Source organism: Eulemur rufifrons, chromosome 7 (assembly GCF_041146395.1).
Source record: "Eulemur rufifrons isolate Redbay chromosome 7, OSU_ERuf_1, whole genome shotgun sequence".
NCBI classification, from domain to species: domain Eukaryota; kingdom Metazoa; phylum Chordata; class Mammalia; order Primates; family Lemuridae; genus Eulemur; species Eulemur rufifrons.
The window spans coordinates 248,337,287-248,409,375 of NC_090989.1; positions in this window are offsets into that span (position 1 = coordinate 248,337,287).

A 72,089-nucleotide genomic window follows, 5' to 3' on the forward strand; every position below is an offset into this window, starting at 1 on the left:
GAGGGAGGCTTTATTTTTATGTGCCTTTGACTCTGAATTCTGAAATGCACCCTTTATATCATCTTTAACCATACTGTTTGCCTTATAATGTATAATTATAATGATTATAATATTGGAATATGTTACTCTTTCCATTTAAAATTTAGGAAATGTGGATTACGTCTTGCCAGTAATTTTCTGAGCATATCAATAAAATGCCCATTGACTTCCTGAATTCTGCTATGCCCTTCACAGGACGTAATTATAAAAAGGCTTTATTTCAGAACCTAATGAAGATTCAATGGTGATTCTTTACCAACAGTTTATGAAATCTAAATCTTGGAGTTGCAAAGATACAGTGTTTCCATAGAGTACTTTGTGCAAAACGGATTGGAATCTGTTATGGTCTTACATCTCCTTGACAGTCAATTTTGTGCCTTATTCGCAAACGTAGCACTGTGTGTGAAGCAGTTCCCCATCGATGTTACAAATCCTAATGAAGTGTTTTACCTCCTGCCAGATTTCAGTGGGGAAGGCTTTCAAATGCATTTCCATTTATACATGCCTGCTTTTCACCCTCACTGCACAATGAAATCCTCTGAATAATGTGCTTTATTTTCTATTTCCTTTCTCTGGGATGTACGCTGAAAGACAGAAAGTAGATTGGTGTTATAAATGCAAAGAGAGGAAAGCAATTAAGTCATAAAAAATTACATAGGCTTTGCCTAATGTAGATGTATCGCTATAAATAAGAGATGTGTAGACGTCTGTAGACTTTGGGAGTTTGTTCTCCATACCCCTGGTTTCAGTTTTCTATCAATGGTGATACCACAAGAATTCTATTTTCTTTCCTCCAAGCACCTACTAGACCTCAAAACCAATACATTCAATCTTGTAGCTTTGGTGTTTTAGAGATCTTGTTCTGCATTTTTCATCTTTCTGGCTCAGTGCCATCGAGAACAGCAAAAGTCAGTCATAAAGGGAAAATGTCAAACATGATAAAATAAATAAAGATAAATATATGTCAAATAAATCAAAAGAAGAAATTTCACAGAAAAAAAATTGAACAGAATAACTTATTTTGCTTTCAGAATACTCAGCATGGGTTAGTTTTAATAATTATAAATTTATGTCTGATCACCTTGGAAACTGAGCTTTGGTAAAGTGACAAGTCTCTCACAATTGTATATTTGGCTTTGACCTTTTGATATTTAAATTTAATTAATTCATTCATTAATTTTTCCTGGGCTCAAGTGATCCTCCTGTCTCAGCCTCCCAAGTAGCTGGGACTACAGGTGTGTGCCACCATGCCTAGCTAATTTTTTGTTTCTAGTTTTAGTTGCTCAGCTAATTTTTTTCTATTTTTAGTAGAGAAGGAGTCTTGCTCTTGCTCAGGCTGGTCTTGAAGTGAGTTCAAGTGATCCTCCTGCCTTGGCCTCCTAGAATGCTAGGATTATAGGCATGAGCCACCATGCCTGGCCATCCTTTAAATATTTTTAAACTAAAACATATGGTATCTTGATTGACCATGAACATAGTTTTGTCTTAAACAACAATATTAAGTCACTAGATTGAAAGTTGTTTTATCACCCAGTGATAAGAAAATTTAACACCATGCTATACTAATAAACTATGGTATTTATCACTTATCCATTTTTAGAATTATCAGTATCATTTGAAACTTTATTGAGAGGGGAATATACCTTTCATTTCTGTTGCCACAAGTATGTTCAACATGCAATTAAAAATGCTGAATGCAGGTTTCAAAGAATTAGTATGAGATTATACTCTTGGCCTCAAAGGCAATAATAGCCTTATACTGTTACTCTATGCCAGGTGCTTGTTCTAAATGCTTTCCCTATATTACTTTATTTCATACCCTCAATGATGTCATTTGACAGATGAAGAAACTAAGGTCCAGAGAATACAAGAAACATACCCAAGGTCCCCAGTGTTGAACATCTAGTAAAGAGCCAAGCTGGGATTTGAATCTAGATAGCTTGACTCCAGCATCAGGTTTTTAAGCTGTACAATCTACCACCTTTGTAACTCTCTCTAATCCATGCTTCAGGATCTGCAGCCAAGGTAAGAAAAAATTAAAAAGTTATAAGCTGGAACCATCATGCACTATTAGTTTGGTTTATTGGCCTTCTTTGTAGCAATGATAAATTAGTAAGCAAGAGGAATGCATTTTTAAGAAAGCATTTGGCCATCAACTCATTATAAGCTCCTGTCAAATTTCCATTAAAATGTTGACACAGGCACACAAAAAAGTGTGAAAACACACATTAAAGTTAAAAAATTTAGATATGTAGGCCATTTATTGTCATAAGCTGTAAGAAATTTTAACTGCTACAAAAAATGGAGCTGAACAGACATAAATTCTTATCACAGGATTTTTTTACTACAGGATTGCTGTAGTAAAAGATGGAAGGGGAGATGTTATATTCTCATGTACAAGGTGCTGTGGTGCTGTGGATTCTTAATCCTTTAGACAGGATCCTTTTTCTACTGGTCACTGTCAGAATAGTGTCTGGTCCTCTAAGATTTCAAAGGCATACAAACTAATTGAAAAATAAATGAAAAAATAAAAAGTATTAACTTCAAAATACAGAAGCAAAAAATAAAACTGCAAAATTCAAAAAATATATGATTAAAACATTCATAAAATATTACAAAACCTGAATTAATTAATTGTAACTTAACTGAACTCATATATATATATGTGTATGCACACAGACACACACACACACACACACATACAACAAATGCATGAGCTATATTTACATGTGTAGTAAGTAGAAAGAGTGCCATAGAGACCTATAAATTCCTGAAAACAGCCTTGCATTGAATGAGCCTCTGCCAGATTCATAGCTTCTGGCTATGCCGCCCTCAGATCTTCACACTCAATTCCACTGATCTCCTTTCTTGCAGGCTTAGTATCACTCCATTTCCCAGGCCAAAGAGGACTCACAAAAGCAGAAACAAAGGAGCTTCAGCCACTCCAAAAGCTGACAGCAATGTTAAATTATTCTTCTGTGGAATAGGACTGGCAGAGTGGAACAGGGTAGCTGCTCGTGCTTATGCTGTTCTCCAGACCTGAATTTCCTATTTTTATTCCTTACTCTAAGCCACATCTGTATGTCTAGTTCTCAGCATTGGATTTTAACTCTTTTTCCCAAACTAATTTCTCTTGTACTGACTAGACCTTACTAACACAGATTCTCTGAACAGCTCAAGGCCTAATGTCCTGTGAACTCCTGTGTTCCAGGTCCCTCAGTGTGTCCCTAAGCTAGGGACTAAGCTACTACTTGAGTGGCCTGTCTACCACCACAATCTGCTGCTTCTTACCTGAATCCCCTCTCATGCTCTGATTTCAGGACATTGTCCCTTAACCTCTGTTTATGTCTGGGCTAGAGCTGTCCATGGATTGCTTTAAGGCTCAGCTGTTATTTCCTGGATCTCTGGAGATATCCATGCATTTAACTCATCATGGGAGAGGACAGTCATCGCTGTCCAGCTGAACCTCTAGTCAGCCAGGCTGAATATATTTCTGGGATAATACCAGGTTCCAAGCTTTCCCTTTTGCCTGACATAATTTACCATAAATAAAATTATGCCCCACTGACACTTCCTAAAATGGGAGCTGAGCTCTATTCTCTATTTTGATACTTTGCTTCTGCCCATTCTTGTTTTCATTTTATTTTGGGAGCACATCAGGCATTCCATTTTGTAAAATGAGAGTCATATTTTTCTAATATTCCTATGGAAAGATAAGAATAAATTTGAAGCTCTCATATCTAAGGCTTTTTTTTCCTTTGGTAATAATATGGTAATGCATAAAGTAACTCTAAATCCATAAAAGTTTATCAGGCTTGGGACTCTAAGACTTCTTCATAGACCAATGACTAGTTACTTAAAAAAGTAAAATTTTGGCCTGGCGTGGTGGCTCACACCTGTAATCCTAGCACTTTGGGAGGCTGAGGCTGGAGGATCTCTTGAGGTCAGGAGTTTAAAAACAGCCCAAGCAAGAGCAAGACCCCATTTCTACAAAAATATAGAAAACTTAGCAGGGCGTGATAGCTAATGGTAGTCCCAGGTACTTGGGAGGCTGAGGCTGAAGGATCCCTTGTGCCTAGGAATTTGAGGTTTCAGTGAGCTATGAGGATGCTATTGCACTTTAGCCTTGGAGATTGAATTAGACTGTATCCCCCCCGCCAAAAAAGATAACATTTTGAAACCCTTAAAACTCTGAGTTACCACAATTGGAAAGGGCATAAGGAATATTGTGGTAAAATAATTTCCAGAAAAATATAACTTGTTAGCCCATTGACAGGGATGAAGTATGGGACTTGTATAGGGAAGGTATTTTATCTTGTCTCAACTAGACTCCTCTAACCCTTTCCATTTCTTACATGTGATTATCAGATAATTTACCCTTTTTAGTAGAGGCCATCCACAGTGATTGATAGGCAGAAAGTTGGTTAGAGTTTGAGGTTGTGGTTTTAGATAGCAAAAATTTGACTAGACTTATATGCACAGAAAAACTGGACACTTTATTATTCAGCTATTCATTTTGGCCCAGTGTATTGAACAAAATGGCCAGCTAATAAAATTGAATAGAATGCCGTGAACTAAATAATGTGGTTAGTTTAAGGTGCAGATGGAAACATGATTATAAGAATCCTGACTTGAAGTCCTGTTTTCTTCCTTCACTCTTGTGTCTTTTTTTTTTTTTTTTGTGGCTCTTTTAAATTGAAAAATACTTTTAAATATAAATCACTTCTTTAAGATGATCAACACCCTCCTATCAATCAATAGGTATCAATAAGAAGTATGCCAGCCTCTGATATTTTCTATCTTAGAGATGATACTGCTAAGACTTGCACAGTTGTAAAAACTATGTCCTACATAAACACATCCAGCCTGTCTTACATGTCTTTTTATGTTCCCGGGGCTGGATTGATCTTATGAGGTTTTTAATCTTGTGTGTGTATGTGTTATATAAATTCCAAGGCCATTTCAAAAACCTGTAAGCATACCTATATATTTTTTTCAAGGCAGAATTATTTTCAAAAGGGAAAAAATACTTTTTCCTATAAATAAGTTAATGGCAGAAATATTTCCTTTACACAAGTTCTGAGACCAAAAATTTCAGATAGATTCAGAAGAAATAAAAGAAGATGATGTTAGAAGGGAAATAAATAAACAAATAAAAAATATAACAACAATGGAATATTTTCTATGCAAACTTATTTGGCAATTTAAATATTACACACAAGGAAAGCAACATCTATTATTTGTGATTAACATTTATATTTCTTTCTTTTGGAGGTAATGTTTTTATATAAAGACTTTCATTATTAATAAAACAGAAAATAAATACCAGGGGTACAAAAACAAAGAAAAAGAAAAAGAGGCATTTCATGTGTATTACAAATTTAGGAGACACATTATCTTGAAGAGCATTGTTATCTTTAAGAAAACTTTTGTGAAAGCAGCTTTTGAAGCACATTTTCAAATGAGTAATTGTGCATCACTGTAAAGTTTTATTTGGCATACTTCTAAAACAGCTTTTAGATAGTTGGAGGTCTAGGAACAGCCTATAACAGTATCTACTATCAGTCACATTTTAGAAAAAAATTATGTGATTATATATTTATAGTGAGGAGAATTGTGAGCAACACAAACTATTCCAGCTTTCCTCATTTTAAAAATAATCAAATGTCACTGCGTCCTTCTGGTTTACCTTTCTGTTAGCCTATTTTCCATTTTTTTCTTTTTTACATAAGATGGGCATAAAATTCAGTGAAGGAAGAGATAAAGGACCACTTAGAAAAGAAATAATCAAGAACAACTATTAAAACAAAGAAGATATACTTTTTATAATTGACTAAAGTTGATAACGAGGCAAAAGCTCTCAAAAATTCAAGTGGAATTTTAAAGTCAAACATTCTGACAAGAGACAGATTTTATTATTTTGGAATTTGAAATACTTTAATAGGAAGCTTTTGTCTTTTTATTGCTTTTCTTTCTTTTTTGATCCTATTTTTTTCTTGTCCAATGTGGGACTTATTGAGACTTTTACTACCTATTATTTGGCAGAAGGACGGGTGCAGTGATCTCTAATGAATGAATAAATGAGTGATATTTTGGGCATTTAGCCTGCTAATTTAGAGAGAGATGGGAGATGAGAGAATGCTAATTAACTTACAGTGACTACTGGGAAAAAAGTTAGAGGATGTAGTGGTAGGGGAAAAAGAGAACAAAAATATGATGAGATACAGGATAAGCAATATTAAAGAATGGACCATGTCCAGGATAAAATGAAGCTAAAGATCCTGCTGTTTCTATTCAAAATCCCACAAGAAAAAGAAGATATTCTTAGTGTCCAGGTCTTCTATAAAATAGCCATTCCCATTTTGAGAAATATTATGCTATAATATAGTTATTGACCTATGCAAATTCTAGTAACATCCCCTGTGTGTGAGTGGGTACATGTATGAAATTAAAGTTTTTCTTTGCATTTTTAACCATAGAAAACAAACTTTATTATGTAGTATTTCAGAACTGTTATTCATTTTAGTTTGCATCACTGAAAAAGCAATGTTGACCACTTAAAGAAAACTTTAAAGGAGTAAAATGGTGTTTGAAAGCAAACGTGTTGGAAACCCAGCTATGTTGATGTATAAGTGTATATCAAATATTTTAAAGAAAATGTAGAAGATAGCAAGAAAAATTGCAAAAAATATATAGTACTGTATTACATGTTCAAAGCAGGCTGACCACTTTGTACATTTCTATGAAACTCCCTGTGGTTCTATCATTATTTCAAAGTAATTTTTTTTTAAAGAAAGCAAGCAGAGTAGATCCACATTTTCTTCATGCACAACCTACCCTGAAGGTGAGAGACCTTCTCACTGACATTATATGCCAAATTGACTCTGTGATAGATATTACACAAAAACAGTTCAAGCCATTGTGTCTATCATGTAGAAATAAGGCTCTAACTAGTGCAAAGAAATCATAGAAAAATTAGTTAGAAGAACTTCTGTTCATCTGCAGAGGAATAAAATTCAAAAAGAAAAGTTCCTATATTCTTGATCAGTTTTGGAAAAATTATTAAAGGTTTTAGATCAAGTTGAGGATATGAGCTTACATTGGGAATTTCTCCTTGCACACAACTAAGTAATGATATTATAATTACAATAATAGCATTCAAATAAATTATAAAGTTTGTAATTATATTATAAATAATATAAAGTAAAACAACACAACCCCAATCACAAACCTTTTTCATGGACTATAAATGCACAGAAGGAAGGTAGGTTGATGGAGTAGCAAGGCACTGGGGAGACAGATCCTTTCAGGGTAGCAAGGATCAAAAGAACTTCATGGGTGACAGAGGCCAACAGCAAGACTGCCTACTTCAACCAAGGAGGCTGAAAATAAGTTGGAAATGCTGCCTGTGGCTACAGATTATGTAAATCAGTGTGGTTGTGGCTGCAGGAGAAATTACAGGAGATGGAGCTTGGGTTGGTCACTCCTTGATTGAATAACTAGAGCTGGAATATCACTAAAATATTACTGAGACAGAAGCTTTTAGCCACTGACAGAATGCCTGAGTCTGGACAGGAGTCCATGAGGAGTGCACACAAGCCTCAAAAGAGGAAAGATAAGTGCAAAGATTGAGAAAATTTCACAAAAAAAATCTCTCCACAGAATTAGATCCTATCGACTAAATTTCCGAACCTCCTGAGGAACTAAAAAGGACACCAACAATTAACAGCAATTATGGTTCATTATACTTCTAGAACAATCTCAAAGTGACTTTAAAATAAATTATGTTCTGCAAATTGTAAAATGAAGGAATAATCCTGATAAAAAATCAAATATTAAAAATAGATATCTATCAATAAGAAATGTACAGGCTTCCATATACAATGCTGAGTCCAAAAAACAGAGACTATGTATTGCTTTAATGTAAATATAGGACATGCAAAACATTTGGAAATAGGCTAGCTCACACAGAATGTCTTTCTGATTACAAAGAGCAGTGTGAGATAAAGTTAAGACAAGAAAAGTGTGTTAAAATATTATTAAAAATCTTAATTTATGGATTAAAGAACCCCCCAAATTATAGAACATTTAAAACTGAATAAGCCCAGATAACAAAATATGTGCATTATAGCACAAGTAAACCATAGAAGGCATTTCAATCTAAAATTTATTTATTTTAAGAAGAACAAGGGGAAGGAAGAAGAGCAGGAAGAAGAGAAACAAGGAAAGGAAAATAAAAATGAGAAAATGTGCAACTGAGAATGAATCAGGCATAATGGGAAAACACAAAAATATAAAAGGATGAAATAATTTAGTACAAAAGAAACTGATAATCAAAAAACTCAAGAGATAAGATAGAAAAGATAAATTTCCAAAATGGTGAATAAAATGCACAAAACTCTGGGACTGATTAAGAAACAGAAAGAAACAAGGGAAAAATGCTAGAGTTTGCTGAACTGGCAGGAGCATGGATGGCACTGTAGCATATGATAGGAGAGACATTAAGAGACACGAAGAAAGGATGGGTGGTTAAACAGATTGTGTTAATACAACTCTCTTTTCTTACATACAGAGTGAAGAAACATAAACATATGTCCATGACAGTGCTTGGTGGGGTCTAGGGAACGATAAGAGTGCTAAATTCTCGCCTGTCATAAGAAATAAAAAGATTCTTAATTGAAATGACTAAGAGCAAAGAAATTTCTCAAAGAATGTTGTTAAAAATATTTGCCTTTGAGTGTAAAATTCAGGGATGGGAAGGAAAGAAGGTTGGGGCCTATAATTCATTATAATCTTATTTAGTTTTCCAAATAATATATGTGTTGAATATGGATATTAAATTAGGAATTGCCTTTTAAAAATTTAACTGACATCTCATTTTCTATAAAATTTAGAAAAAAATTAATATATATAGCAATAGTTTAAAACATTCATAGCACTGAGCACATGACATAAATCTCATGAAGCGTACCTGATGAATCTGAACTTCTGTCAGCACATTTAAAATCTAGTAAGTTCACCCAGAATTGTATATGTAAAATCAGAGACTAACAATCACTAAAACCTTTAAGCATAATGATTGCAGATTGGGTTTTATACATTAAGTCATAATCCTGTGTTACTATTATTAATTCAGAGACAATGGCAGGGGTTCGGAAACTATAGTCTGTGAGTAATATCTGTCCTCTTCTTGTTTTCATGTGGCTGAGAAGCTAAGAATGGCTTTCACATTTGTAGATGACTATATAGGCACCTTTTTAATAGCTCAATTTTGCCTCTTGGCCCCCAAGGCATAAAATATTTTCAGTCTGACCCTTTAGAGAAAAATTTTGCCAGCCTCTAGTCTATAAAGTAAAAAGGCATGTGTGAATTTGGTCAATTTAGAGAAAAAAACTCATCAAATCTCTTGTTTAGCTAAAGTTCCAACTGCCTCCAGTAGTACAATTAATTACAAATAATTGATACAGGTGTTCCAAGTAAGCACGATCTGTAATTTATCCCCGAATGCCAGAACTAAGGAACTCTGTTACTCAAAGTGTGTTTAAAAAATAAATTAGTTCCAACTTTGGTATGTACTAGCAAATTTATTTTAGGCAGAAACTATACAAATTCCTCCAGAAGCAAGATAAACATCTGTTCTTTCACTTGATTCAAACTCTATATCTTGGCAAGTTCAGACGATCAACTCAGCTAACACAGATGCCATAGATCTTGATGTCAGGGAGCTTATTGATTCTTTTTTGCTTGGCACACATCAATAGTCAGGATAATCATTTTAGACATTATACTTAGGTGGCTGTGTAATTGGTTAATGGTTACTACCCAAAGAATTACCAGTATAAAAGTTCTGGCTTGGAGAATGTAATACAGATTATTTCTAAAGGAAAAGGCTCGCTTCTATTGCAAAAATTTGTATCCATGTAATCTGTATAAAGTACAATTTTATACATCTGCATATTAAAGCAAACCAGGAATATAATATAAAATTGCATTGTTCAACGTGGCCACTACTAGCCACATGTAGCTATTTAAACTTAAATTTAAATTTAATAAAATTAAATAAAATCAAAAATTCTGTTCCTTAGTTGCAACAGCTACATTTAAAGTAGTCAATAGCCACAGATATTGAGTGGCTACCATTTTGTACAGCACAGAATTACAACATTTCCATCATTGCACAAATTTATATTGGATAGAGGAGATAGGGAAAATAAACTGAGATTCAAACTGAATTCGATCATGTCTAGAAGTGGTGAAAAAGAATGAATAGAACAAAAATTTGTTTGACTTGATGAATAAAATACATCTGAGTTCGAGTGTGAGTGAGGTAATGAGTAGAGTTTTAAATGTATTCTGTTTGAATACTTATGGTGTACATACCCATATGAAGATGTCCAACAAAAAAGTAGAAATATAATCTGAAACTCAAATGTCTTTTTCAAATACAGAAATAAATATTTGGTGGTTATTAATTTCTAGGTTTTAGCTGATGCTGTGAAAAAGGTTATAGATAGATCTTTGAGGGGCTTTGTGTCAGTCACTAATCCTAGTTGCTAACAATAGAAACCATTGTACCTAGTTTAGGTAGCTCAAAGAAAGTTTGTGACTGATAACGATTCAGACTTAGAGGCTATGCTGACAAAAGTCTCCTAACTATATCATAGGAATACACCAGCAAAGAGCAGACACACAACTGGCATCCTTAGTGCTGGCCATGGACCATATGACACCCTGGTTGTGCTTATAGGCTGTATGTCTCCACCTTCATGCTCACCTGATCTTGTTCTTCACTTCCCGAGTAACGTCCTGGACTGGTGCATTTGATTAGCAGAGCTTGATTTCCATGCTTACACCCTATTAGCTATGAGCAAAGCCAAAAGAGTAAGTTTTCTGACTTTATTCTTAGGGGTATGCATCTTATTGTATAAAATGTCCTAAAACATGAGATGGATTTTCAAAAACAACTAGAAATCTTGACTGAGATTCATAATATGGATATCTACATGCATATGCTTGGTAAAGGAAGAATAGACAGGTAAGATATGTAAAAATACTCAGAATGGATGATGCTGTGAAAGCCAGGGGACATCTATGTGAATAATGACATTGACGACTTGGAATACAGCACTCTTAATCCTGTTGTTTTCGTTTTTATTCCTCATATACTTCTAATTATGTTATTTTTATTTATCTATCTTATTTTCTGTTTCTGATGTGCTGACTTAAATCACAGTTTTGGTTTAATTCTTCAACACTCAACTGCAGGTTAGTTGAAAATCTATTGAATCAATCAGTGAACAATTATTTACTGCCCACCACATGCCAGGTCTTTTACATGGTGCTGGGAATATACATAATGAGCAAGGTAGTCATGGACCTTGTCCTCATGAAGCTTAGGTCTCTGAAAGTAAAAATTAAACTCCACATCTAAAATTGCATTGTGAATTAATGACAAATGCATCTAAGAAGGTCAGCATGTAGATGACTGGCTTATTTATTTACTGACTTATTAATTTATTTATCCTGATACAACAGTTCTTTCCCTATGCCTGTGATCTTATCTTGCTAATCTCTCCTGAACTAGCCTCTGCCAGCACCTAGAGTTCTGTCGCTAAATCACAGATTGTCCCAATTCCTGTGATTTAATATAGCTAGCTGTCCATATCCACAGGTTTTGCATCTGTACCAACTCCAGAGGGAAAATATTTGAAGAAAAAAATAATAAAAAATAACAATGCAACAACAAAAAAATTAAAAAGAATATAGTATAAGAATATTTACATAGCATTTACATTGTATCAGGTGTTATAAGTAATTGAGACTTGATTTAGAGTATATGGGAGGATGTGTGTAGATGGTATGCAAATACTACACTATTTTATATCAGGAACTTCAGCATCAGCAGATCTTGGTATCCACAGGGAATCCTGAAACCAATCCCCCAAGGGACAGCTGCATTCCTAACAAACTACTTGTCTAACACTCTGGTTATGGTGTTTCTGGGATGTTCAGTGAACTATACCTGCTCGCCTCTGATGCATTTGCCCTTTATCCCTTCGTGCTGCCATCCCCAGACCCCAGGCCAGGCTGTGGACTGGTACCAGTCCATGGCCTGTTAGGAACCGCTGCATAGCAGGAGGTGAGTGGCAGGTGAGCAAGCAAGTGAAGATTCATCTATATTTACAGCTGCTCCCCTTCGCTGGCATCACCGCAGAAGCCCTGCTGCAGAAGATCAGCCGTGGCATTAGATTTGCCCGACTGTAAACTGCACATGCAAGAGATCTAGGGTGGGTGCTCCTTATGAGAATCTAATGCTCCATGATCTGAGGTGGAGCTGAGGCAGTGATGCTAACGCTGGGGAGTGGCTGCAAATACAGATTATCATTAGCAGAGAGGTTTGACTGTATAATGAATGTAATGTGCTTGAATCAGCCTGAAACCATCCCCATTGTCTTCCATAAAACCAGTCCCTGGTGCCAAAAATGTTGGGGATCACTGACTTAGTGGACTTTTTTGAAGTACTAATATGTCTTCCTTATATAAATTTATATATATAAATTTATATATATAAGATTTATATATATATAAATCTTCCTAACAATAAATTTTTCTGATTCCTTTCATTTTTTGATGGCCCGATTATCCCCAGTTTTCTCTGCTGGGTCCATACCAGAGTTTTCCAAATTTTAGTGGGCACAGGATTCACCTAAGGAGTTAGTTCAATTGCACTTTTTCATCACCACCATCAACTGCTAGATTCTGATTCTTGGACCACACCCTCACTAAAGAACTAAGCTTATCCTGGGAGAGTCAAGGGTTAGATGATCTATGGTTTACAGAGGAATAGCAGAAAGTAAGTTCTGTTTAATGTTTACCATGTATAAGATACATTTTAGCTGATATGCTATATGTTTTGATTCATTAAATGCTCAGAATAACTCTGAGAGTTAGAATACTATTATTACAATTATATATACATGGAGATATGGGCTGAATGTGTCCCTAAAATTTTATGTTGAATCTCTAACCCTAAGTACTTCAGAAAGTAAATAGTACCTGAGGATAGGGCATTTAAAGGGATGATTAAGTTAAAATGAGGCTATTAGGGTGGATCCTAATCCAATCTGACTGGTCCTTATAAAAAGAGGACATTTGGACACACAGGGACACCATGATGCACATTAATGGGGAAAAGACTGCATGAGGACACAATGAGAAGGTGGCAATCTGCAAGCCAAAGGGAGAAGCTTCAGAAGAAATCAAACCCACTGACACATTGATCTTGGACTTCTAACCTCCAGAACTGTGAGAAAATAAATTTCTGTTGTTTAAGCCACCCATTCTGCCGTATTTTGTTATGGCAGCCCAAGCAAACTAATACATGTGACAAATGAAGCGTAGAGAGGATGTAGGTAGCCCAAGGTCAGCCAACTCAGGTAGAAGTGGGGGACATGACTCAAAAATAGATCAGTTTAATCTAAGTAAGTGTTATTTTGCATTGAACAATGTTGGCTCACATAAACAACAGCGGTAATATCTCCAGGTTATTATGAGTATCATTTTGTTAACAGTAAATGTTTTTTATATATTCTGAAAGGAGAACATGACATTTCCTTTAAAGAATTTTATATGTCGAGGTTGAATAAGGGTAGAGGAATTGGCAAAACAGCCTGCTTTCAGGGCTCATTCCTGTGTTGCTAGTCCATAGTTCGATGTTTCCTTCTAATGTCTGGTGATGAGATTACTTGTCAGTGAATATAGGGAGGAAATGATTTTTAACTGTTATTATATCTATCTTTATTTCATTAGAATTTAGAAAGCTGAGCTGGGTATTTTCTCTGTGATCTGTGCTGTAACTTTCACCTGCCAGTTTGCAATCACTGTAACCATCAATCAGTTCACAGTTTAAATTGGGAACTGATTACCAGTAGGCAATTTTTTGTTACCACTCATCTAACCTTTACTAGGTAAGAAAAACTCAACTCTGATTTCACTACTTTTAAGGTTTCTTGGGCTTATAGAAAAGTCCTTGAGCCTTGTCTATTTTTGTGGGTGTCAGCATTTTCAGAAAGATGATTCACAGAAAGTAGAATCACTTTCAAGGAATGTGATATTCTGAGCCCATAGCCTCATAATGCTGAGGTGAAGAAAAAGAGTAAGGAAAGATCTCTTGTATCTATAATGAATTTCAAAAGGCAAATTATAAATAACTCAGAATTTTCACCCAGTTATTACATAAGCTTACATTTTGCTGTTCAAGTTCATAATCAAAATAATGAAGGTGAAACCTCCTATTAGAAAATGATACATTCTTTAGATAGAGACACTGAACTGCAACCAACTACAAAAACAGAATGTCCTAATGAAGCTAAAGTTGTGAGATTAATTGCTCCCTTATATTCATTTTTAATGAAGAGTAACAATTGACTTGACAGGCTAATTATTATAACATCCTGGGTCCACAGTATGTAATAAGAGTTATAATGTACCAGTCAATCAAAATCTTTCACTTTTGTTATTGTGCTTGAAATCCTCAACTTTCTTTGTTTGCCATGTTAACAGGATGACATATGGAAATTAGTAAAGGTGTTATCCTCAAGAGAGAATAGAAGCATGAAATATTCTGTGCACATTTCTATTATAATTATGTTGTAAAATGACTTTGGGTATATTGAACATGCATTTTTTCTTATTTTATAATTATTATAGTACAATGAGGCAAAATGAAATGGAAATTTTGATAAGATACAGTAAATCTTAGTGCATTCTTAATTTTAGATAGTATAAGTTCTTAGAGAATCAAGGGAGAATAGATAAAATTTAAAATATAAACCTATAATGAAGACATTATAATACGTAGAAGTCATTGCTGATGTTGGTAGATGGTTTTAATATAAATTTTAAGTAGCTCTATGCTTTCACTTTTAAAAGTAGACAAGGTATATTTTCTGGGGAATTTCTCTTTTAAGAGCTTATATTTATAATTTATTACCTGAATGTCTGCAATTCTTCTTTCCATTGCAATTCCACCTTTCTGATGTACTTGCCCAGTCATGTTTGTATAGCACCTCACCTTTATCCCGAGAAGTCCTGCCATGAAAACACAGAGAGAAAGTTACAAGGAAAAGGAGGAATGTGAAGCAATCAGTCTAGGAGTTCAGTGTCCAGGAAGATGGGAATTGAAAATCCTGTTTAGCTATACAAGGTGAATGAGAATGCCAGAAAGATTTTCAAGATGTCAACAAAGTATTAGCATAATAAAACAGTGCTGAAGCAGTTATAAGAAATGTCTTTGCATCGTAGCTGATGGGAAGAAGTAGATATATTGTGTATTTTCTAATCTAAAACGCCATCAATTTTGAGTTACCACTACCAATTTTACTGACTCAATACTTTCTAATCACTTTGAAATTTTATTTTATAATTATTGAAAGAACTTTTATATATATTTTAACAAAGATATTTATTGTACTCTACTCTTGAACATATGTGATAACAAAAATGTAAGAAAAATTATTTGATCAAATGATTCCTAAAATTTCTTCCCAGTTAAAGTTTCCTAAAACATTGTTTGACTTGAAGAACTGACTCTACTTGGTGACCACTGCTCTAATGTAAGCCTCTTGACCTTGTCACAAGGTCAATGATGTGAAAGTTTATAACTTACTTCAATTCTGCTGGTTGTTTTGACCTCTGTGCCTATAAGAACTTTGCTAGTCAGAAAAATTATAGCACCCTGAAAGAGTAAACCAAAGAGAAACAGGGAAATTTTGTTTCTATGCAGTTTTCTTGTCTCTGATTTTGAAAATGTTCCCCCTCGTGTGTGGAGAAAGAAAAAAAAATATTAAAATATGCCAACTTGCTTTGAAATCTTGCAATTGCTGATGGAAAGTTAAATATCTTGGACTCTCTTATTTATCAACTATGAATAAATTACACAAGCAAATTTCTCTTCCTCCTTCATTTCTCTTTGTTTCTAGGAGATGGATAATATTGAGAATCACTCCTTTCTTCTCTTCTGTGTATTCTTTTCTGCTTTGCAATTTGTATGAACCTCCGTATCATTATATATTTCCAAAATAATGCTGGCTCTCCTACTTTGATGAGAAATAGGTCAATTCTCAATATTCACTTACATAATCACTTATTGACCATCAACACTCTGTGAGGCACTAAATAAGACTAGAGGGTAAAAGTATGGTCACAAAGCCCTCCATGGAACTCAGAGTCTAGTGAGGCAGGCAAATGCACAAACATGCAATACCAATAAAATCTGACATGGATATCCTACTATAAAAATAAAAGCAAGTGAACAATTAATTTTGATCAGAGAAGAGAGAAAGGAAATTTTCCTTGAATGATGAAAAGCCATCTATCAGGAAGACATGGAAGAGCAGAACTTGATAAGAAAAAGGAAAAAACAAAAGACAATACATAGGGTCTAAAAATGATTGGTCCCATGTTATGTTAATGAGTAAGAAAGAAAGAGAAAATGACTAGACATGAAGCTCAATTTATTTAAATTTTTAATCCAAATGCAAAATCTTTTCAAACTCATCTAAATTAAAATGTCTTATAAATTTATGTCATAAAGAAGTAATTTATTTTTATAATTTGGGAATACAATCCATATATAAGACAAAGCTGGGTATTTTTTAATAAACAGTGTAAAATATTTCTGACTAACTTTTCCTAAATTAAATTTATTGAAAGTAACTGGTTAGCTGAAAAAACCAAGGAGAGAATCATGACAAAAATCTAAGAAAGGGTAGGCTGAGGACTTACATAGAAGAAAATTATGTACATCATCTTCAATCTGTTTTTATTAGAATATTCTAGTTTAAAATATTTTATATCTGTGTCTTTATTATAAAGTTCCACTTTCATAGGAGAAAGTGTCTAATTGATTAACTTTGGTCATGGGCATACTATTTGACCTGGTGGAAAAAGGAGCAGCCCACACGGGGTTGGGCAGGGTGGTATTCCAATAGATATTACCATCAAAAGAGGCTGGAAGTGAAGATATGCTTGGAAAAAAAAAGTTATTTATTCATTACATTCCTTGGTTTCTCATCATAAACACAAAATCATTTTGTTTCATACCAACAATTTAACACAGTTACTTACCATCCTTACTGTCATATATATCACACTACCATATATACTGTCATACTAGCAGATGTCATATATAAACCTCCTCCCTGCCTCCCCAAAAGGAAGCCAAAGTTACTGCAGCAGCTTCAGGTTCTCTGACTGATGTGCATTCTTCTTCTTGTCCTATTTTTCTTTTTCTTCTCCCAGTTTTTCTATATACCTTATAATCATTGCTACGTGTATTAATAGATTTAATCAGTATTTCCTTTATTAATATTATAGATAAAGAAGAGAAAAGATATAATTTTTAGTGCAATCTAATAAGTAAACACTGTAATACTTGCTTCTACAATCATACAAGTCTATAACTTGTATTTATGGTGCTCCTTCTCTTGTTTTTCCCTTCCTTGTCCTAATAACTTAGATATTTGAAACATTTTGCCTAAAACTTAATTTTAAAAAATCTGATTTCCCAGTGATCCTGCCTAAATAACACTTTAAAATTTACAACTGCTATATTAGTTTAAAATAGCGCCCCCAAAAGATCCTGCATTCCTCTCTACTCTCTTTATCTAGCAGAAAACCTATTTGCCAATGATTTGAATTATTTTTTATCTCTGGATCTGGTAGCATATAATACCTAAGTTGGCTACAAGTCATTATATACTTCCAATCTAATGTAAACATTTTTGCATGCTCTAGTGAAAGCTGACCCTAAAGGGGCAAAGATAAGATTTATTTTTGAAAAGAACAGAGAAAATACTTTATGGAGTCACTATTCCCACATCATTTTCATGGCTCCTGGACAAATGTAACCTGGCTCTAGATGAAAGATCACCATATAGAAAAACGGTTTAGAAAACATAGCATATCCTCCATAATGCTACCTTAAACCAAAAGGTGTTGATAACAGTGTCTTATGTCACCTAGTCACTTATAAAACTTTTATGAGGGCCTAGTAGCATGTAAAGAGGTATTTTCTCTGAGTTAACTACCAGAGGGATGGCTTTTCTCCCTCACCTTAGGATCCTACTTTCCAATTGTGAGAACTATGTTTCCCAAAGGCTTCCTCCAATCTGCAGCGGACACTTTGGGAATTGTTGCATCCGCTGTGTCTGCAAAGTAGTTGAAAAAACCATTAGCAATATAGCCTTCTATATTGCTTTTTCATGCTCTGAGACTCACATAATTTTTACTGTTTTTTTATTTCACCTGGTAAATGGATCATAGCAGGACATCTTAATGTTTTCAAAACCCTAAGTAGCTTTCGAAATATTATTCATTCTTATTAGTCATAGAAGAACAAAAATGAACAGCATTTCATCTACTACAGAGGTGATGTCCTGATAAGCCTCCAGAATATTCAAACCCCAGAAACTTTCCTGAAATGACACATAAATAAAATCTTCTATTTTGCTGGGTTATCTTTATCTCCCGTTCTTTGATACTCTTATTTAAACATCTATACAGAACAGAAATAAACTCTTACTCTCTAGGCATTAGTATCATAATATCCTCATTGTTATATGATAGTCACTGTGAAATAAATAAGACAATGCCATGAATTAAACCGTGTTACTGAGCAAGAATACAAGAGTGTGTTAGGCTGAGTAACAGCTCCCAAATATGCCCACATTCTAATCCCTAAGACCTGCGAATACATTTCTTTACACAGAGAAATGTCTTTGCAGAGGTACATAAATTAAAGATTTTGACATGAGGAGATTATCCGGGATTATCCATGTGGGCCCACTGTTATCACAAGGGATCTTATAAGAGGGATACAAGAATGTCAGAGCCAGGCAAGAAGATGTGAGGAGAGAAGCAGAGGTCAGAGTGATTCGTGGCCACTAGTTAAGGAATTCAGAGAATCTCTAGAATGTAGAAAAAGCAATGAAATGTATTCTCCCCCAAAGGAATGCAGCCCTGCTTATCCATATAGACTTCTGACACCTAGGACTTTAAGATAATATATATTTTAAGCCATTAAATTTGTGGTAATTTATTACAGCAATAGTAGAAAACTATTAATAATACAAAGAGTGAAAAGATACTGTTGGTTTTAGCGGGAAAAATTAACAGGTTCAGTAGCTGATACCAATAATCAGGAGCTGCCATACTTTATCCCAGTGAAGCAGCAACACCAGGGAGAGTGAATATATTAATAGTTGAAATCACTCTTTATTAAACTTCAAGAATCCCATAATTTTGTAAACTCATCAGAAATTTACCAATCAAATTAAAGATTTGAATAGGAATGGTTTGGAAATTTCCACCCCTGATACACTTTTTAGGTCTTTTATGGTGGCACTAATATCTCTGGATAACTCAAGAATGTGTCCTTGCTTTTGTGGGAAGAGGTGTCTCCGATAGCTTCCTCTTGACCATTCCTTTGATAATAACCCTGAAGATATAGTCAATGGAGGATTCTGACACTTCCTGAGAATATCTATTCTGATTATTACTCCCAGGAATATGAGAAAAACAGAACAAAACAAAACACAAGATGGGTTTGGGGTCAGAATCAGGCATCCTCTAACAGTTGAATCCTGTAAACCCCACTCTCACCTGCAGGCTGCTGTGGTATTCTGGACCTGTATGTGCCCAATGCTCTCCAAAAGGTTCAGGTATTTCTCATTAGCCAGTGTAAGGTTGTTCTGGATATTGATTTAGGCTCTTTATGGAGGGCTAATGGAAGTCTCACAGCATATATTTGTGGTTGTAAAACTTGTATAGTTTCCTCTTTATTCAAGAGCCCAAAACAATTTTATTTCATTTCTAGTAGCCTACTGGCTCATTGTCAGATATATGTGTAGATTTTAACTTTCCATGTTCTCTGGTTATCTTTCAATCCATTATCCTCAATATGACAACCACAATAAGTAAACAGTTGCACATAAAAGATCCCATCCAGCCTTCCATTATCTCAAAGTCTGTATTTCCTCTAGATAGGCACAGAGATTTTGGTCTTTCAATGTCAGTTAGCAAATTGGATTCAGGTTTGCTTTATCTAAGCTAGAATAGAAGCTGGTTACTATTAGTTTATTAAGTATGGAATGCCTGATTTCCTTAAGTACTAAGTTTGACAGTTGATATCTCTGACATTTCACTTTGACACTTTTTTTTTTTAATTGCGAAGATACATCCTCAGTCTTCCAAATGCATGTTTTGGCTTGTAAACATCTTTCAAAATTTTTAGAGCAATTTTTGTGAAACCATGGATAAGTCAAAAATTTGTGTTATTTTTGAATATGAGTTCCATTATGGAACCAATGTAGCACAGACAGCTTGAAGTATCAATGAAGTGTTTGGGAAGGATGTGGCTAATGAATGCACAGTATGCCAATGGTTTGAGAAGTTCCACTATGGTGATTTTAACCTTGAAAATGAACCACGTGAGTGACCTGAGAACTAGGTGGATGATGATAAGCGAAAGCTGTAGTGGAAGCTCATCACTCAACCTGCTCGTGAATCCATCTCAACCTGCTTGTGAATTAGCAGCAAGGTTTGACATTACTATTCTAACAATATTGGACCATTTGAAACAAATGGGCAAGGTAAAGAAGCTGGATAGGTGGATTCTGCATAAATTAAATGAGCATCAGGAGAGAAACTGACTCCGAGCTTGCCTTTCTTTGCTGTCATGCAATAAAGGTGAAACATTTCTACACCCTATTGTTACATGTGATGAAAAATGGATTCTTTTTGACAATTGCAACTATTTGGCACAATGGTTGGATAAAGATGAAGTGCCTACATACAGTCCAGAACCAAATATTCATCCCCAAAAAGCTACCGGTGTTTGGTGGTCCAGCACTGGCATTATCCACTACAGCTTCATGAAACCTGGTCAGCCAATTACAGCATATGTCAACTGCAACCAACTGGACAAAATGATGAGGGTGCTTGTGACTAAGCAGCCGAGATTGGTCAGCAGAGACAGGCCAGTCCACTTGCAAGACTGTATGTTGCTACTCAAACTACAGAAAACAATGCTGGTCAAACCAGAGGCTGGACTTGGAAACTTTCTGTCATCCACCTTATTCACCAGACCTTGTACCAACTGACTACCACTTCTTCCAGGCTTTGGACCATTTTTGCAAAGAAAAATATTAAATTCTCAACAAGCTGTAGAAAATGCCTTTTGCGATTTCATTGCCACCCACTCTCCAAGCTTCTTCACTGCTAACATAAACAAGCTACCCTTAAGATGGCAAAACTGTGTGGATAGTTTAGGCACATGCTTTGATTAATTGTATTGCTTCTTGTTTGAGATATAAAACTGTACTCTTGATTAGAAATTGGACATTTCATATTTAATGGCCTAATAGAATTATTAATAATTGACTGATTGTAAGAACTCTGCTGAGAGCAACCACTTTGATAAATCCAGTCTGATCCAAAATTATGTTCCCCAGGCCCCTACTTGGCTAAGCATTCTCAAAATCCAATCTTAAAATAATTTCTAGGCTTTGACTACACAAATTAGCAAATTCCCATAAATCCTTCTGGGACAACTATTAGCTTCACTATTCAAATTCTATATTTCAATCTCTGCGTATGTTTATAATTCTTGCTATTAGGCACTCAATACAAGGATTATTCAATGTCTCTTGCATGAGAAGATGGATTCTTTCCATAAGAGGGTGTTTTGAAAGAATTTGAGTAATCAGAGTTCTGTAACTGGTCTTTTTCTCCCATATATTGCACTCTAATTGTCCCAATTTTGGGGGCTATTTTAGTTCTAGAGCTGTGTTTAAACTTTACATAAGAAAACTGAAAAGGTTGTAAATTTGACTGGCTTTTAATTCAATAACTTACAGAATTAATCTCTGAGGTGGTTTCTTGGTGATCTCAGCCCTACGGCTGTAAGACAGAAGAGATTCTTTCAACACAGTCACAGAAAGATCCTGAGTTTTAGTCCATGCCTTGAGGCAAGAATTTTAAGGTTTGAGTTTGTTATTCTTTTGCTTTTAAAATACCTAATACTGTCAGAAACAACTCTGCTTTTCCTTGCTTGCAGAATTATTAAATCTCTCTAAGCTTTTCTATGACAGCAGTTAGCCATCCAAAGCTTTGCTCTTGTTGGACACATGGTTCCAGGTGACCACAGGGAAATACTTAATTAGCTGTTTCACTGCTGATTACCTTGGGGCAGTTAATTTCCAGTTATGGAATATTAATAGGAATTCAAAGTCTTTTCTTGCATTTCAATGCCATAACCATTATAAATACCCTGCATTTCACTGAGTGTCTGTTGTCTGCAATCCATTCTGAATTTTTATATGAGTTACTCTGAATACTTGCTCTGGATAAATTTATTCTGGATAACTTAAACTTTTAAAATAAAAGATAAAATGAAACAAATAGGCTTCAGAAAGACAAGTACGAAGAGGCCAGTTGAAATTTAGGTAGAAGTAACTAATTGTTAGTCTTTCTACCTTGTAAACACTAAGACTTTATAGCTCCAACAGTTTTCTATATTTAGGTAACTTTCCTTAAAATTCAAGTATCTCAATTTGCTTTGCCCAGTTTTTGTCATTGCCTGCTACTATGGCCAGGCGTTGATGGTGAAGGATGACAACTTGATTTATAATCCTATCAAGAACAGGAAGAAATGCAATGTGCTATGGGAGGGCGAGTAGAAAGGAAGGGACGTTGATCGGGCAAAAACAACAGATGACCAATGGAGTCCTGGGTATGTGAATAAACTTTTGGAATTTTACATACAGTTATTAATATTTCATTAAGAGATGCAAGCTCTGTTGAAACAAGAGAAAATAATTATTTCTTTTAGGGATATGAGCTTATATATAACACTCATGTTATATAAAATCTAAAAGTTAACACAGAGGGCCATCCAAGAGACAGACTGTGACTGAGAGGTACTTATTTGTTTAAATTTTATAATATCACATAAATATCACATTTATTTATATATTATGTGCAAGGATCTATTTATAGCTTAATTACAGTGCATGAAAAATGAGTAATTGAATTCACGTGTTCCAAATAAAGTGAACAAAACCTTCCTCATTCTGGATAGTTACAAGATAAAGTAAGTATGAAGGCAGTGAAAGCAAAGAAGAAATAATTTAGAAATTGAAGATTGGAATAAATATCTGTCTTCTCCACTTTTCAAAAGAACTTGTATAAATCTTTGAAACAAATTTTTAGGCTTAAATTAAATAATCCCTCTCAAATATGGAAAAACCAAGTCTAATTTCTTATTGGTTAAAGGTTGATAACAGCTCCTTAGTGAGAGTGCACTAGAGAGTGGTATCAGAAACTACTCTATCATCCTTGCAATCCAGCAATCCCATTACTGGACATCTACCCAAAAGAACAAACAACATTCTATAAAAAAGACATCTACACTAGAATGTTTATAGCAGCACAATTCACAATTGCAAAGATGTGGAAACACCCAAGTGCCCATCAATACATGAGTAGATTAATAAAATGTGGTATATGTGTACCATGGAGTACTACTCAGCCACAAAAAACAATGGTGATTTAGCACCTCTTGTATTATCCTGGATAGAGATGGAGCCCATTCTACTAAGTGAAGTATCCCAAGAATGGAAAAACAAGCACCACATGTAGTCACCATCAAATTGGTTTTAACTGATCAACACTTAAGTGCATGTATAGTAATAACATTCATTGGGTGTCAGGCAGATGGGAGGAGAGCAGAGGGGATGGGTATGTACACACCTAATGGGTCTGGTGCACACCATCTGGGGATGAACATGCTTGAAGCTCTGATTCTGGTGGGGCAAAGGCAATATATGTAACTTAAACATTTATACCCCCATAATATGCTGAAATTAAAAAAAATTAAAAAATTTTGATAGAAGAATGTATTAGGCAGCTTTTGGGCTGCCACAACAAAATACCACAGACTAAATGGCTTAAACAAAATAAATTTATTTTCCTACAGTTTTAGAGGCTAGAAGTCCAAGATCTGGTTTCTGGTGAGGGCTCTCTGCCTGGCTTATAAAGGGTAGCCTTCTCATTATGTGCTCACATGGTATTTCCACGGTGCAAGGGGTGAAGGTGGGCAGCTCTTTGGAGTCTCTTCTTATATGGGTACTAATCCTATCAGATCAGAACTCCACCTGTATGACCTTATTTAACTTTACTGACTTCTTTAGAGGACCCATCTCCAAATACAACCACAACAGGGGTTAGAGTTTCAACATATAGATTTTGGAGGGACATAAACATTTAGTCCATAACAAAGGGTTTGTGTCATTTTATCCAGCTAAATAGAATATTTTGAAAGGTAACAAATAATAAACTTGGCCATAAATGAATAAACAAATGGGGTCTATTAATTCAAACATTTATTTTTATTTGACAAATGTGTCTTGAATACAATCTTATAGTTAAGAAATTATGTTGAATTCTGGGACTACAAACATGATTAAAATCCAGTTGTCTTAAAGAAACATAGAGTCATTGAGTAGAGTGACATGTAAGCTTATTCAAACAATGATTGAAATAAAAAGCCATAATTGTTATGATAAAAGTATGCTTGCTAAGCTAGGTGCAATGGCTTAGGGCTGCAATCTTGGCTCTTTGGGAGGTCAAGGTGGGAGGATCACTTGTGGCCAAGAGTTTGAGACTAGCCTGGACAACATAGTAAGACCCTGATCTCTAAAAAAAAAAAAAATTAAAAAATAGCTGGGTGGGTGGTGCATGCCTGTAGTTCTAGCTTCTCAGGAGGCTGAGGCAGGAGGATTGCTTGATCCCAGGAGTTTTTGGCTGTCATGAGCTATGATTGCACTGCTACACTACAGCCTGAGCAATAAAGCTGGCCCTAGTCCCTAAAAAATAAAATAAAATAAATTTAAAAAGAAGTATACCTACTAAGTTAATAAAACAAGAAAAAGGATATCAAACAATTTGGTCAGAGTCAGGAAGGCTTCATAGGAAAAAACCAAACACATGAAAACAAATTGAGTTTTTAAAAAAAAGCTATACTATAATATACTATGTACTGAGACTAAATATGATTTAACAAATAGTTAGATGATCTGGTTGATGTATGTTACTTAGATATGATGGAAAAGGAGAAATCTAGACTGACACCCAGGTTTACAATTTGGATAATTTGGGCGGATGACAATACTTTTACTCAAAATCAGAAGAACCTATTTCCTGTGGAATAGAGGAACACACAATGCATTCTCTTTGATATTTGAGTTTGAAATGCATCCAAGTGGAGATGTACAGTTGGCATTTGATATATTTGGACCTGAGTTTGGGAAATAGTTTTGAATAAAAAGTACATTTTTACAGTTAAGCTTATGTGACTAATAAATAAAATGACAAGCACAAAAGACTTCCTCCAGGGAAAAGATACCACATGAAAAAAGACAGTGACGAGCAGAATCACATGGAACTGCAACATTAAGGAGTCGGTGAAGGAAAGTTGTGAAAGAGACTAACATGTAGCCTTGAATAACCAGATTTTATTTCACTGAGTAATGTTTTTGGTAATGTTATATCTACATATATATAAAACAAATGCTGAAATGGTGAACCACGGTAAAGTGATGCTTTCTAACCCATTTTCTGGAGTCCCAATTCTTTAGCCCAGCAAAACCTACCCCAGCATTGAACATCCTGTTATCCATCTTTCATCCTTCTACTCTCCTCTCCTTTCCTTTTCTAATTTTCCCATAAATTCAGAGGGTAGCTGGGTTAAGTTTAAAGGGATATGGCTATGGCATTGTGGAGAGAAAATGTTATTTCATGTGTAAGCAGAACTCTTTGTTATGTAACGTTTTGAATTAAAGTATAAGTCTCTGCAGTTTGTATTTTATTATATGTTTTATGACTTGCAAGTATAATAATATGAAGTAAAGATTCTTTCAATTACATTATTAAAAATATATTGCTCAATCTATCATGTATTACATATGTTGCTATTTGGCAGGCTACTAGCAATTTATAACTAGAATATATAAAATTCTTAATAGAAATTCTGGAATCTTTTTAGCAGCATGGGTAAATTTGAGAAAGAATAAATATTTCATATTTGAGAAAAATCTTGTCGCTTAGGATTACTGATTCATGTAGGTACTTTCTTTCTGACTTGATTTGTCTTTTATAAAGATCTAAGCCACTGGCCCACTGACATATATCTTTTGTAGACAACCCTGCTTCTGGATTGTGGGTGCATGAAACTCTCCATCTTGTGTTCAGTCTTCCTCTGAGGAAGACATTTGATGTGCCTCCTCAATGTATTATTAAATTTGCTCTCAGAGGGATAGTTGAAGAAAATATAAAGTGCCGTATTTTCTTTTAGCACCCAGGGGCTAGTACAATATATTCTCTTATTCTTTCATAAGATCTGTGGATTTGTAACTTTTGAGGTGATAGAGTGCAAACATGAGGTGTTAACGTCAAGATTTGTAGTAGTCAAAGCCTGCAAGTGTCCCAGATATATGAGCACTGCCATTCTCTTTCTGCCTCTAGCTTCAGGGCCCAGCCTCATTCCTTTGATCTTAGGAAAAATGTAATATTGACAAGGGGCAGACCAAACATCTCAGGTGCAGATTTCCAGAAGATGCAACCATTAGCTCTAGTTTAAGAGAACAAAACAGACTCCAACCTTGTTAGGGTTTTTAAAACCTCAAGGGGTGGGTGTAAGAGAGGTCACAGAAATTCCACTTGTGACTGTGCTTGCTAAACTTCTACACTAAACGTAAATTTTAGATGGAGCCAATTCCAGACTAAAACCAGGCCAAACTTTTGGGAGTTTTCTTCTGTCGGGGATTGTTGAATGCATTTCCTCAGTTTAAGTAACATAACCTGTGTATAATTATTTATCTGTGCAAACACAGGGCCCAAAGTGAGTACTCAAACATTGAAGTATGTTTGATGAATAAAAAAGTAAGTGAGTGGATGAATGAAAGTTGACTCACCCTCCTTATTCTAAGTTCTCTAGTTATGACTATAGGTAATTTCCTTTTAAAATTTCTCTTTTATTTTTTGTCCAGGCAGTCTCATAGATATCTCAAAAGAAGTCTATCCCAAGCTAACCCATTTTTTTTTCCTTTTTAAGCATCTTTTTCTTATTCTTTGGTTCCTGTAAATGACAGCAACATCTAGCAATCATCCAAAACAGAAACATAGATTACTTTCCTTTTTTAATCATTCAGTAACTGAGTCCTTTTGATTCTTGCTTTTTAAAATGTTTTATATTCATACCCTTTACTTCATTCTATCTTTTCCTACTGTGGTCTAGGAATGGATGACATTTTACTTGGACAATTGAAACAGTATCTCTAAAAGTTGGTTATTTTCTAGTCCCCTGGCTCTCCAACACTTTCTCTGCAATGTCTAAAGAGAACCAGATAAAATGTGAATCTGATCCCATCCCTCTCCTGCTTGCTTAACTCTCTAATTTATCATCACTGCTAATGAGATAAAACTCAAATTTGTTAGTGTCATGAATAGCTACTGCTATTTAAGGAATTTTGTCAAGTTCTAACTTCCTTATGAATTCATTTCTTATTGCCTCTGATTCACAAGTAGACCTGACACTGCTTCACCCATAGGAAAATGGTCCAGTGCATGAGAGGTACTCAATGAATGAAAAATAAATAAATAAGATTGTATTGAACTGAAACCTATTTCTTTACAACTTTTTTCTTTTCATCACAGATATTATTCTTTCACCTTAAAACTCCAATCTTTTAAAAATATATGGTCCATGATAATTTTCCAATAATATAAAGATATCCCTTCATAGGTCTGTCAACCTTAGCTGAGAATCATCTCTTCTCTATGTTGATGTTTTCTAATTTTTTATTCTTTTATTGAATTATATCTTTTATGTTTTAAACATTTTTAATTATGAAAACATTCAAACACATACAAAAGAAAAGAGAATAATATATTCAGACCTACATAGCTAGCCTGAACAATTAGCAAAGCATAGACTATGTTGCTTTATCAATATCATCTTCACCAGCCTTAAACAACTTTAATTTTTATGAAGCAAATTCTAGATGTACTATCATTTCATCAATAATATTTTGATATGTGTCCCCAAAAAGTAAATTTCTAATATTAACAAGCTTTCATGACCCTTCATCATTCTGGTCACTCTCCTCTGAACCTATTTTATTCTCCTTGTGTCTCTGTGTATGTGTTATCCAGAACCACACTTCAATAACCAGAATAAGATTAATCAACAGAGAACATTATTACTGACTTCACGTACACACTTCTAAATAACTACACTTTTATTTGTAGAATAAAAGAGAAACTATTTGCTGCTTTGGTAGCTATCTTTCAATGTTGATCCATTTTAGTTTACCAACCAGGACACTTCTGCATTTTCTCATGTTCTATGTGTTCTCTGAGCCTCTGCACATACATTTTTATACTTAAGTCTAGGAATACCAAGAAGTACAATTCACCTTTTATTATTTTTGGAGAATTTTAAAGAGACTTGTATAAAAGTGTGAACGGCTTTGGCATCTTAAACAGCTTATAAGATACTCTAAATAGACAGTAAAATGGATGAAACTGAGGAAAGAGAACAAGGGAAGTAAGGGTAGGGAGTAAAAAGGGGAGAGAGAAATAGTACTTTCAAAATTCTTAAACACCAGGAAAATACACAAATTATCAGTTGCAAATTATTATTTGACTTTAAAATTGATGTAATTTTAGTTGTATAGAGTACAATAGTCACAGAAATTCCAGACCCATTCCAAAGTCAGTCTGTCAAAAACTGAATTCTATATACATGGGGCATCGTGGCAACAATTTCATGATATAAAAACCTTTTAAAAAAAACCATTTCTATTTTTAATTTACAAAGAATAATTGTGTATATTTATGGGGTATAATGTGAAGTTTTGAGATCTATTTACAATGTGAAATGATTAAATCAGGCTAATTAACAAATTTATTACCTCGCATACATATTCCTATCTACTATACAATTAAGCTGAGTCTCGTAAACTTAAATAAATTCCCATGGTCATTCACTCAGTTAGTTGGTGAAGCCTGTTTCCAGCCAAGATCATCTTTACTCTAAAACCCATGAATTTTTGCTATCTGACTCATGGAAAACTCTCCTGGTAAAGGCGGACCTTATGATGAACAACAAACACTCACTTTTAACTCTTCTTTCCTAACCACTCTAGCTGTAGAGAAGTTACAAATGCAAATCCTGCCCCCTCAACTCCCACAGGAAGTAAACCCTACTCTCCCTTTCCAGTGTTGCAATGTCAAGTCTACAATATTACTCATTGGACAATTTTCTGATTGAATATCATGTTTTAACTTCATTAAAATGAATGACCTGCCATATAAGTGATTATTTGGTACTCATATTTTCTGTCACAATGTCCAAATATTCACACCAGTCACATTTATATTTTTATTCATACTCTTGGAAAATGAAGATGAGACAAGTGTTCGAATGTTTCTAACATATGAGTGCTATTCAATGTGGAGAAAAAAAATGCTTTAAAAGTCACAAAAATTTCAAAATCATTATAAGTTAATATGATTGCTGTGGCATCAAGGTTTCTAATGCAATTATAGACCAGTAGCTACACTGTGTGGGAAAGGAACATAAAAGCTGCTGAGGTCAAGGAATATTTTTAAAATCTATGAATAATAACCTGAATGGAGTATGTGCACCTATTGACTAGGTTAATATGGCCATAAAACCAGCAGTAAGGAGGAAAAATTACTGAAAATATATTAATAGATCTGCTCAAGATTAGTTTCACTTAAGAGGAAAATAGGTGTCTTTACAAAAGGACATCTTATGCAGGAAAATTAACAATAAGATAGAAGATAGGAATCAAAATAATGTGCATAGCATGTTGTATACTGAATCATACCAATAAACTTCTTGGAAAATTGCATTTTTATTTTTTAGACTATGAAAATGTTACATTTGAATGTATCAATAAAATATCTCAAAGATCCTTATTTAGGTCAAGTCTACAGAGTTTATCAGTTTTCCCAGTTTTACATTATTGAAAAATGTTATGATACTTAGAAAATAATGTATTATCTCATGATAGCAGCCATAAAATCTAGCATACAGTCTGTGACTATTAGAAAAATAAAATAAAAACATAGTATGCAGACATTATATAGTAAATTTGTATTTAAATCAAATAACCTAATATATTTTTCTAATTTAAACATACTATCACAAAAGAACTTAATCAGTAAAATAAATCTTTCCTTCTTCATCAAACTAATTTAGAGTTATCATATAGTGTCATTTAGGGTAACTTAATTTCTATGGGCCTGAAATTCATTATCTCTAAAATAATGGGTTTTGATGGGATATTTTTCCAAAAAACATATTGCTACCTAATTCATGCCTGACAGCCACACACTATGTTAGATGCTAATGAAAAACAACAAAACCAAAATAAATTAAATATGTGTCATAATCTCTGCCTTAAACAGACTTTTTGGTTGGTTTAGTTACCTCACAGGTCAATAAAAAAGTTCTATAACAACACTATTTATATTACATAAAACAAAAAGGAAAACTTTCATCACTATAGGTATTTCTCAAAAATTACTACCCAAGAACAGAAAATAATGTCATCCTATGGTAATTTTGGAAACTTGTCAATATGCATTCCAACAAAAAAGCTAAAAATATATTCATTGTGATAAAGAAAATGTATATAAGATTGCAACATATATTTTGATAGGCTATATAATATCTAAAATTCTTTCCTGCTCTAATATTTTTAAATTGTACAATAACCTGAAAGGAAAAATATTATATAGCATAATCATGTAAGCTCAAAATTGATAGAGATATATGAGGCACTAACTTAAGAAAGTAAGATAGTTACTGAAAATATCACAGGGTTTAATTAATTTATTTGTTAATAAAATAAGATGAAGATTGATGACAACTCATTCTCATTGTAGCTCAAGTACTTTAGTATTGTAGTGAAACTTTAAAAATTTCTCCAACTTGTCTCTCAGAATTTCTTATTCTATGTGTTTTTGTCAGTAAGATAGTTTCTCTTGAATGCTCACACTTATAAAGAGCTCTTTATTGAAAGCTACAATCTTCTTAACTGAATGATCTAAAACTATGTAGTAAGTCCTCATAAATCCTCATTCTCTTTTTTCAGCAGCTGAAATAAGATTGAGCATGATTTACTTAGCTGAATTGATTGACTTTGATTCATCCTGTACTGTTAACTCTTCAGGTAGCTAGATAAATTCAAAAAGAACTACTGAGGAGTTTCAATAAAAGAAAGGAAGTTAAAAATTTAACCTCTTGGATAGAGTCACCACCAATACCTTCATCCAGTCTTCCTCCAGGATCACTCCAGATAGCAGTAGGTTATCTTTATTCAACGTCTATGTGAGATTGTGCTGCCTACCTCAATGAGTTTATCAAGCACCAGGATGGTGACTCCAAATGTCAGGGTTTTTTCTTTTTTTTTTTTTCCTCCCTAGTTTGGGACATTCTCTTTAGATAATATTCAAAAAGTACTTTGCCAGAGATTTTATGAAGAGAAACAAGTAGCAAAGTATTAATTTAGTATGACTTTAAACAAACAGTCTTTGAAATAAACCAATGTATAATCAGCATAAACACATATGTGGTAGAAATCATGTGAATTTGTAGAATCCTGTAATGGTATTAGCAATTCACCCCTTCTTGTTATTAGCACACAAAATATGTTACCACATACAAACATGAGAACTCTGAGCAATAGTGAGTTGCTTGATATAAAAAAGAGGGTAAAAACATGAAACAAATATTAGGGAAAGTCCATGCAGAATCAGGTTGCATCTAAACCATAGCTTGCAAATATGTGACACATTTGCTACCACTTCACCCTTCCTTTCTTTATTGTGGACATTGTTAATTAATGACGGAACTTTATCTCTCTGAGTCTAGAGGTAGTTTGGAAATCTCAAGGCTATAAAGCACATGGCTGCTACCAATCGGCTATAGGATATGCTATGAAATAGATTTTTCCTTCCTTATTTAAAGATAACACACGAGATGATGGAATACTACTTCACAATATAAATGAATGAAGTACTGATACATTCAGTGATATGAATGAATATCAAAATCATTATGCTACGTGAAATAATTCAGGTGCAAAAGAGTATGTACTATACAATTCTATGGATATAAAATTCACAAAAATATCTTGAGTGACGTAGTGACAAAATGTAGATCAGTGGTTGCCTAAGACCACCAAGGGTAAAAGGAAAGGTGAATTGCACAGGGGCGCAAAGAAACTTTTGGGGTGATAGAAATGTTTTGTATCTTGATTGTAGAGAGATTTCATGTTAAGTCATCAAATTATACACTTGAGTTGGATACACAGGATTGTAGGTAAATTTTACCATAGTAATTAAGAGGCAGTAAAAAGCAACCAAACAACAGGGAAAAAAAAAAAAAAAGAAAAGAAAGAAAGAAAACACTTGAGATGGAATATGAATTAAGAAATAAGACAAAGTACGATATAACAAAAATTACTGGCTAGGATGGAGAGAAAGAGTTCTGCTCCCCAGTGCTATGTATGTTTATGTGTATCCTAAGCAGATAAAGTAGATACAGAAAAGAGTGTCCTGAACCTGACCGCATATCAATGAATCTTTTCTCATATAAAAGCTTAAGCCTAGATTATTTCCAGACTTAAATAAGTATTAAAAGGGATTTTTCTGCTGGGCTAGATTCCAATTAATTCTGAAGTTGGGGCTGGGTGCAGTGTCTCACACCTGTAATCCTAACACTTTGGGAGGCTGAGGCAGGAGGATTGCTTAAGGCCAAGAGTTCAAGACTAGCCTGAGCAATAGTGAGAACCCATCTCTACATTTTTTTTTAATTTTTAATTAGTCAGGTGTGGTGGCACATACCTGTAGACCCACTTACTTGGGAAGCTGAGACAGGAAGGATCGCTTCAGCCCAAGAACTTGAGGTCACAGTGAGCTATGATGGTGCCACTGCATTCTAGCCTGGGCAACAGAATGAGACTCTGTCTCAAAAAAAAAAAAAAAAAAAAAAAATCTGAAATCGGTAAGTGAGTAGGTGAATTTTATGGGAAACTATGTGAAACTAAATTTTGGCAAGAACTGACAAGAAAAATGATATTAAAAAGGTAGGGCCAAGGAAAACGTCACAGTCTGTTTGGACAAAACAGTCTTGAGAATTGCATGATTTATAATGTCAAAGTTTCACTCATTGTACCTTTGTATAGGATGATGAGTATGCCTGAAAAATGCCTCAGTCCTTAGTGATTTCATAAACTCCTATTCAATCACCAAACTCTAGCTCAACTGTCAGCTCCTGTATTAAGCCTTATCCAATCTTTCACTTGATGTCAGGTAGGAACTCTTTTCTGTCACTGAGCTGCATTACCTCGCTTTTCTTTTATTTGAAAACGTGCATTAGATTGTAAGTACATTGAAACAATGGATTTTGTCATTTTTCTTTTTCTTTTTCATGTGTAATATGGAAGCTGTGAATAAATTGTGTGTATGTGTGTGTGTGTGTGTAAATAAATGAACAATAAAATCCACTAATTAGGTGACATCTCTACAAGATGATTATGACTTATCAGGGATTTATTTTATCTGCTAGAAAATTGATTAAAATTTGTAACTTTTTGGAGCATATTGGTGTTTAACAAATGTAACCTAGAAAATACATGCTCTACTTTCCAGGAACTTACCCAGTATAAGACTGTAGTTCTCTAACCAACATCTAATTCAAGAATATCTATATGCATATAAGAACTATATATAAAGAAAGTCCATATTGGCAAACTATTGCCTGTGGGCTAAATCTGCCCTGCCACTTATTTTGGTAAATAAAGTTTTATTGGAACATGGCTATGATCATTCACTTACACATTGTTAAGCGGTGCTCTCAAGCTATAACAGCAGAGTTGAGTAACTGCAAGATCAACCAAATGGCCTGCAAAGACAAAAATATTTATTACCTGGTCCTTTAGAGAAAAAAAATGTTGACTGCTCTTCCATATAAACATGTCATAGGGGTGTAAGTCCATTTGGATATATATAGAACAGGGACATTTTAAAAAGATATGTTCATGTTCCAGATTTTTTTTATAACATAAAAATTATTCCAAAATGTGGAGGTATAAAACAACAACTATTGGGTGTCACATTTTCATGGGTCAAGAGGGTTGTAGATTACTTGGTATCTCTTCTGTGGTTGCATTCAGATATTTGTTAGGTCTGCAGTAATCTGAAGACTTGTCTGCACTGGTTGTTCAAGATGGCTCCCTCACGTGGGTAACAGTTGAGGCCGGCTATTGTTTAGAAGTTTACCTGGTGAAGTTGACAACAGGGCCAACAGAAGGCTGTTTAGCAGCCCTGTCTCAGAGCAATCAAACTTCTGGCATAGCAGTTGGGTTCCCCCAGAGGAAGGTCCTGAAGAGAAGCAGACAGAAGCTGCCTGGCCCATTATAACAGAAGTGTAACTCCCAACCTTATTGTTCAAAGCAATCACAAGCCCAATCAGTGTCAGGAGCATGAGCATAGTACCCACTGCTATGGGAGAAATGTCAGAAATATTTGGGGTCATATTTTCAAGCTACCCCATCACCCCTAATAGTAAAAAGGGTATTGAATATACAAGGACAAAAAAATGATAACATTTAAGTAGCAGACTATGACATCTTCTCCAAAGCAGACCTATCTTCTTTTCTGTGTATTCAAACTTAAACTTTAAGATCTTGATAGTAAAACATCAAATTCTCATCTTTGTAAGAACTGATGTAGTTTTTGAGTTCTATAATGCTTACCAATATTTAATTCAATTTCTTGCCCATACAGAAATTGCCAAAATGAGCTGAAGTGTAAGAGATTCTTATTAATCGTTTTTTTCCAAGGGAGGAAAAACTATATTAAGAAAGTTTCATGTAATGCCCAATCATTGTTTATCTTAATGTTTAAGTCTGCTAGTGGGTGGGAGGAAGCCTCTTTTTTACAAATGTATAATAAAAATATGTAAGCTGTGACTTGGCATAGGTAACATACAATAGGAGCATAAATTTTATAATGATAACCTTTGTAAAATTTATGGCTTGATTTATGTAAACCGATTGGAGCTACCTTTGACTATTTTGTCAAAACTTTTATAAATGTATATATATTATGCACAAATGGCTCTTGGTATGTTGTTCTGTAAATGTCAGTAGATACTTAGATTTTTACTGGGGCAGGTCCACAGTATGTAAGAATTAAAAAACAAGTATATATCAAACATTCAATCAATCAACAAATACATATTAATCATCTCTGAAGAGAACACTATAGTTGAGTGCTAACAGGAATATAAAAATCATAAAAATGTCTTTTTCCTTGAGGAGATAATAGCCTAGTTTTGTGGAAAGAACTGTAAAAAAAAAAGCAAAGATATCTATCTATCTATCTATCTATCTATATATATGATATGTAAAGCAAGTAATGTATGCAATCATTTCTTTAGTGGATCTGTGTAGAGAAAAGATTCTTTTGGTCAAATATGCGAGAATAGCTTATTTATTATAAATTCCTGGTGTCAGGTGCTGAAAATGTGCAGAAAATTTCTCATAGAACTACATAGACCGTGGTTCTTTACTTTCATCCGGAGAAGCTCCTCATCAACTTGTGATCCACAGCAGGTGTTAAAATAGACACCTCTTCTATGACATAGCCAAGGCTTATATATTTTTTATCGGGAAGGTTTGTGTGACCTATGCAAGCAGCACATTTATCCATCACAACCCTACCTATTACTTAGTGGTCACACCAGATGTATTGAAAGCAAAGGTCGGTTTGCTTAGGTGAATTATAGAATGTTTCATTTGCCTTGAGACACAAGTTTTCATCCACCCCAGTACAAATAACAATATTGCAATTATTTAGTTTTCAAATGTCAATTTCTTCACCATAATAATCCTGAAGTTTATAATGAGCAATTATAACAATCATCCATCCATTTCGAAGCACTATCAATTATATGTAATATTCTGAGTTAGAGAATAACTATGGATTTTCTATTAATATTTACTATGAATATTCATTTTGATGTTGAAATCATGACTTTCAGATATATATTTGGTAGTATGCTTTCCTATGGGCTACCCCTCTGATATTTTATGTTGTTTTCATTAGTTTGTACCTAGTTCTTCTCCTTCAATCCAAATATCTGCTAAATCCTACCTCAATCATGCAGTCCCACTTTTTATTTTATTCTAAAATCTATTTTAAAAATATTATTTAGGCTGGGTACTAATGAGAAGATATGAGCAACAGAGTCATGGCCAATCAGTTACCAACATGAGACATGAGAGACAAATATTTGTGGGGAAAAAAAATCTCAGATTTTTTTTTCTTTTACTACAGCAAAGATGATTTAATAAACTGACTGAACTATTTGCCACATAAACTTAACTTGAATAAAGAATTGGTAAGCAGAAACATAATGAGGGGTTGTGCACCTTCATTGTCCTAAAAGGTGAAGGGGAAATGGACAAATATTTACTTCATTTTTTTCTGCCAGCTATATCAGAATTGTCATAATGCAGTTTTGGGATGAAGGCATCAAGTTAATAAACTTTGACTGGGATCAAGTAAAGTGCCATTAGGATTTTGAGAAGGAACAGTGTATTTTTGTACTTTTATGGATATGGGATTTATGAGTTTTATGATTTAGCTAATATTTCAGATATTATTTTTTCAGTTCTAGAATTTTAATTTTTTAACTTTTTGCTGAGATCTCCTACATTTTCACTTATTGCAAGCATATTGATAATACTGACCATAGTTATAGTAGCTTCTTTAAAATCCTTGGTAGCCTATTCTAACATTTAGGTTACCTAGAAGTTGGTTTCTATTGATTATGTTTTCTTTAAGAATGGGTCATGCTTCCTGAATTCCTTTTCATTTTTTGTATGTTGAGTAGCTTTATATGGTTTCTTGGAAATTGTGAATGATATGTTGTACAAAATCTGGATTCTGTTACGGTCTTCCTCACAATGGTCTTCCTTGACTTTTTAAACAGGCTGAAATCAACCTATAAAACTTGTCACCCCTGTGATGGTTGGCAGCTCAAATGTCAATTCAGTTGTTTAATCTGGCATGTTCGATGTCAGTTTCATTCATGGATGTTTAGGGCTATGCCAAAAATTTGAGTACTGATTAGACACAGAACTTGGTTTTCACATTTTTGAGATTTCCCCTTTATTTTTCTACAGCTGTAGTTGTACTAAACCCTGTTACCTGATTATTTAAGCCATTGTAACTATGGGCTGTACATTAGTGTCTTCAGTGCCTTAAACGTTGCAGAGTTAGGCCTTCTCTCAGGCTAACAGCCAAAAAAATATGAGAAATTTACCTTGTGTTATTTTCTTCTACCAAGAGTTGACTCCCTTCTAGTCTCTTTCTCTGTGGGGTTTTCTCTCTAGTGTCTTCAGACAGACCCTCAGTCCCCAAATTTACAGTTATCTTTAGGAAGATTTTTCTCATAGCAGCTACTTAGCCAAACCTGAAGCAAAATTCTCAGATAATATGTGGAATGCAGATGGAGTTATGTTATCTGCAATTAATATCCATAATTGAATTAAAAGCTTATTTTTAATCATACTGAACATATTATTCTCATATTCCAATCCTCCCACACTCTGTTGATAGACTTTAAGAGATTATTTTTAAACAAAATACTCTACAAACTAATTTCCAGGGCATTAATTAAAAGATAATGTTCATAGTTATAATTTAAATGATTTATGATCTCCTTCATTTGTAATCTACTGAGTATAAAAGATTTAAAATACTTTAAAGTATTCTTTTAATTTAATAGGAATGGGATTTGAATTCTTTTGTGGCACCTTTTGATATAGCCCCTCCTTATAGGGAATTATATTTTAAAATGAGTATTTGAAAATATTAGTGATTAGAGACACATATACTTGAAGAAAGCAAAAAGGAAAATAACCACAACATTTTAAAAGTTAATTATTTATTGATTTACATATGTTACATAAGTTATACATGAGTCTATTGCCATATGTCACAAAATAAATTCTGATTAATTTACTTTATATTAGTTTATTTCTATGTTTTCTCCTAGAGAGAGAAATACCTGAAGCAAGGAAAAACATATTTCAGTGTTAATCACTAATGATCAGAATAGAAGCTTTTAATTCTAAACTTAAATTCTAAAGAACATAGCTACTCTGCTTCTCTTCCAGATTAATAAAGTCTTTGCATAAACCAAACATATTCTGGTGAATCAATATGACAAATAAATTGAATTCATGCCCAAACTAATAAATTGCATACATTTACCAACAGTGCATGGACTGTTTCATTTCTCTTGATACATAATCACTATAAATATAGACTATTTGCAATACAAAGCATAAGTTATCTAGAAAACCATTACTTATTCACACTGATATCATTTATTTGAAAGATATTCTGTGCAGTTTGAACAGACCAATTTGATCTTATATACAGAAAAGCTAGTCATAAATCTGATCTGTTTTTTGCTTTCATGTTGAATCTTATATTTCTTGTACTCCCTAATTTAAATCAAGTTGCATTCAAAAAAATCATTTTGTGGCATGTACCGTTATCTTATTTACTGTTCTGGTGATATAAAACACTATCATGTTCTTAAATAAGCAAACATCACACAAAACCAATGTAAAGACAATCACCAATGATATCCATTATTTATTTATCTCTGTGATCTCTTTAAAGTTAAATGTATATTCATATGTTAAATTTACACAAAAATGTTGCAAATAGTTCATCTGTGTATACAGTTTTAATTAATATATTTTGAAGTCAAGTAGGAGAAAGCCATGGTTAGTTTACTTGCCGTAAGCAAATTTTATTCCTAATATATTTTTTTCCTACAGTTTTCCAAGAATTTATCTTTATATTAACATACAGTTGTCGACCCACAGACACTGTTGCAGTAATATACGATTTTATTTTGTAAATATTTGTAAGTCAAAGAGATGTTGAAAACCAGGAGAGAACCAAACATAGCTATTAACTTTTCATTGTATGATAGCTAGTTTGTAGGAATAATTGTATCTAAAATAACTACATAAAAGACTCACAGATTTAAATAATAACATGGATTTTCTAGTACATTTATTAACAAGCTAGAAGTAGTATGCTAGTCCAGAAGTCAGAGACATGCCTCTTATCATTTATAAGGTATATGGTGTAGCTAAGCACATATATTTTCACCTTACACTCTAATCAGCTTTATCCTCTTGGGTTTAACAAGAATCTCAGGATTGCATTTTTAAACAAAGATATAACTAAACCTCATTTATTTATTTATATGTTTTGGGAAATAGGTTTTTTAATATGTAAAAGGGGACAATGTTAAAATACTTCTTACTCTCGTAATTAGTCTTTAAAGAATTCTGAACATAACAGTTTAATAATTAAACACTATGGCTGCCATATTCTCATTTTTTCTCCAGCTAAAAGGGTCCATGTTTATTTATTATATTTGTTTATATCAAGTTTCTGTCACTGCGAATGGGTACCTGTCCCAGATTTGATTAATAAAACATAACAGAAAGTCTCATAATCAGGTACTTTTTGGCTTCAAACAAGGAAATCTTATCAGACAGCTTATGGTAAAATTTTATTGTTTAGAAAAGTGGACCTTTAGTTGAGGACCTAAAATCAGAATTTGTGAAGGCCAAGGTGGCTAGAATTTGTGGGGCAGAATAGCAGGGAGGAGGAAGCTATATGGACAGAAAGCTTCAGAATCAACAAAGAGGAATATCAAATATTTTGCTGGAAAATTGATCTGCATGTGTGTAGAAGAAAATCCCTGAGGCTAAAATTCAGTAGGCTAAATAATTCCTGGATTCATTAAGGGCTGGGAGCAGTTTATGTTGCCACCAGCCAGAGTGGAAAAACCAGATGGGTCATCTGTTAGACTCATCAAAAGGGATTCACTTGTAGTAGGACTAGTTATCTCTAGAATAAGGGCTGCTCTATACTTACCCTAAGAAAGCTTGAATACAAGAATAAACCAGATCAAAAGGAACATAGGTAGCTTAACAGTGTGGGATCCTGTGTAATGGAGACTCCTTTTGGTAATTTCCCTCCTCCAATCAAGTAAATTTCCACAGTTCCTGATGCCTATTTTCAGAAACAGAAGTTATTTTAAATGTTTCCTTCAGTGGAAACATTTGTGGAAACCCAATATCATTGAATATATCAAGCTAAGTGACCCAAAAAATAAAGGGATAGAAATGAATGTCTTTGAGGCAAAAGAGAAAAGACAGAAATAACTTCCTCTGAAACTAAGAAAGGACACAGGTATGTGGGTTAATTAGGTGTCAGGACACATACCTAGTATTGTAGCAATGTGTGAGGTCCTGAGTCCTGGAGGTTGTGTCTTAGTCTCACCTGTAATTCCAGTGATCTGGGAATGGCACTAAGCAGCAGCTTTGGAGAGTTTAAGAGCCATGCGGGCTCAGTCAAGAAGATGGGAGTGGATCATATGAGGGGATAACTGTAGAATTCCTTTCCCCATTTTTTCGAAGATCATGTAGATTCAGCATTTTTGTGAGGCACTATGAAGAAAGAACCTTACCACACCCACTGCCACCACTTCTGTAAGGACTAAAATTAAATGTCCAAGTAGGGGTGCTTTAAGATGACTTACAAGAAGTGCATAAAATCACTGGAGGAGACTCCAGTTACAAACAAATGTAAAAAGGTAAGATTTATCTCCCTCTTAATAATCCCACAATGTGTTATGGATTTGGGTTGTTAAAATGACTGAAAAGAAAGATTAATATTCTTTAAGATCAAAAAAATTTTTGAGCTAATATTATTTTCACTATCATCATTTATTAAGCCATTTCATTTTCTTTCAAATTGCAAGATGGAAGTGAAAATATGCAGCAATATAATTATGACAATATGACCAAGAGAAGGTAGAAAAAGAAGAACAATGTGCACAGAATAAAGGCAATCCTTTTTCTCATTGGCAGGGTCACAATGCATAATTTTTTAAAATTATTAAGGAGTGAATCTATGTATATATAAGCAGTTCATCCTAAATCATTTAGATTCCAGGAACAGCAAAACAGATTTGACATTTTTAAATAATATATTGTGGTAGAGATGAAGGAGCTTTCAAGTATGCCCCGGTGTATGAGCTTCCTGCTAGAGAAGGAGTCAAAAGAAGTCTCAACAAGTGAATCAATATGATTTCTCTGTGTTCCAGTTAGAAATACCATTCAAAATTGATGACAGGATTTCTGACTAAGATCTATTTTGGGCTAGCTTTTGTCATAACCCTCTCTGACCTCACACATAATGGCTCCTTGACCTATGTTACAGACATCTGATATTAGAGATGAAATGTTAATTATTGAGCTACACACAGAGGCTCTTCACTCAATGGCAGTGGACCCAGAGGTAACCATGAAAAATATAGACGTGTTTTTGAAAACCAACTCTGAAAAATATAAACTCAATGTGTATAATCCACTATGAAGCTATGATTTATTTCATCTAGTCCTCTACTTTGTATATTTCTGAAAATAATCAGAAAGATATTAATTGTAGTCAAAGGACATTGACAATTGGGATCAGCTCATCAGGTTTGAAAAAGGGAAGACCTGGCCCTAACATTTTTTCTCCAACTCACTATTCATAACAGAGTATGAAATTAATGTTTGTTATCTTGTCTTAAGTAGAAGAAAGCTTTCTGTCAAATGTTTTGGTCTTTTAAAGAAAATATAGGTGATTTTTAAATGTCTTAGAAAAAGTATCATTATTGTTGCATTTTCGACAATTTGTTCACAAACACTCAGGTGGAATCAAGGACATTCCCAGGATGTATATGATCACATGGAAGGCAGAGGACACTACAAAATAACTTACTTATCAAAGCAATTTATATTTTAGAGTGACTCCGATAATCAAATATACCAAAATTAGGTCAACATGCTTTCATTCAATAAAATTGCACTCATCTGGTTTTGGTTCTATTTTCTTTGAACACTTCTGTATTAATCTCCTCATTTGAGATTATGGTTCTAATAGGAAAGGATAAGAAAATAATTTTTAAATTTCAGATCATCTTCAGGTCGTCCAGCCACAAATGATGAACAGAGTCCTTCTTAGCTTTAGGACGTTTACATTATTGGACTTTAATATCATGACAGTTGCTTTACTTGTCTTTGCTGTAGCTTCTGAAATTCTTTTGGGTGTAATGTAACCAAAAGATCTTTCTTAGTTCTCCTCCTAGAGGAGGAGAGCCTCTCCATAGGCTTTGGCTCAGTTTCTTTTAAAAACTTCAGTGTACTGAAATTTGAGTGTTCCCTGGTACTTTATTCTCTCTTCTTATATACTATAATTATCACTTTGTATGCTCCCTGGTCAATTTTATCTCTTCCATTCTTTAACTTCCTTTATATTCTCTGGAATCCTACATCTATAATTGCAACATCTTATTGGATATCCAAAATAATGTTTCTTCAGTATTATTTCTTGATTGATAATACCACCAACTATACAGTTTTTCAATCCGTAAACATATATCTATTTCTTATTTCTTTTCACTTAATTTCTGCATCTAGTTAATTGGCAATTAATGAGGAAAAAATATCCACTCAATATTGTCAGCGAATTATTTCATAATATATTTCATTAGGCCTCTGATTCATATGAAAATACTAAAATCTGTTTCACTGGAGATGTTTGAAACATATTAGTGTGAATACTAGTCCACTATTTTTTATGAAAAGATAACTGAATATAAGACAACAAATATGGAAATGTGGTAATTTGCCACATATGAATGAAATGAAATTTAAGAATGTACTTGCAAATAGCATTGGGAAGAATCTTCTCTACCTTTTAATCACTTGTGTAATATCCATTGATTGTTAATACTTCAATTGCTGGGAATTCTTGGTTACCAGAGAACAGTAGACTCAATTGTTTTATTTCCTTGCTGACTCTGTAGCTTAAATGCCTACTGACAGTGCAGCAGTTTCAAGCATGTGCAGGAATTGTTAATAATTATGTCTAAATAGTAAGGAATATACCTTGTTCAGTTCCCTTTTTCTCAGGCTGCTCTCTGGGGCCATCAATACAATTTATTGTTATGCCTCCCATCCTGTTTTTTACTCTGGATATATTCATATGTGTTTTTTCATAAGACAGAGAAGCCCTTTGCAAGACAGTTTGCATACTCCTGCCTTCCACTACACCCAAGCTATTTTCTTTTTTTTTTCCTTTCTTTTTTTTTTTTTTTTTTTTGAGACAGAGTGTCGCTCTGTTGCCCGGGCTAGAGTGAGTGCCGTGGCGTCAGCCTAGCTCACAGCACCCTCAAACTCCTGGGCTTAAGCGATCCTTTTGCCTCAGCCTCCCGAGTAGCTGGGACTACAGGCATGCGTCACTATGCCCAGCTGATTTTTTCTATATATATTTTTAGTTGGCCAGATAATTTGTTTCTGTTTTTTAGCAGAGACGGGGTCTCGCTCTTGCTCAGGCTGGTCTCAAACTCCTGACCTTGAACGATCCACGCTCCTTGGCCTCCCAGAGTGCTAGGATTACAGGCGTGAGCCACCGCGCCCGGCCCCAAGCTATTTTCTTAACTGTCTTGTAATTGTTTATAGTTTACCATAAATTAGTTAGTATGCTGTAGGGAAGGATGGTTTTGAAAAAAATTGTTCCAGAAAAATTATAAAGGATGGACATTGACCAAGTGTTCACAATTGCCTGTTTCTTTCCTTCTGCTTTGTCTCGACCAAAACTTACTGAGGATTTTCTGCTCACTACAGGACTTTGAACTCTGCTCATCACCCTGAACATTAAAAAGCAGAATTTGCCCCTTATCATCTTATCCTGAGAATTAGGTAACCACAGCAAGACTCTTTCTCTTGGGACCTGCTAGACATTTCTTTTGCTTGTTCAACTTGCCCTTCAGCACTTCTGCTAGAGCATTGCCTACCCCTCTCTACCTATAAAGGAAGATGCCTTTCATTTTATTCTGAGATACTTGCAGCTTTCTTGTATCAGAATATTCTCCCTATTGCAGTAGTCTTACTTTTAAATAAATTCTCTCCTTATCTAAGTTCAGATTTGTTCTTATTTAACAACATTAAATAAAAAAGTAGAAAGAAAAGCACAAAACATGTTTAAAGTCTAAGCAATTTTATAAAACCACATTTGAATCTTCTGCTACAAGTAATGGGATCTTAGATAATTCAGAACAATCCTCCTGATGAAAATATTAACATACAATTGAAAAAAAAATTTAAATCTCTAAACATCCCAAATTTTCAATGGAATATTGAGAATCTTTTCAAGTTAAGAACAGAGAAATATCGCATTTTCATCTTTGGGAAGATGTAAAGCTGTCAATTTTCCTAAATTTCTAAAGATCCCAAAGGGGGTGTGTGTGTGTGTGTGTGTGTGTGTATCATGATAAGCTGATTCTAAAATTTACATTGAAATTTGAATTCCAAAAATTCCCAAGACAACCTTAAAAATAAAAAAGTACAATAATTTTCTACTATCAAATCTTAGCATAAAATTGCAATTATTAACCCAAGAGTTGATAAATTGACCAATAGAAGAGAAAATAGTTCCTGGGAACAAACTCAAACATACATGACACTTAAATTTTCATAATAGTTGGAACAGCATAAATGTGGGGGGAGAGAAAATGAATGATATGGGGTAATTGGTTTGTCCATATTAAAAACATGATGGCAGTATCTTTAACTACCTAAAATTATTTCCATTTGAATTATTATCCTACTGTGAAACAGAATACTTTCTAGATAAAAAAATATAAGAGAATATCTTCACGAGTGAAGAGTAAGAAGATTTCTTTAAACAGATCACAAAATGTACCAAGCATAAAGAAAAACAATAAATACAGCCATATTGAAATTAGAGCTTCCATTCAACTAAAGATATAATCAATATAGGTAAATTCAGCCTTCAGAATTGGCAAACATATTTGGAATACATAAAACTAACAGATAGTTTACATTCAGAGTACATAAATAAAGTCTACAAATTAACAAAAATATAGAAATCCTAGAAGAAATAAAGACAAAAGACTTCAGCAATGTTTTCAGAGAGGAGGAAATGAGGATATCCAAATAATCATTAAATATGTGAAAAGTGGTTCAATTTCATTAATAAATAGGAAAATACAAAATAAAACTATAATTTGATATCTCTATTAATTAACCAGAATGGAAAATATTTTTAAAAAGAAAAAAAAAAAAGAACAGGAAAGAATAAAAGCCAACAATTTTTGATATATGAAGAGACAGGGATTCAGGGAGGGTGATTTGGTTAACCACTTTCTTTTTTTCTTTTTTTTTTTTTTGATATTCATTAGTCTTTATTATAAACATAGGTTTTTAAGCACTTACTCCTGTGAAGATTTATACAGTTTCTCTTGCAGTTTTATGTTGCTAATTGGTCCAGGCACTGTTTCTTCCCACAGCTTCTTTTCCAATCATCTCCCCTTAAATTTCCCACCACAGAGTAATTTCCTAATGTTGGAGAATAATAAGGTTAACCACTTTCAATATCAGTTTGACTTTAATTACAAAATCTGAAGATAGTCATTGTACATGAAGAACTGTTCCAGTCTTTGCTCTGAGTTCCTGGCATAAAACTTCTAAAATCTTTGGAATTTTCCAAGTGATAGGAGTGTTATACTGTTCATGATTTTCACAGAATACACTTGAGTTTATGCTAACCAGACAATTTAGGATGATGGCTGGTCATCAGAAAGACCAACCATATGACAAGAGGGTTGGAGCTTTGAGCTAGTCCAACCTCCAGGGAGGGAAGGAGGGCTGGAGATTGAGTTCAATTGCATGGCCAATGATTCAATCAATTAAGACTATATAATAAAACCCCAGATAAAAACTCCAGACACAGTAGTTTGGTGGGCTTCATGGTGAGCAAACAAGTTAGTGTGCTGGGAAGGTGATGCACCCTGATTCCGTGAGGAGAGGGCACAGAAAGTCTGCATTTGGGCACTGACCATACTGTGCCCTGTAATTTTCTTCATTTGACTGATCCTGATTTGTATGAGGATAAATCAACAAAACTGTAAATATAGAACTTTCCTGTGTTCTGTGAGTCATTCTAGTGAATTTTCAAACCTGAGTCAGGTTATGGGAACCTCCCTGGATTTATAGCCAGTGGTGGGCATATGAAGTGATAGCAATCCTAATGGGGATCATGCCCTTAGCTTGTGGTTTGCACAAACTCCAGATTGTTAGCATAAAAATTGCATTGCAGTATAATAGAAGTACACTATGATACAGCAATTATAGTCCTAGGCATATGTCCTAGAGAAATTTGTCCAGGTGTGTACTAGAAAACATGTACAAGATATGTGGTTAGCAGGATTATTCATAAGTCAAAACCTGCATAAGCCATAAACACAAATGAATATTAGTAGTACAAGGGATAAATACTTTATATTCATAAAAGGAATACCAGGCAATGAAAATTAATGAACCACAACTCATCCGAAAATGTGGCTGAGTCTTAAAAACACAATTTTGGATGACAGCAGCTTATCACAAAGGAATGTGGTATTGTAACTCCCTCTATGTATAATACAAATACGAGCAAAGCTAAAATAGATTGTTTATGAAAACTTATATAACTAGAAAATAAGAAATGTACATAAATACAAAGAAGGAGTTACCATAAAATTCAGAATAGTGATAATCTTTAGAGGGCAGAGAGAATGTTATACTGGGATGGGACAATTGAAGAAACTAAGGTGCTGCTAGATGTTTCATTTGTTGTTCCATCTGGTGGTTACGTGAGTGCTTGTTTTGTGGAATTATTTTGCTAAATATTTGTTGTGTGTGCATTTTTATATGTAGGTAATATTTCACTATACATAAAATTCAGAATCATTTGTTTCATAATGAAAACTTGTGAAAAGTTTTGCCAGTTTTCTTTTTGACTTTGATCAATATTGCTAATAATTCCATCATAATAATGAAAACTTGTGAAAAGTTTTGCCAGTTTTCTTTTTGACTTACTTTGATCAATATTGCTAATAATTCCATCACATTTTTCATATAAAGTTTGGTTTGAAAATGATTGAAATCAGTTATTATCTAAGAGGAGATTTGCTTCCCCATGTTGTTTTAATGATTTATTTGATGAGGACATCAGTAATTCATTAGCAAAGTTGAATTAGGCTTCAGCTAAGCTCCTTACAAAATGTAAATAAAACATTAGAGAGTAGAGGAGAAATAAATTAGATTTTAGAAATGTAAATTTTTCTTGTCATGAGACAGCAGGATCTTGTTTTCACTTAAGCTAGGGTCTGGGAAATTAACTAATGTTATAGAGATCAAAGTTGAAACTACCACTTAAATGTGTAGTGTAAAAATGTATGACATTTGAAATCAGAGCAAATCAATGTTTTGCCAAATAAAATGCAGTAATTTTAAAAAATAATCTAAATATTACTTTGAGTCAGTATTGAAAGGTAAGAAAATAAATGAAGGGAAATTCTTCAAAACAACTTCTGATATATCTTATCACTCATTCTACAATAGTTATAATTTTTTGACAAAATACTTAAAACATTTTAGACAATGATAAGATGTGAGCTTCATTTGATTTCATTGTTTTCCCCAAGCTTTCCCAACATTTATCTTTTCTCAAAATATGACAATAATATGAATATCATGGAAAAACATTTATCATTATTTTCATTTATTTTATATTTCTGTTATTAAAACTGTAAGATAAAGGCATTAAAATGACTTTTTTGTGTTGTGTTTTTTAAATTTTTGTTTTGTTTTGTTTTGTTTAGAGAGGGGGTCTGGATCTGTTACCCAGGCTGGAGTGCAGTGATGCCATCCCAGCTCACTGTAACCTGGAACACCTGGGCTCAAATGATCCTCCTGCCTCAGCCTCTCGAGTAGCTAGGACTACAGGCATGGGCCATTGCAACCGGCTAATTTTTTTTATGTTTTTGAAAAAAGCAGTAGTTCATAGCCTAGAGCAGTATTTCTGAATCATGGTTTCAAATGACAATTAATAGTAGATGGAAATTCTGATTCAGTAGATTTGGAGTATGGCCCAAGTATCTGCTTTTGAAAAGCTCTTTTAACAAATTTAATGTGCAGTCCAGTCTGAGAATAAATAGATTCTACAGAAATCCCTCTGTATTAGCATCAGTCTCTCCTTTCAGAAATATTTGTAATTATTTCCAGTATGGTATAGGTCAGTTCTTATAATATATGATTTCTCCCTATTTATTCTTAATTTTTATGAGCATTGTTAACTTCTTATAGAATATAGAAACTGCAAAACTATATTTTTTCTTTTTGATTCAAGGATAATAATTAATATAAAGGATTTCTCTCCTTTCCCATACTCTTTACTTATATGGGACCGATGGAAAATCATGGCTGGACTTCCTTATTTATAGGAAGCTTTATTTATGCAAAGTCCTAATGTAGTACTACATTTTAATTAAAACACAAACTATCATTTGAACACATGTATCCCCAGTTGATTTTTAGGTTTTGATCCTCTGAACAATTTGCATCAACTACCCCTTCCACTATACACAAGCAAAGATATAATGCCAATGTTACAAATGTTACATTTTCTAATCTTGGTTTCAGTACCATTGTCTGAAAAGGGGCAGGAGTCTCACCAAAAGGCTTCAAGGAATGAGATATTTTGAGATATAACATGCCTAGCCTAGCATATTGGGCTGTCTGACGATACGTATAGCTAACCTGTCCCTCCATCTGTTCTTTATGGTATCAGGATAGCAGAGCCTTTTGTAACTATATATTGACAGTCTTAGAAGTAATGAAAATCACAGAATTCCAAGTTAGATAGGTCCACATTCAATTTTACAAATAGACTTGCCCTCTCTGAGCCTCATTTTTCTCATCCTTAATAAAAATAATTGTGCTTTTGGGGTGGAAAGTATTGATCATAGTAGAACTCTTGTTAAAAGGAAGGGAAAGGCATAAAGGGTAGGTAGAAGAAATAGATCATGCTAACTTAATAAATTCAGGAGAGACTGGAAAAACAGCAAGATTATTGGGAGAAAAAGACTGATTTTAAGAAGAGAATAGCTTTAAGAGGAAACAAAGCAACAACAACAACAAAAAATGAACAAACAAACAAACAAAAAAAAAAGAAAAAACAAGAAGAATCATAGAGTGGTTTTTATTTCATTAATCGGAAGCCAAGATCATAGCAAGAATCTGACCAGGAAGATTCTAAGAACATTCTCAAAATTGTCCTGCAAATTCCTAACTTCAGATGCCCAGGTACATATGCCTTATAAGAACATTATATTAGAGAAAAATATTTTAAGAGAATAAACAATTTTTAGAGGAGAGGGTAGCAAATGTCTACCCAGCTTCACCCTGGAGAACCATTTGGGGAGAATTTGGGGCTACAAGGAATATTCTCTATTTTGTAATGTCTGATATTCACCGAACACTTATTCTATTGCAGGTACAGCTTTTTACATGTCCAGGCTCATTTAATTCTTACAATAACCCCACGAGGTAAATGTAATTATTAAATATAATCTCTTTTTTGCAGATGAAGAATCCAAGATGAAGAGAAATTAACAAAATTATTAAAGGTTACCCAGCCCGTGTGCAGATAATTACCATTTGACAAAAGTAATATTATTACTTATAAAATATAAAAGAGAATTTTTCTACATTGTAAGTTTTTCTATAATGTTCCAAGTCATTTTCCTTTTGATTCCCTTAGAAAAAAATAAAATCACTAAAAATTATCTCTGTGAAATTGGAGCTTTTATAGAAAATACATCCTTGATTATTGATTTTTAAAAATAATTACATTGTAAAGATAAATTATTCCTGTATTGATAGAAAATAGGTTTTTCAATCCTCTTAATAAAAATGACACTAATTAGTAGACACATTTTATTCTTTAAAACCAATAGTCAATATCATTTTTCCATATAAATAAATTCAATCTTTGCACTTGATTTTTCCTCGGGTAAAAACATTTTCAACTTTTTGACTCTAACTACTTAAAAGTATCTGGCTTTTTTCCCTTTCCTTTCCTTTTCTTTCCTGACTTTACAGACTAGTCTGGGATAGGACTAGGAATCATAGTAAATATGTTGATATTGCTATCAAAAAAGATCATAAACTGTAAGGTGAACACTCTTTTTTATTTTACCAATTAGCTGAGATTTTTAAGATTTTCAACTGCTTACAATGTGTAAAAGGAGCTTCCTATTTATAATTTTTATATATCAGCACATTATAGAACATCACTACACAGATATAGACATACTGCAGATGGGTTTCCATCTGTTCAGCCTGATTTTGTTACATGCCTAAGAACAAAGCCCAGGCATCAACCTTTGAATTGCTGCTGCCTTAAAAATTCACTGCATTTCAATACTATAGACTATGAATGTTTTTCTTCTCTTGAATATAATTTTCTTTTTCTTGCAAAAGAATAGTTTTGCTGGAAGATTTGCCTCCACATACAATGTGTTACTTTGGACAGTTATTGCCAGTTACATCTTTTATATTAATTCTAATTGTAAATTTATTCATTAAAATGCCTCTTATTTGCACTAAAATTCCCCCAAAAACACTATTTTAAATCAACACAACGACTGCATAAATGTTGTATTACTAATACTTTTGTTACTTTAATTAAAACTATCATTTTTACTAGCAGCCTCTTAGTACTAACTAAATAGACACAGCATTGCCTTAGAAATATGATGGCAAAAAGGTCGCTTAAATCTCCAGGACTCATCAGCACAAACATATGCAAGCAAGGCACACTGTGTCATTCATGCTCTGCTGTCCTGAGAAGCAGAACTAAAGTCAGGACAGATGATTCTAGGCTCCCTCTGCAATCTCTTCCACCGTCTTTTCCAAGTAGGTTAGAACAACGACAAACAAAACAGAACAAAAATGACAAAACAGATGAAATTAAGAAAACCCTATCATATTGCCTCCATGAGAGGACCTACAGTGTTTTTGGGATAAACTCATGATTCAGAAATGAAGGCTTTGTATCATCTATGTCCCTCGTAAGTAGTAAATCTACAGCAACACACCGGTTGTTTGCAGTGCAATAAAATATGCTATATTGGAGAAGAGAGAGTATAAGAACATGTATTATATGGGTAGGCAACTGCTTTTACACAAAATAAATAGTGTTTAACTTTTAGAGCTCAGAGCTTTCTTGCTTTATGATTAATAATTCTACAGATCTATATCCTCCCATCTGAGAATACTCTTTTCTAAAGTATTCTTTATCTGAGTGGATGAGAATTATAATCTCTTTCAACTTTCCCCTTCATTTGTCTGCCCCAGTCTCTCTCGTTTAATCCATACTATTGCCCTTGAGAGCTCATATATTAATAGAAATTCATTTGAGTACTTTTGCCCTGCCAATGAAGAAACAGTTATTTGACATTCCTGGCTGGGGAAAGAATATCACTTCCCATCACCCACCCATGTATACACACACATTCAGGCACACTATTCTTTTTGAGCTTTTGAACTATCATCTGGAAGGAACTTCAGTGTGATTGAATTTCTTTCTTCTTCTTTTGTTTTTTTTTTAATCTTGCCAGTTATATTTAAAGGTCTGTGCTTAAGGGTTTTAGTTAGGGGAGATTTGATTTTGAGTGAGACTCTGTGGGAAAGCACCACCTGCCAAACAGCTGTAATGAATCAGCATTACAGGTGGTGATCTTCAGACCTTGAACTTGCAGGTGGACTTGGTCACTGTCCTAATAGGCCCACACCTCTCTAAGAACATTCTACCTCACAATTTCAGTCAAACAGTGCAGGGCAATAGAAACAGAATGAAGTTTGAAATCATGGAATCCTGTTTTGCTTGCAGGTGGACTTGGTCACTGTCCTAATAGGCCCACACCTCTCTAAGAACATTCTACCTCACAATTTCAGTCAAACAGTGCAGGGCAATAGAAACAGAATGAAGTTTGAAATCATGGAATCCTGTTTTGAATCTTGGATCTGCCAAGCATTTGCTGTTTTCTTAACCTTCTCCTTACCTTTTCACACATGTGAGCCCCATTTTTGCTCATGTGTAAACTAGATTTCCCTGCTTTCTACAACACCCCTCCTGTTGTCCTTGTACCTTCGTTTCCAGCCCCTTAGCTCTTATTCCTGCTGTATGTTGAATAATTTTAGTACATACACAAACACATGGGATTTTAAAACTTTATTCTTGTTTATCATATTGCTTTGGGTATTCACAGGCATCAAAATACCCATATATATTTTAGGGCTATTTTTACCTCAAGAAAGCCTGCTTCTGTTTTGGTTGAATAAAGTTTTAAAGCAGGAAGAATCTTTCACAATATATTTTCACAAGATTGGTTTATCAAGATATTTCACAAAAAAAGCAAGGTTTGTTAGTCAAACCAGTGTGGGAACAGTAGCATACCATAGCTATCTTCTTAGAAAAAATTCTCAATGCACACTAACATCGTGTGGAGGAGTAAGGCAGTGAAAAAGCATGTAGTATTTAATCGGTGTTTCCCAGACTTCTTTGACTATAGAACGTCTTTTCTGTTCACTTAGTTCATATTAGCACACTTCCAAAGTAGAGATTAATGCAATATTCTTTGAAGAAAACTGCCATATATCTCTGTAAATGGGGAGAAAACTAGATAATCATCAGGAAACATGCATGTTAAAATATTTTATAATGCTTAATCAGAACCTTTAAAAGCTCTGTACTTCTGCTCAGAGGCAGGACCTTGGTACTTCCACACAGGAGCCTGCCAACCTCCTCATTTGCCATCAAATTAATAAACTCTTTTCTTCTCCTCAAAAAAAATTATAATGCTTAAATAAACTACCAAATTCTATAACATGGTTTTCTTCAATGCCGTAATTGCAGAATTTTGACTCTTGTGTATGAGCAACATATTATTAATATTAAATCTGATGAAGTGATGATTTGCTAAAAATCCTCTTTTGACTTCCTGGCCACAAAGCTAGACTTGAAAATATGATTGAGTCACACTGTGACTCAAGTAGCAAGTCTTGTTTCACCGTCAAGAATTATCTTCATAAAGAAATAGTTCTGAAACTTCTGCATCCCAGGAAAGAAACATCTTTTTGAAATTATAATTAGTGTGTTTCTCACTGTCCATTGAGTGAGTTTACTAATAGAGCAAGAGTGTTTCCATTACATAAAGGAAACTGTGATAATTAATTTTATGTGTCAAGGTGGCTAGGCCAAGTTGGTCAAATCACATCTGGACGTTGCTGTGAAGGCTTTTGCTCAGTGGGATGTATGTGTAAGTGTGTGTGTGTTCATATATAACCATACTATTGGTTTTGTTTCTGTGAAGATCCCTGTCTACTATAGCACATATTTCTACTCTTGTTTCACAAAGCTATCCTTCCCTTTGATAAATCTACAAAATGTAAAGTTCTTTTGGATGTATTATGAAAAGAAATGTTATTCATCACTCCACTGAAGCCACTTTATACATCTGCTCTGAAACCCAAGAAAATGTACTTCTAAGGCACTAATGAAAAAATAGGAAGCGTTTATTAAATAATGTTTCTAAATGTGACCATTCCTAAAAGCTTGTCATTCTGATACTAGACAATGGATATTTCAACAAGAAATTGCATTTTGAAATTCATCTGACTTAGATAACAATTTATCTCTCATCATGAACGAGAGAGCAGTAGCATGTTTTAAAGAATTTCTCTTAGATAAAGTGGCTCTGCAGCCTTTGAGGAAATGTCCTTGATGAATGAGCTCAAGGTACTGGACATTGTGTTCTTCTCTCTAAGCATCTGGCCATCCCTCTATGGTGCGGTTTGAGTCGTTACAGCCAGTCAGGAACTCAAACCTTTGTAACCTTTCATTTGGCTAATTGTTCTCACAACATAAGGTTTAGAAGAAGAAAGAACAAGGAAATTTAGTTGGTATTCATTATGCCCTAAATCCTTTGAATTTCAAATCCATTTTTTTTCCTGAGTAAAGGATGAGTTCTCCTTAGCAAAGTTTAAAAATATGTCTGATGACTTAATTTTGTGACCAAAATAGTGAGTCTTGATATATATGTACCCAAAAGAGAAGGTTATCTCATTTTTTTACATCCTCAAAGTTTGTCTTATTTTCATGTGTAATAATTCAGAAGGAATGCTATTTAAGAATAAAAGAAGGAAGGTAAACAGCCTGAAGATGAGAGAGTGCATGATTTTTTTTTTACAAGTAATTTACATTAAATGAAGGTACTCCAAAGTGTGGTCTCAGTGGAAAGATAGTAACAATAAGAAATAATACTGTATGAGTGAACAAAGAAGTTGAACGCAAAAGGATAACACATATAATGTAAGCAGTAAAAAAAAAAAAAAATGAGTGGTAGTGGCTATACCAACATTCAACAAAATAGACTTTAAGACAAAAATTGTTGCTGGTGACAAAGAACATCATTTTATAATGATAAGAGGGTAAATCTATCAGGAAGATATAACAATTATAAAGGTATTCAATAAAGCCCAAAATTCTGGAAAACATTACAGAATTGAGGGAGAAAAAGACAATTGAACAAAAATGTTGGAGACTTCAATACTCATTTTCATACGTGATGGAACAAGTAGGCAGAAGACCAACACAAAATCAGAGCCTTGAACAACTATGGTGGTCACCCCCCAAGAAGCAAAATAGACCCCCACGTACCCAAATTTGGTTCAGATGTTGAGACTGATAACAGCACATGTGCACCAGGAGGATATGAAAATAATATTTTAAAAATGTAAATGTTCTTTTTGTATTATTTTTCATTTTCTTGTTCTTTTGTTCTATTGGAGATTGTTTGCCATTTTGAATTAATTCATATGACCTCTTTATAAATGAAAGTAATTAAAACTTTGTATTATCTGTTGCAAATATCTCTCTCTCTCTCCCCCCTGTGTTTTCTGACTGTATTAACCATAGAGAAATGCCTGAAATTTATGTACTCAAAAAAATCAACTTTTCACTTATGAGCTCTGTTTTGAATTTATCTATGTTCTTCTATCCCCCTAGGTTCATACATTTAACGGCCTACTTGTTACCTAAAATTGGATATTGCACAGACACCTCTAATGTCTCATCTCATATCATATCAGAGTTACTCGTATCCAAGGCCCCTGGCCAACTGTTTCTCTGCTTTTGCGTTGGTTACCCAGTTAGTTTGATTGTAATCCAGCCAATGACTGCTACAACAAACTGTACATGAAAACAACCAGACTGTGCTTTACCACTTGCCCCTAGTGCTATGCCTTGTTTCTCACCCCAGCCCTTCTCTGCTGTCACTGAGGCATGTGCTGATATGGTCTTAGTGCCCATAAACACAAAATTTGGAGGTGTAGGTGAGCTATTACTACTTAGGTGAATCTATGATGGGAGACAGGGAGTTGGTGGGTAAATTCTTATCCCTTCCTCCTCTTGGACCTCCTGTCAGTGGTGCTTTGTTTTGTACTATTTCTTGGAAGTCCTTTGAGATTGAGCTATGGGGAGTGCTTGACCAAAGAAGGGGCCAACTCATTTATGCACGTGATAGTTGTCCTTGCTCCTTTCCTACCTTATTCCTCCTTTTCCTCACACTTCCTTCTCAAGGATTGCATCTCTTAACGACACAGTTACACATAAATTTTTACTTCAGGCTTTGATTTCTGGGAATCCCATACTAAGATAGATGTCTAATAAAAAAGTCATTAGTTTTGTCAAAAAATGAACTATTGATTTCTCTAAACCTGCTTTTCCCAGTGTATTCCCCATTACAGTAAATGGCAACTCCATTTTTCAAGGACCTCAAGCCCACAATTTTGAAGTAATCCTTGTCTTCACTCTTCTTCTCACAATCCACATGTACTCCACTAGCAAATCCTGTTGTAAGTACCTTCAAAATACAACGTAAAAATGATCATATCTCTCCATCAACTCCACAATCTCCCATGTCCAAACCACCATCAGTGCTCAGTGGGATTTTTTGTTATCCTTCTGCCTGTCCCTTTCTTTTCCATACTTAGTACCTAAAATCTATTTTCTATATGCAGAGAAAAAGGCTTTTTAAAAAGTACATTACATCAGGTCACTACTCTTCATTCAAAAGTTCAAAGACTTTACACTTGTTCAGAGTGAAGCTATTACCTTACAATGGCCTATTATAAGGTCCCGGCTACACATCCAGTCTTGACTCCTGGTCACAGACCTCCTTGCTGAATGTCAAACATGCTTCTTTATTATGGCTCTTTCACTTGCTATATTTTATTAGCCTGTTAAATAAATAATCCACTAAATTTTTAGCATTGTGGCTGACACATAGTAGGAACATAACAATTATCATGTGTTACGATGTTTTAGAATAAAACTATTAATGTTAATGCCTCAGTGTTATCATCCTCAGTAAAATGAGTATTTTTGTCCTTTCGAGTACGTGTGAGGAAAATACGAGAGATTAGTGCGATAGAGTGGTCAATCACCTGTAAAGCATTACACAAATGTTAATTATTATTTAAGTGTTTAATGTAATTCATTGCACTAACAATCACTTTCCCCACATTTCTAAATGTTTATCATCATACATTTAGATGATTGAGTGTTTCATGATTATAGATTTCCGTATATACCTAAGTTAACACATTGCTGTATTCCTCCCTTCTCCCCTCTGGTTCCCTTCTCATTATCTAATTGTTATATATTAAATACTTGGTCTTTTCCATTTCCTCTTTTATTCTGGTAATTATCCTTCTGATTTTTTTAAAGTCTCTATCATTCTTTTTCATGTTCAGTTTTCTCTTTTCTAGTTCTCTTCCATTTTTTTTCTTTTTCTACTATAATCTTGAAGTTTCTCAGCCAGTATTTGATGGCAGGGTTTGCAGTTATCTGTTGCCATGGATACTGTTTCAGCTACTTGCCCACAGGAGGGAGCCGTCTACCTGTTAAAAGGTATGCTAGCAGCAGCAACATTTTTGTTCCGGAAGAGGACAGTGGAGAAGGGCCCATTTAGCATAGAGATGTGAGATAGTTTTTTTTCCTGTGGATAGTGTACATCTCATGCTTGTTCGAGTATGGCATTTGGCATATTCTCTAGACTTAAATTAGGAGTATATTAAATAATTACTTATATGACACAATATGAGAGGCATCTAAAGGTTCGTTGACTCAATGTTTCTTCTCATTTTCTTTTGTCAGCCATATGTGTCTCTTTGCATTGAAATCTCAAAATGAAATACTTAACAAGAGCCTGATGGAACTAGACATCAGCTAAGATAATTGTTATAGGAAAGAAAAAAATCAAAATGTGTGGTTCTGAAAGAGCGTAAGGTGTCAATAGAGCAAAGCAATGGAGTTCCCTAGATCATTGTAAGATATTTTGATAAGTTTTTATCTGCTTACACCTGTATAATGCTTGAAACAAAGGAAATTTCAAGATAATCTCCCCACATTCACAATTTTCTTTGAGAATAACATGTCAACGTGCAAACAATTTTATCCAGGGCTGAAGAGTAACTTCAAAGTCAGGAAATCTGGAAATATTTATTTTTACAAGTGTCTTCTACTATCAGCCCCACAGATATACCATCCTTTCTCTGAGACCTTGAAGCTCCTGAAGATAGAACAGATTCTACTGCTTTCTCAGGCTATCATATCTGCTTATTTATTGATCCCTGCTGAATGATCGGGCTCATTGTGGGTTTACAGCCTAGAATTCTGTCCCTGGCTATATACTTTTAACAACTGACTGATGAAAATTTATACTAACAGGAAACACTAGGTTATGGTTATACCTAAAATAGCCACTAGGTGTATGCCACCTCCTGAAGGCAAAACTAAAGCAAATGTGTTAAAAATCTTAAAGAAAGTGTTTAGGTTAAATATGAAGAAGAGGGCATTAGGTTGTCAAAGTTACTGGGACAGGAAGGACAGTTCTCTTTCAAAATACTAAGCCTAAAGCCCTATATTTCTTAAGAAAGAAGAGAGATATCTCCCTCTCCAAATTAATACAGGGGTGAAGTTGGCATAAAAATAGGAAAGCAGCAATTAGAACCACATCTCCTGCTGTATTTTCATCATTCCAATCACAAATGCTAATTTATCATAAAGAATATTAATTAAAAGCAAATGATTAGATTATACTCACATAAATAAAATCTGAGTCTATCATTGGAAAAGATGCCATAACTTTTCTGGAAGATAAATAGAGATTTAGGATGACAGATCCTCTTCATCAATCCTAAACTGAGAGACAAATTTAATTATAGAATATACACTAAGTGTAAGTAAATGGGACCCTAACTTATAATTTCAAATATAAATGAAGAAGAACAAAGTAAATTTGATGAACTATCTGCTTTGTCCATTTTTATTTTTACTCATCTTACCTTTAGCAGAATTCTCAACCTTCTCATTGCTTGTCTAGAAACTTCTATTTTAAAATGTTTCAGATTTACCGATGTCTATGCTGGAAATCAATTTTATTTGAGTGCCTGAAAGTAATTTAAGAACTAGACATTAATGATATAGGTCAAATTCCTCAAAAATTATTTTTATAGGGCCATGCACAGTGGCTCACACCTGTAATCCCACCACTCTGGGAGGCTGAGGCAGGAGGATCTCTTCAGCCCAGGAGTCCAAGACCAGCCTGGGTAACATAGTGAGATCTCATCTCTTTAAAAAACAAAACAAAATAAAGGATTATTATAAAGAGAAGAAATTCCTATTATGAAAAAAAATCACTATTTTCTATCATAGCCAAGACTACGGAAAGAATTCCATCCTAAAAGCAGAATCACACGAAGATTTAAAGCTCTTATCTGTTCTATAATTCAACAAAGGATTCACAGATTATTTTTTCTACTTATTTGGTGTTGGCAGTCAGAGAAAAGCAGACATTTTTAAATAATAATACTAATGAAAGCATAAATTTAAATAACAAAACTAAGTTTTCCCAAAGTATTCTAACAAAAGAGCTATGCAGCTAAGATCTTCAAGGAGGTATCAAATGAAGGAAAATGTGCTCTATTTGTAGCTAAGTTTTTTGGGGGGAGGGGCAGGGTGTGTGTGTAGGCTCATTAAAATCTCCTTATAATTTCCAAAACCATACTAATCACAGACAGTGAATGGATCCTAAAACACTTCATTCTGAATGTTATACCTAAGTCATCACAGAAGGAAAACAAAAACAAACAAGATAAGCAAATTGGCTGAAGGGTAACAGCCATTGTACAACTATATCTCTGTGTAAAAGGACAAAAACACCCACCAGCAACATGACAACAAAAACCGACAACATTTGGAAGTTTATTGAGGAAAAAAGCTGTTTAAAAGTTCTTGCCGAAATGTTATAGTTCCACCTGAGCATACCATCAATCGATTGTTAAGAGGTGATTGAACTGACTGCATCTCAACACAAAGTATCTGTAGACTTAGCCTTGTTCTGAAAAACATGTATGTATATGTTGGGTCATTGTCTGTTCTTGGTTCTTGGTGTGCTCTGGCTGAAGAATGACCAGACACACCAAAAGCAAGGGAAGCATGAAACAAAGTTTGTTGATGAAGGACAAGATAGGTTTACAGAGCAAGAGCAAGATACAGATTTACAGAGAAATAACGAGACACATTCGCCACAGACGACAAACAGATCCCCTGTTGTAAGGAGGGCCTTGGTTATGGTCTGGGGTCTTGTTTTATAGTGTGTAGGCTGGGCCCTCCTCGTGGTTCAAACATCACCATCAAATCACTTTGATGGTCAGTTTGGAGTTATATAACCTGAGTCTCACTATGCGTGTGGATTTCCCACGAGCATCTCAGAAAGCCCATTTGGAGCGGTGAACTGCAATGTAGATTTAAGCTAATGACATGATAATTTGCCTTAGGATGTTCTAGGTTACCTTCCAGACCCTATCGCACCTGTGCTGCTTGACCCACAGGCTAGGAAATTCTCTGCATTCTTTTGCAGTTGGAGTGCTAAATTCTGATTGGTAGATCGGTAGGGTGTTCCCTCCTCCCCCAGGTGTGGCAAATGGTTGGAGCATCCACCTTTGTCTCCAGGAGAGGCTGGAGTTCCCTTGCTGTCTACCTAAGATTTATACATATATATACATGCATATTTTGTTTAATCTGTAACTATTTAATCTTATTTTTATTAGATTCTGTTTAAATTATTTAGATCTGCCAGATAATATATATGACTTTAATTTAGACTACTTAAAACAGTTTTTGATTTATTTGTTTAACACAAGAATAAAATATTATTTTAATAAAATTTTTACATGATAATTGATCCAAACTGCCAAAAATTATTTTTTAAGTATTAAAAAAATTAATCAGTCATTTATAAAGTCTGGGCTTTGGAAAAGTAATTAGTTTGATCTTTTTGTCCTTTCCTATACTAATCATCAATTACACATTTGGCTTTTGAAAACTAAGGTGGGAATCTAAATTACAGTAGATTTTCTCACTTGACCTCTCTTACTTTGCTTCCGGGCTTTAGAAAGATAATAACTCATTTATATCAAAATGCTTTTGTTAGGTTATTTTAAAAAACAAGTCAGTTTACTTCTCTTTACAAGGTGAAATGATCCAGATTTGTTGGCCTAATACATAAAAATGCTAAATGAATTAAGTCCCTGCATACTCTCTGCACTCTTAGCAACATATCTTTCGTGATCCAAAACACAGGAGTAAATTGAAGGAATTCAACATTCAAAAATAATGACATTTTATTGTGAGACAATCCATACTTTCCATTTGCTAAAAAACTATCTTGAATCTTGCTTCTTGAGAGGCTTCATTGTTGCACATGAATGAGAACTTTATATTGGGAGTAATTTTCCATACTTGCATGTTTGCTGACCTTCCACACATACTACCACACATATTATTAATACTTTCTTTCCACTCAATAACATTTCCAGGTGTGTGCATTGTGGGGCGGTGGGGGAAAGCATTCCACGCTCTGAATCTTGTTGCTTATTCTTAGTTGCCATGGCTTCACTTCAGTCCTTATGCCCCACTACTTTCGCTTTGCAATATGACACCAGCTTCTATAGCCCTCTTTCTTCCTGGACAGTCTTTACCTAAATCTTGGTATCACCTTCTCTTTGCTCCATATTCCACCAAATTCCATGCTCTGCCCTGACTCCTGATGTTACAATTCTGGACATGATCTCAACTTCATCACCTTACCAAACTTTGAAGTGAAGTTGTACAGTAATAACACTAAATGTCATTTATAAGTAAAGCTATGATGTAGCAGGGTTAAATCCTTGCAGCCTTTTAATCACTGTCTGGTGGAAGACATGTCTTTTCCATAAAGCCATTTAAAAGTAATCAACCCTCCTTCATGTATCTACCGAACCCTATGTGTGCATCCATCATAGTTGCTATTACAGTTTAGACTGTGGATTTTACATATGTCTTTCCTTACTAGACTGTAAGCTCATTAAGGGCTACATTTATTTGTTTTTATAGTTCATTAACTACAAGTATATGAGGTATATAATAAATTCTTAATAAATATTTTCTGAATTAATAAATCCTGACAACAACCCAGTAATGTAGATATTGTTGGCATATTTTAAATTGAGAAACTCATGACTGAGAGATGTTAAGTAGCTGTTCCTAGTTCTTATTGTAGATAAATAAAACAAGAGATTCAAGCCTCAGATAAATCTGACATTGGTTCTTTTTTGCCTTTTCTTATACCTTGTATCACCTCAGATTCTGTTTTCATCATTTATAGAATTAAGTTTATATTATTGGTGTTTTAGTTGTTGCTGTGATTTTCATTTTATTCCACATGCAAATTCAAAACAGAAAATAATGATTTTTTAATTAAATAGAAAAAATTTTAACTGAATGAGAATGATTTGCTTTGGATTATCTAAATAGGGAGGATTATTATTTGGATGAGCTCAAATTAGACAAGTGATAATAAATATTGTGATTTAAAAGTTTGAAATGATATATTCAACAGTATAGTTAAAAACAGAGTGCCTGATCCTAATCACACTATTATTGAAAAGAGGAAAAAAAGAGACATTAAAATTAGCTTAGTAGCCAGGATTATTTTTCCTAGGGAAAATACTCCTAAGGCATTTACTGTGTCTCTGAATCTGTGGTTTTGCTTTTTTGTTTTTATTGCTGCTCCTTTTTGCAACCTTTCAAAATGTGGCTATCTGGAAATGTTATTACATCTTATTCAGTTTTAGCTGGCCTTTATTAAAGGCTAATCAGCTGATACAATCTATTTTGTATGTTTCTGTATGATTTTCTGAATTGTATCTTCTCAAAATAACATTGTTAATATCTTTATCAGTAATAAACACAAGTAAACTTGTGAAGGTAATAAAAAACCTTCAATGCTCATGTCCTGAAGAACTCATGAAAACAAAAGTGGACGTCCTAGAGAATATCACATAGATAGGAATTTTGCCTGTATAGTCACAACTCAGAGACACTGCTGGTTTAGGTTCAGACCACCACAATAAAGTGAGTCACAATTTTTTTGGTTTCCCAGAGCATACAGCATTTATGTTTATACTACACCATTGTCTCTAAAGTGTGCAATAGCATTACTCCTAAAAAATAATGTTCTTACCTTAATTTAAAAATACTTTATTGCTGAAAAACACTAACGATCATTTGAGACTAAAGTGAGTTGTAATTATTTTGCTGGTGAAAGGTCTTGCCTACTGCAGGGTAGATGTTGCTGAAGGTTGGGGTGAGGTGCTTGTGGCAATTTCTTAAACTAAGACAACAATGAAGTTTTCCCCATTGATTGGGGTTCTTCCTTTCACCAAAGATATATTGGTAGCATACAATGCTGTTAGATAGCATTTTACCCAAAGTAGAACTTCTTTCAAAATTGGAGTCAGTTCTCTCCAAACCTGCCGCTGCTTTATCAACTAAGTTTATATAGTTTTCTAAATCTTTTGTTGTCATTTCAATGATATTCACAGCATCTTCACCAGGGGTAGTTTCCATCTCAAGAAACCACAGTTTTTTGTTCATCCATAACAAGCAACTCGTCATTCCTTAAAGTTTTATGATGAGGGCACAGCAATTCAGTCACCTGTTTAGGTGACTAGCTACTTCCATCATATCTGCAGTTACTTCTTCCACTGAAGTCTTGAACCCCTCAGTGTCATCCATGAGGGTTAGAATCAACTTCTTCCAAACTCCTGTTAATGTGGATATTTTGACCTCCTTCTATGAATCATGAATATTCTTAACGGCATCTAGAATGGAAAATCCTTCCCAAAAGGTTTTCTATTTACTTTGCCTAGATCCATAAGAGGAATCACTATCTATGGCAGCTATAACCTTATATAATGTATTTCTTTTTTTTTTTTTTTTTTTTTGAGACAGAGTCTCACTTTGTTGCCCAGGCTTGAGTGAGTGCCGTGGCGTCAGCCTAGCTCACAGCAACCTCAAACTCCTGGGCTCAAGGGATCCTCCTGTCTCAGCCTCCCGAGTAGTTGGGACTACAGGCATGCACCACCATGCCCGGCTAATTTTTTCTATATATATTTTTAGCTGTCTGTATAATTTCTTTCTATTTTTAGTAGAGATGGGGTCTCGCTCTTGCTCAGGCTGGTCTCGAACTCCTGAGCTCAAGCGATCCGCCCACCTCGGCCTCCCAGAGTGCTAGGATTACAGGCGTGAGCCACCGCGCCCGGCCTATAATGTATTTCTTAAATAATAAGACTTGAAAGTCAAAATGACTACTTGATCCATGGACTGCAGAATAAGTATTGTGTTAGCGGGCTTAAAATAATATTAATCTCTTTGTACATGTTCGTCAGAGCTCTTGGGTGAACAGGTGCCTTGCCAATGAGCAGTAATATTTTCAAAGGAATCTTTTTTTCTGAGAAGTCATAAAAGATCTTAACAGAGGGATTATAATATTCAGTAAACAATGCTGTAAACACATAGACTGTTATCCAGTCTTTTTTGTCCTATTCATAAAGCACAGGCAGATTTAGGATAATTTTTAAGGGACATAGGATTTTCAGAATGACAAATGGGCAATGACTTAATCTTAAAGTCACCAGGTACACTGGCCCCTAACAAGGGAGTCAGACTGCCCTTTGAAGCTTTGAAGTCAGGCATTGACTTCTCTTCTTTAGCTATAAAAGTCCTAGATGGTATCTTCTTCCAATGGAAGGCTGTTTTGTCTAGATTAAAAATCTGTTGTTTAGTGTAGCTAACTTCATCCACAATTTTAGCTAGATCTTCTGGATAACTTGCTGCAGCTTCTACATCAGCAATTGCTGCTTCCCTTGTACTTTTATGTTATAGAGACAGCTCTTTTCTTTAAACCTTATGAACCAACCTCTGGTAGTTTCAGATTTTTCTTCTGCAGCTTTCTCACCTCTTGGAATTCATAGAATTAAAGAGAGTTATGGCCTTGCTCTGGATTAGGCTTTGTCTTAAGGAAATGTTGTGGCTGGTTTAGTCTTCTATCCAGACCACTAAAACTTTCTCCATATTAGCAACTAAGGCTGTTTCATTTTCTTATTGTTCTTGTGTACACTGGAGTATCACTTTTAATTTCCTTTAAGAACTTTTCCTTTGTTTTCATAACTTGGCTAACTGTTTGGCATAAGCGGCCTAGCTTTCAGCCTATCATGGCTTTAGATATGCCTTCCTCACTAAGCTTAATTATTACTAGCTTTTCATTTAAAGTGAGAGGTGAGACTTTTTTTTATCACTTGAACACTTAGAGGCTCTTGTAGAGTTATTAATTGGCCTAATTTTTGGTCTCAGGGAACAGGGAGGCCTAGGGAGAGGGAGGAAGATGGGGGAACTGTTGGTCAGTGGAACAGTCAGAACACACACAACACTTATCAATTAAGTATGTCATCTTATATGAGTACCCAAAGCAATTACAATAGTAACATCAAAGATCACTAATCACAGATCACCATAACAGACATAATAACAAAGAAAAGCTTAAATTGTGAGAATTACCAAAATTCGACACAGAGACACAAAGTGAGCATATACTGTTGGAAAAATGGCACTGATAGACTTGCTTGACACACAATTGCCACAAAACTTCAATTTGTGAAAAACACAATGTCTGCAAAGCACAGTAATGTGAAGTACAATAAAGAAAACAAAGTATGCCTATATTTTATGGATAATGGTAAGGGGTGGCAAGCAGGCTGGAAACAAACTGAAATAGGATGCTGACACAAGGCACTGTATTTTTTGAAATACTTTTCGATTTAAGCCTTCTTTTTACAAGCACATAAAACATTTTTCATAGAATATTTACTATCAGAACTCTTCTTTATGTGGACCGAGTATTTTACATAATACTGTTATTGTAGAAACAATATCCCAAGTGTTTAGTGGTAAAGATATTGAGAGCAAAATAAATTTTTGACTCCAATCAGAAAGTTGTGTAGAAATAAAGATTTGCATCATAATGTAATCATTGAGTTCTAACAAAACAACCCTCTCTTTCTCTAACTTCTTCATAGATAATAGAGAGATAGTAACTACAGGTAAAACTCACTAAATTTGTACATAACTACATATATGTTTCCAAAATCACTGAGATAAGAAGAAAAAATGTGGAACACTGAATGTATATACCAAGAATAAATGGGTAGAGGAAGAAAGTAAAGAAAGAGTAGAAGGAAAAAAAATTCTATTATATCAAAAGTAAAACAAAATGGGTTTTAAGTATTGATTTAAACTTCTAGTTTCCTTAAATACTAATTATACTGCAACTTCTTTTAGTTACAAATATCGCATTCATAATATAGCAGTAACTTTTGATGCTATAGAATTTTCACTTTGAAAGTTCTTTTAATATATATTAAGATGTTTTTATACTTTCTAATATTATGAAAGATTTTCACCTTAAAATGTTAAATATAAAGTTGCTTAACTGCATATCTTCTCATTTTCAACTGTTTAGGAACAAATTCTGCTATTTACTTATTTAAAAAAGACCCATGTTTGTTGGCCATTTGTCTATCTTCTTTTGAGAAACTTCTGTTTATATCTTTTGCCCACTTTTTCGCGGGGTTGTTTTGTTTTTTCTTGTTCTTTTGAGTTCTTTGTAGATTCTGGATATTAATCCTTTGCTGAATATATAGTTTGTGAATATTTTCTCCCATTCTGTAGGTTGTCTATTAACTTTATTGATTATTCCATGCAAATTAAAACTACAATTGAGATGCCACCTTACCTCTATCAGAATGGCCATTATTAAAAATGTCAAAAAATGATAGATGCTGGTATGGATGCAGAGAGAAAGAAATGCTTATACACTGTTTGTGGGACTGAAAATTAGTACATCCTCTATGGGAAATAGTATGGAGATTCATCAAAGAAATAAATGTAGACCTACCATTTGATCCAGCAATCCTACTGCTGCTGGGTCACTACCCAAAGGAATAGAAGTCATTTTATCAAAAAAAAAACCCCTCACTTGAATATTTATCACAGCACAATTCACAATTGCGAAGATGTGGAATCAACCTAAGTGTCCATCGATTAATGAGTGGATAAGGAAAATATTATATATATACACCATGGACTACTACACAGCCATAGAAAGGAATGAAATAATGTCATTTGAAGCAACTTGGATGGAACTGGAGATCATTATCACAAGTGAAGTATCTCAGGAATGTAAAACCAAACACCATATGTTCTCACTAATAAGTGGGAGCTAAATGTTGGGTACTCATGGGCACAAAGAGACATAAAAGACATTGAAAATCAAGAAGAGGGGAGCATGGAAGGGCAGGTGAGGGATAAAACCTTACCTATAGGGTACAATGAACACTATTCTGGTGATGGGCACACCAAAAGCCCTGACTTAAATTTTATACAAGGTATCCATGTAATAAAAAAAGTGTGTACCCCTTAATATTTTAAAATATATTAATAAAAATTGTGATAAAATACAAAAAAATAAAAGACCCGTGGACTCAAATAAAAGAGGATATTGGAGTTCCTTTCACTTAGTCCTTTAGTGGTGTTTTCTTTCATGAAGAATTTCCAGTCTTTTAATATATTCCTTATTATTTTCCTGCTTTCTACAGTTCAGTGGACATGGAGTCATCTGCTATCTAGACTTGAAAAGAAACAAATTATTTGAAAGTTATGACCTATTTATGTTCACTTTTCAACATTTTAAATAGGATTACAAGGAAAATATTTAAGTCTATATTTGAATCTAAATCAGATGTCTCTACAATGGAAGATATATGTGGACTTGACATAAATTTATTCAACTCATATATCTTTTGCATATACTGTGGATCAAGCACTGTCCTAGGCTTTTTGGAATTCAATTCAAAATATAGACATTTCCCTCATGGATCTCAAAATTTAGTTGAGAGAATATTTCAGGAAAACATCTGTAGGAGAATTTGAGTAAGAGTTTAAGAGAGCTGAACAGACTCTAAAGTACATGGGTGACTTCTTTCTGCTAGAACCCCTATTCAGTTTTATGATCACCTAGTGCATGAAGTATGAACTTAATTTCAACCTTTCATGACACAAGATATTAAATGTAAGAAAGAAGTCACATTTTGTGCCTATATTTTGTTCACTGTAAGTATTAAAAAATTTTGGATCTATCTATTTATTCAGAGGATCAAGTACAGGGGATTTAATTTTCACATTTAGCAAATAATTTTATTTTTATTTTCATGATCAATAAAGCATCATTCTAAGGGCAATTTAAGGATAAAATGGTGTACAGATGCTTGTTCAAGAAAAATGAGCCAGAAACAAAGTATAGTTCTGATATAAGATAATGTTATCAATTTTTATTAGGCCCTTGGCCCCATATTTATAAATTTTTATTAAAAATATAGGGTGACAGAGATAAAATAAGAGTTGGTAGGAATAACACAAACTATTTCTCTGTAATGTCCATGGACAACTTGGTGGCAATATTAGCAGTGATGCCAGCACCGTTGGTCTTAGACATTCATTAATGGTATGGGTAAAAGCAGCGATTTTGCTGAGGTGTAAATTGTGACAGCAGAGCTCGTCAGCACCGTTTCCACCTTTTTGCATCCAGAGATAGCATGAATATACCTACAGCATGTTAGACAAGAAGATGAGAGAGCTATCAGATGATCTGCAGTAACTAAGGGATTCTATGGTGATGCCAAGATTTTAGGGAGAAAAGGAATTTTGACAGAATGGGTAAGGCCTAAAAAACACTTTTTTTAAAGCTATTTTTATAGTTATGTTTTACTTTCTGATTCTGCAGTGTGAGAAATATTTACTTAAAAAGAATTTTTTCTCCAGTCTACATTCTTTCATTTACCAAATTCCCATTTAAAAAATAATCAGGAAAACTGAACTGATAACATGAATGTGCTTTTGTAGGCTTAAATCAGTAATAGAAATGTTCTCATGTGTAGAAAATAGAGGTCCACTGACCGCCCCCACCCCTACATTATACCCATTATATCAGCAGAAACACAAGTAGGATAAAAGTAAAAATACATCCTGTTACTGCCTGTAAATAACATTGTGAAGATTAACAAAGACATTACTGTTTTTTATAGGAATGCTTCCCTCTTTAGTCTTGCTACCATGGGATTGATATTTTTATTTAAAATTTCAAAGCTCCCACACACACATCAAAAGTAACATTCAACATCCCTATCATGAATCCTACCACGGTGGGCAGTCATTTTATATTCTCTCAGCATGATAGGAATCTAAACGTAAGGTCACTAGATGAAAGATAAAGTGACAGACAATGTGACTTTAGGTTTTATATTTTCTCCTTAAGAATCTAATAAAGAATAAGATGAGAAAAATAAGATAAATGAAAGAGATTATTATAGTCAGCACAATATAATTATTAACACCGGATCTCCATGATTTTGTCAGTTACTTAAATGACTGACTTTTAGGAGACTACCTACAATTTAGATTTGAAATCACTCCCTGTGCTCTATCTTACTATAATAATGTGCAAAATAAGGGAGGAAGGGAACATACTTGTTGATTTTTTTTAAATTGAATTCCAAGTAGGGAGATCTAAATTTATTATATCCTTAGAGATTTATGTTTGCTAAAGATAAACATGAGGGAAAAAATGATGTTTTGCCAATTTAATGGAGGAATAAAATTAACCACATTTTAATTTTTATGCTGACTATAATTTCAATAATTGTTTAATGTGACTTTTAAAAAGCATCATTAAAACAAATAAAACATTACTTCATCATGAGGAGAAGGCATGTTAAGTGAAGATTTAATGTGTTTCTGAGCTGCCTGGAAGAACATACAAAATGACAAAAAAAAAATAAGTACCTTTAAATTTTATGAAGGAAAAGCTGCCAATCTGTTTATCAACATAGTTCATCTAATTTTAATCTGCACTAACTAAATTCTTAGGTAATTTTTCTCTTCGATTATCACATAAAGGGCTATTTTGTAATATGAAGGATAATGTCTTTCATAGCAATTTCACAAAAGACAAAGATATGATTTTTATGTGGTCATTTGTTTTGTAGTTTTTTTTTTTTTTTTTTTTTTTTTTATGAATCCTAAAAATAAAGTGTATCATGTCAACTCATGGCTTATGGAAGACATTTCTAGGATGTACAAAAATGTTTTGGAGGAACATAAATTCTGGTCCTTCATTCCCAGAATAAAATTTATATAATTAGGATTGTAAAGTATTAATATGTCTTTTTGGGACCAAATAGTCAATAAATCAATTGCTTCAGTAAATGTTCTTAGAGTCAAGTTACAAAAAAATTTGAGACTGACATATTTGGTAATGTCTTGAAGAAGAGATTTCTAATTTCTGATTGTTAGTAGATCCACCTGGTTTAGTTGCAGGTGTCATCACTAATATTTTGTTTGAAGATTTTAAATGCTTGGCTCCTAATTGTTCCAGATGTGCCAAGCATTTTCTCCATGATCAGCTTTAGTTCTTCTCCAATGCTCCGATATGCATGTAGTTGAACTAACCAAATTTTGAATTACAAATCCTGGATGAGATTATTTGGCTCAGGAAGATTTCAAAATGTGTAGCCTCCCACTGATTGCTTAGGATTACCACTAAATGATTGATTTTGAGCAGGACTATATTGTTTTTCACCTCTAGAGTGAGTATTTTAGTTGGATACCCCTAAAACAGACCCTGAAACAAGGACTTGGGTGCAGGAGTAAGGAAACGTGACATGTAAGAGTACAAAAGTAAAGCCAACTTAAGTATGAATTTTCAAAATCATTGCTGTAGGCTTTGACTCCAAATTTAACCTGGATGTTTGGAGAGTGAGAATGCCTCTTAGAATGGTTCATCTAAAATAAGGGAAGCTGAGGTCTTTAACCAACAGCCTCTCTTCTCTATTGTTTGAAGAGTGCCCTCTGGAGTGTTATCACCCCTATACTTCTGGGCTTCCCTTTGGCCAAATCAAACTAGATTTTGCTAGAGTACAATACTGGAAGATGGAGGGAACTCAAATTTGGAAAACAGCAGACCAAGGTGAGTCTGACTTACCTGAAATTTTCCACCACAACTCGGGCTGAAATCAGAGGTGGGCTGGGGATATGACACAAGCAGACATGTTTTCTACAATGACTTTTGATGAGAAAACAAATATATAGGCTGACTTTGTTTTTTTATTAACCCATCTGAATGCTGATCAGTACCTGCTAAAAACAAAGACTTAGTTGTGAGTACTATTAATACAGCAACTTCAGGCAGTTGCAGTTGTTTTTGAAAGTTCTCATGGAATGTGACACTAAGATGAAGGTCAGCAACAAATATTGTCATCTGATTCACTGTATATCCACTATATCTGAAAGATTTCTCAAATATAGATTCATAAATAAGAAGGAAATTATTGAGTCATTGCCAAGCTTCACATCATAATTACAATACCTGTGCTTGACTCTGGAGCATACAATCATAAGGAAACTATTTGTCGCATTAGGTGAAACAGTAGACAAAACTTAGCTAAACCATATATCTTCACTATTCAAGATATCAAATTAAGATACCAAAACATGTAGTTTTGTAATTTAAAAAACATGGACTTTTAATGGGATAGCTAGCAAAATGCTGGATCTATAATTTTGGAGAGAGAATGAAATATAAATAATTAATCATTACCGAACACAACCTCACTGACATTTTTCATCATGAAGAATAATTACAAATCGAGATTATATCTTTAGAATGGGGCAACTATCAATTATTTGTGCAGTGAAATGTTAAGTGAATTATTTAATTTAAAAAGCAGCTGAAAGAGAATATCAGAAGGTTAAGAATAAACAGCCAAAGAAATTTCCATGCTTTCAAAAAGCATCTTAATTAGGTAGGCCCTTCTCATCAGTATAATTTTCCATTACTTTATATTTTACACTAAGAAAACCACCCACAGCTTGGTTAGAAACAGACTTAAGGGAGGGCCTGCAACTTTGACATCAAAGAAGAAATAACTATATTTAGTTATTAGATATTTTTCTACCCTTCAAAAACAGTGAATTAGTCTCTGCCCTTGAGGATATCACAGTTAAGTTGGGCATAAGGACAAATACACAAATCATTTCAATAAAAAAGGCTAAATGGTGTAATAGAAGTTTCTATTGGCAGTAGAAGAAAAGGACACATAAGCCATGCTGGTGTTCAAGTAAAAGCTTCCTAAAGGAGTTGATCTCTTGGCCCATTTCTGAAAGACAAACAAGAGTGACCCAGGTAAAAAGGGAGAGTGACCTTCTATGCAGAGGGAGCAGCAGATGCAAATATATAGTTCATTAAATGTCATGACTTTTCAGAAAACTCCATATGCAGTAGATTCTTATGTTTGCCCAAGGCAAGTTGTTCTTTACGGATTCTTTGATCT